Here is a 72,089-nt window from a genome sequence, read left to right as displayed (position 1 = left end):
TTATAGAATTGTTTATATATGCATTTTTTAACATTTGTTGAAGTACAATATTTTTAGTATTATGCATTTATATTTTTATTTCAGCTATTTTGATTTTGAGGTTGTCCATTTTATTTCTTATATATATCATTTGCTTATCTGTTTTGTTTTGTTTTGCTAGACTTCCAAGGTTTGTCAGTTTGGGTAATCCCTTTAGTGAAGCAACTTCTTGCCTTGCTGATTCTTTCTATGTTTTCCTGTTTCATTTATTTCTGCTTCAAGCTTTATTATTTCTTTCTTTTAAAAAATCATTTTATTGGGGACTTGTACAATTGTTATCACAATCTATACATGCATCCATTGTGTCAAGTTCATACGTACATTTGTTTCCATGATCATTCTCAAATCATGTGCCTTCTACTTGAGCCTTTAAAATCGGCTGCTCATCTTCCCCTTCCCTCCCCACTCCCCCCTACCTCATGAACCCTCCATAATTCGTAAATGATTATTATTTTGTCATATGTTACACTGTCTGACATCACCCCCCATACTCTTCTCTGCTGTCCATACCTCCAGGGAGGAGGCTATACGTAGATTCTTGTAATCAATTCCCCCTTTCTACCCCACATTCTCTCCACCCTCCAGGCATTGCCACTCTCACCACTGGTCCTGAAAGGGTCATCTGTCCTGGATTCCCAGTTGTTATCTGTACCAATGTACATCCTCTTGTCTAGCCAGATATGTAAGGCAGAATTGGAATCATGATAGTGGGGGGGAGGAAGGATTTAAGAACTAGAGGAAAGTTATATGTTTCATTGTTGCTACCCTGCACCCTGACTGGCTCATCTCCTCCCCATAACCCTTCAGTAAGGCGGTGTCTGGTTGGCTACTGATGGGATTTGAGTCTCCACTCTGCACTCACCCACATTTACAATGATATGATTTTTTGTTCCTTGATGCTTGATACCTGATCCCTTTGACAGCTCGTGGTCACACAGACTGGTGTGTTTCTTCCATGTGGGCTTTGTTGCTTCTGAGCTGATAGTCACATGTGTATCTTCGAGCCTTTAAGACCCCAGACACTATATCTTTTGATAGCCAGACACCATTAGCTTTCTTCACCACATTTGCTTATGCACACGTTTTCTTCAGCAATTTTGTCGAGGTGTGCATACTGGAATTCCAATTTAATAGAACAACGTGTTCTTGCATTGAGTAAGTGCTTGAGTGGAGGCCCAATGCCTATCTGCTGCCTTAATACTAAACCTACAAATATATGCACATAGATCTGTTTCCCCACACTCTTATATAAACATATTTACATATGTACATTCCAGTATTTAGACCTCTATAAATACCCTTTGTCACCTAGTTCTTTCCTCTACTTCCTTTTACTTTCCTTTTGTCCCACTATCATGCTCAGCCTTCATTTGGGTTTCAGTAATTTCTCTTGGTTACCTTGCCCTTGCTGAATCCCTACCAGGCCTCGCACACTCTCCTTGTCACTGATTTTGAGTCACTTGTTGCTCCCCTGTCCCTGGGTTGGTCAGCACCACCTCCTTACCCCTTCTACCCCCTCTCCCATATTCCCCTCCCAGAACCATTGGTCCCACTGTTTTCTCCTCCAGACTATTCATCCAGTCTATCTTATCTAGATAGATATGTAGAGATGATAATATGCACCAAAAATCAAGCCATACCAAGATAGGTGATGGGTGAGAACACAGCGATGACAACAAAAGTGGAAACCAATTACCCATAGAAGAATAAATTAATTAAAAGAAAAAAATTAAAACAAAGAAAACCCTGTAAATAGATCAAGGTCTGATTTTTGATCTCTAGGTGTGTCCTTCAGTCAGGTACAATGGGGTACCATGCTTTGGCTCCAGAGTCTGTCCTTTGCATTCCCTCAGGGGTTCCCTACTCTGCTCCCATGGTTGCTCTGCTGCACACTTTTAGTGGTTTGCCTTAGTGTCACAGGGTCAGTCTAGGCCAGTCCTGACCCAGAGTCTCCATTGTTGACATCCTTAGGGCCCTGGGCCATCAAGGGATGGCATACCTCATAGTGGGACCAGCTATATTGTCCACTCTGTGAATTGGCTCTTCAAAGTGGGGATAACGTGCTCCAGGCTTGATGGAACAGGTTGTACCCCACTCTCTCTTCCTCCTCCTTCATTCACTCCCAATTGCTCTGATCAGACATGCCCCTTTCCCCTAGCTGCAGTTTCAGTGCTGTCCTCTCAAGTACATTCTTCTGGAGTGAGGGGCAGTTGTCCACGTGGCTGGTATGGGGGCCAGGCCCTCAGGCCCCTCCACTGGATCCCCACTCCTTGACAGCACACTGCATTCATCTGGCCCTGGCTTTAAATCTGGTCCCTCTTTACCTGTGGAGACACAAGCAATACCCTCCCCTTGGGTGGGTCAGTACCTGATTCCCCCATCACACATTTTTTTTCCCCTTTCCTCCCTCCAGTCCCTTTTTAGTTGGCTACCATATGTCCCCTGGATTTGGTCAGGCCCCTGACATACTACCTGGACCTCAGCCCTGGAGTGTTAGTATACAGCATTTTCCCTGTGCCACTTTTGCATATATATATTTTTTTTACCTCAGTGGACTCATGTTATACTTATCCTTTTGTGTTTGGCTTACTTCACTTAGCATAATTTCCTCCAGTTCTTCCCATGCAGTGATATGCTTCATGCGTTCATCACTGATTTTTAGTGATGCATAGTACTCCGTTGTATGTATGTGCCACCGTTTTTAAATCCATTCATCTGTTGATGGAAATTTGGGTTGTTTCCAAATGCTTGCAATTGTGAACTGCGCCGCAGTGAACATGGGAGCACAGAAGCCTGGCCGTGGTTTGTTTCTTGCCTCTTCTGTGTATATGCCCAGCAGGGGGATTGCTGCATCATATGGTAACTCAATTTCCATCTGTTTGATCAATCACCAAATCAAATTTCATGGTGGCGGTACATACCTACAGGTCCACCAGCAGTGGATGAGAGATCCTAGCTCTCTACAGCCCCTCCAACACTTGTTGCTTTCTGATTTTTTGAATTGGGCTCTCTTTGAGGGTGTTAGGTGGTATCTCATGGTTGTTTTGATTTGCATTTCTCTTATGGCTAATGATCGGGAACATTTTCTCATATGTTTATTGGCCATTCGGATTTTAGATTCTGTGAAACTTCTGTTCAGGTCCTTTGCCCATCTCCTCAGTGGGCAATTAGTTTTTCTCTTATTGTAAGCTTTCAAAATATTGTAGATTTTAGTAATAAGGCCTTTGTCTGATGTGTCATTGTAAAAGATGCTTTCTCAGTCGGTGGACTCTCTTATTACTCTTTTGGTGAATTATTTCGATGCACAGAGGTGTCTTATCTTCAGTATATCCCACTTGTCTATTTGTGACTCCCCTGCATTTGTATCCTTCCCTATTTCTGATAACCCATGTATTTCCTGTGCCAAGGTTCTCGGGTTTGTCCCAATTCCCTCACAAATGGCCCTAATTGTTTGCGATTTTATCTCAAGGTCTGTGACCCACCTTGCATTTATTCTTGGACATGGAGTGAGGTAAGGGTCTTGCTTAATTTTTCTGCAGGTAGATATCCCTTTTTCCAGCAACATTTATTGAAGATGGTATCTGCTTCCCATTTAATATTTTTGGGCCCTTATCAAAGATCAGTTGCCTGTATGCTGATGTTTTTATTTCTGGGTCTTCGGCTCTTTTCCATTGGTCTGGATATCTGTCATTATGCCAGTACCACACTGTTTTGACTACTGTGGCCATATAATACACGCTAAAATCAGGTAGAGCAAGTCCTCCCACTTTGTCCTTCTTCTTGAGGAATATTTGCTAATTCTGGGATCCTTCCCCCTCCATATGAAGCTGGTAATCTGTTTTTCTAATTCTTTGAAGAGGATTGTGGTATCCGTTGAACTTATACAGTGCCTTGGGAAGAACTGACATCTTTATTCAGTCTACCAATCAATGAGTATGGGATATTCTTCCATTTGTTGAGGTCACTCTTGATTTCTTGAAGTAGTGTTTTATAATTTTCCTTATAAGAATTTTTCATTTTTTTAGTCAGGTGTATCCCGAGGTATTTGAATTTGTGCTTGGCTATTGTAAAGGGTGCTACCTTTTTAATCGGCTCTCTGTGACCTTGTCTTAATTGTAGAGCAGTCCAATAGACTTCTGTTTGTTGATTTTGTATCCTGCCACCCTGCCATATTCCTCTACTGCTTCCAACCCTCCACTGGTAGAGTTTAAGATATCTTCAATATATAGAATCATATCTTCTGCAAATAATGATAATTTCTCCTCTTCCTTCCCCAGTTGAATACCTTTAATATCTTTCCTTTGTCTTAGATTGTTAGCTAGGACCTCCAATATGATGTTAAATAGGAGTGGGTACAAGGGGAATCTTTGTCTGGTCTCCTTTTTCAGTGGAATTGTTTTCATCTTTTCTCCATTAACTACCACATTAGCTGTTGGTTTTTCATATATGGCTTTTATAATATTGATGAATTTTCCTTCTATTCCTATCTTCGTAAGTGTCAAATAGGAATGTGTGTTGGATGTTGTTGAATGCTTTTTCCATGTCTATTGATATTATCATGTGGTTCTTATCAATTTTCCTGCTAATGTGGTGAATAATGCTGATGGTCTTTCAGATGTTGAACCAAACATGCAGCCCTGGTATAAATCCTACTTCGTCATGGTGTATTAGTTTTTAATAAGCTTTTGTATTCTATTGACCAGTGTTTTGTTAATAATTTTTACATCAATGTTCATTAGGGATATTGGTCTATACTTCTCGATTCTTGTGGCATCTTTGCCCACTTTAGGTACTAGCTTCATAGAAAGTGTTTGCTAGTTTTCCATCTTTTTCTATGTTCTGGAAGATTTTGTATAGGATTAGTGTCAGTTCTGCCCTGAATGCTTGGTAGAATTCTGCTGTGAAGCCATCGGGCCAAGGGGATTTTTTGTTGGTAATCCCTTGATTTTCTTGGTAATCCCTTGACATCCATCTGGGGTAGTCTAGGGAGGGATTGTGTTTCCAAATATTTGTCCATGTCTTCCAAATTGTTGAATTCATTAGAATATAAACCATCATAGTACTGTGTATTTATCCTTTTGATTTCATTAGGGTCCATGGTAATGTCCCCTGTTTCATCCCTCATCCTTGAAAATGTCGTTTATTCCTTCCTTCCTTTGGTTAGGTTTGCAGAGGTCTATCAATTCGGTCAATTCTTTCAAAGAACCAACTTTTAGTGGCATTGATTTTTTTCCATAGTTTTCTTGTTTTCCCTCTCCTGTATCTCGACTCTGATTTTAATTATATCTATCCTCTTGCTATTAGTAGGGTTGACTCTGCTCTAATTGGTGCAAGTTTTGTGTCAGCATATCATCCACGAATCTTTCTTCTTTTTTAATGTGTGAATTTATAGCTAACAGCCTTCCTCTGATGAATACCTTTGCTGTATCCCAAAGGTTTTAGTACTTCGTATTTTCATTCTCATTGGTTTCTAGAAACTTCCTGACTTCATCTCTGATATAGGTCAATACCCACTCCTTTTGCAATAGGAAATTGTTCAAACTTCAATTGTTCACCAATTTTTTTCACTATCCTTCTGTTAATTTCCAGCTTTATGGTGCAATGATCAGAGAGAGATGTCTGTATAACTTCTATGTGTTTGAATTTACTCGTTTGATTTGTGTCCCAGTATGTGGTCTGTTTTCGTATATGTGCCATGTGGACTTGAAAAGAATGCAAATTTATTTGTACATGGGTGGAAAGCTCTGAAAATATCTATCAAGTCATGCTGTCCAATTGTGCTATGTAGATCTATAGACTCCTTGTTGAGTTCCTTTCACCCTTTTATATTATTATTATGCTTTCGATGTGCTCTGATTTGGGGGCTGTCAGGCCGACCCCCAGATGGGGAGATCCAGCTTAGCAGGGGGGTTGTTTCCTTCTCGGCCAATTAGAACTAAGTTCCCTCCCCGGACACCTGACGTTCCGCCTATTTTCTCTCATACCGTGATCTACCTGAGGTAAAAAATCTACTTTTTCTTCTATTCTAAATTATGGTTACCCACCACCATCACACCCCAGGCTGTGAGCTCAAGGCAGCCAACTGCACAGAGAGTTCCGATGTGGGGTTCCCATGGTGTCTGGGATTCTGAACATCCCAGCTTACTCCTAATCAAGTCCAAGTCCAATATTAGCCCATATACCTGATCTCAATCTATAAAGTCCTCTTCAGACTCATGAAACACATGCAATGACACCGAATGCAGGAAGATCACAGGCCAGTGGATGGGAAGTTTTGTGGATCCAGTGGCGTTGCAAACATCTCAGCCCTCGCAGGGGTCTCCATGTGGTTCTTTTAGCTGTAAGGAATTCTGGGGCATGAAACAGAACCAAAGATCCAATCGGCAAAATTTAGAAGCAGGCTTTATTGAGAGGCTTGCAGGAGGATTCAGCAACTCCATGGATTGAGCCTTTGAAACCGTGCCTTGGGGAATTTAGGCTCGTTTTTATACCCCTGCTGGCAGGCACAGCTGGGAAGGGTCAAAGCTGGGGAGGATCTGTGCACACCTGGCTTTCAGCAGGGAAGAGGTCGTTAATTTTATCTATATGTCCAGGATGGGTAGAGTGGAGTGTGCTTATCTTCAGAAAACATTCTGGCTCTGGGATGAGCCGGTTCCAGGCGTTTGGGTTGAACAGGGAGTGGCGAGGTCAGTGTGAGGGAGGTTGATGAGAGGTGAATTCTAATAGCCAAGCTGTAGGCACCGGATTTAAAATGGAGTCCCTTTTGCTAAGACCAGGCGTTAGCTCCCAGGACACTGGGTCTGTCAGCATAGTGCCATGTGTTTTGTTAGTCAAACCTCTCTCAGGGAGTGAGCGTTAAGTCTTGTCAGTGGAGAGTCTCCAAGGGAGTCAGCAGAGAGAGTGTGTCTGTCTCTTGCCTCCAAGGAGAAGAAAAAAAACAACAGGAATTCCCAGAATCCTCAGGAATCCTTATGCTCACACAGAAGCCTTATTGACTACAACCTGATTGACAGACTCGACTCCACTTTTTCAGCCCTAATCCTTTTAAGTCCCAAATTGACACCAGATTATCTAATTACCACAGATATTGATAGTATTCTCTAGAGTGTTATTCTGCTGTGTATAAAATGTACGCTCTGAGAAGCAGGAAGAGGGAGCTCATGATGAGCAATAGCCAGGAGTGGAGCACATCTTCTGGACTCTGAAATTCCCCTATGTAATCTATAGGATCAGAGGAGTGGAGCAGAACCAGGAGTGAGATCATGGGACAGAGTAACAGATTCGCCAGCCCATACAACAAGTGAAGAGAAGCGCTTTTGTGGAGGAGATCAGCTTGCAGAGTAGGGTGCCTCTGGGCACTTAAATAGGGAAGTTGGACGTGTGGAAGCAGAGCTGGGTGCCTTTGGACAAAGGCTTCCTGCACTAAAGTGCCTCTGGGCACTTAATTCAGGGAGATGTGTTTGCAGACCCAAGGAATTTAAATCAGATGTCTTGGGGTTGAGGTTTATGGCAGAGTGATTCGACCTCTGGGCATTTGGTGACTTGACAGAGACTTGTAACATGTCCTAATAAACACTTCAACCCTGATTATTTCTCACTTGCATTACAAACAGTTAACTTCCTTAATAAAGCTTAATCATGAATTTTATCTCTGATTTCTGTGTAACCATTGCAGTGGGTATTAGAACCTGAAGATAAATTATATAACATTAATTAAGTCAATGTAAAGGGCTTCAAAATAAAGCCATATTTCAAAAAGGCCCATGAGGCATTAAGCAGCAAGCTACTCTATTGGTTCTCTTCTCTTCTGTGCAGAAGTATTCATTTATCTTTCCTGAAAATGACATATATTCAGCACTTTTCAGCTAACAGGATTCAGCACCACTCACTAACATGAAGTTCCAAATAGCATAACAACTGATTAAAGAACTAAATTTATAGCATTCTTTTTGCAGATGGAATATGGTCATAGAATTAATTCATTTTTAATAACCAATAATACCCTCATGCTTAAATATTTAAAACTTTTATGGCCTTTGTGAGTTGCACCTAATGGACTGGTTTGTAGATAATATTTTTTTTAATATTGGGCAGCCCTTCTTAAGGTCTATTACATGTCATAAGTAAATGACTCTTGGAACTGTGTCACGAATGTGAAACTTGAAGGAGTCCAGGAAGCATATAGTTAAAGATGTAGCCGTTTAATACCCACAGCCACAGTGACACATGGGGAACATGTGCTTTGTTTCTTCACAGTTCTAAGCTCTGTACGTTACTGTGTTTGGTGCTTGACTGACAACAATCCCACCAGGACACATACTAAGAGTTTCACTGAACTAGTGACGACCTAGTTATTCCCGTTCCTCCTTCCTGAGGTGGAACGGGGGTGGAGGGGATGGAGGCTGACAGGAGGAATGACATCATCTTCTTGGCATGGAAGTTGAGACTTATTTAAAGGAGGTGGTAGAAATGCCGTTTGAAGCTTGGGGCAGTCAACTATCCAATTGACACACAAGCTAACGCCAGTTACCTGGCATTGAAAAAGAAGGCTATCATAACCATAAATTTAAATATTTAATGTTAATCAGGTGGGACTACTAGACCCAAAGTGGGCTAACAAAGCCGAGTGGCCAGTCGTGAAGATAAACGCAAGTCGAGAGGTGATGGGTATTAACTGAATTCTTCAGAGAGGCTACAATGATAAAAATCATACCTTTTGTTACTAAACATATTCTTTATTTTTTAACAGTTTCATTGGTACTTAATGCACGCATCACACAACTCAATAGTTCAGTCATATAAAGAAGAGTTGTACAATCATCACCACAATCAATTTTAGAACATTTTCCTTTTTCTTGTACCTTGGTTACTCATGTAATTATATTTTTAATTGTGGCAAAAAACATAGAAAACAAAGTATTCCCTAATCATCAATACCACATGTCAAATTCAGTTCCCTTGAATATATTGTTCATGTTGACAACCATTATTAATATCTTTTTCCAAATCATCCCTCAATAATTAACATAAACTCTATATTCCCCAAGGAAGGTCAAGTTTGGTTTCTTTCTTTAGTAGTTTTCTTGATATAATATTCACATATCAGACACTTCCATTGTTAAATTACCTTTAAAAATAGTTGTATATACACCATTACAGTCAGTTCTAATGCTCCCTAGACCCTCCTGCATTTAGTGTTTGCTCCTCAATATTCCTCACCCTGTCGACATCCTATCCCCAATAAACCATTGCATCAGTTATGATCTCTTCATAGCCAATCCTGTGCTTCATAAACTGGGAAACCTAAGAGAAACAAGAAAAAATACGAAACAGAAAGAAGAAAATAATAATATAAAGACAAAAATAAAAATAAAGAGTAAGAAAGAAAAGACCCCCAACAATATTTAACAAGTTCGAAAACAAATTTCTGTCCTGGAACAAGCGAGAAATATTTGAGACTAGAGAAAATTCAAGTTGGACCAAGAGGGAGGTCCACTGACCATGTATCATATTAAACCATGGTTCAATTCACTATAATCACGCTACCGTAATCTCTGTCTGATAGTAAAGTTGCTTGTAAATCCTCCATTCTGCTAGTGGGAAGCTGCCAGAGGCTTAATCTGACTATCTAGTCTGCAGATGGATTGTGGCTTCCCACTGTCTTCCATGGCCTTCTACAAAATGGATGTTCACAATTTAAGCTCACGTACTTTTCCCTTCATCATATTAGGATTTTATTAGTATCTTCATTTTGGCGTCACACAGAATGGTGTATTTCTTCAATGTGGACTTAGTTGTTGCCTCAAGCAGGTGGCGACTTGTTTGAAAACAAGCATCTAAAGACACCCAAACACTATTTCAGCTATCAACTGATTTCTTCAACACTTTTTGATTTAGCACCGGTATCCTCTGTGAGCCCTTCAGGAAGGTGAGTTTCATGCCGGGCCAGCCATAAACTGGTCTTGGTTTTTGGCTAGAATTATGTAGGTCCAAAATCTATCAGCTTTCCATAAGTTATGAATGAGTCTGGGTTTACTTTGGCAGTCATAGGCAGGGGGTGGTGGTGGTAAGAAAACTAACAAGAACAGCTGCAACAACAACAACAAAAAACCAAACCAAACGCCCTGAAAACAAAACAAAAGAATTAAAAAGGAGAAGCACTGGCCACCATCCCTCTAAGGTACAGGGTGACTGCATTGATAACATCAGCAATTGATCCAATAGATGAGTTTATATGAGTATAGTTCATCTGCGATCCATGAACTGCTGTGTTGTACAGACTGATTTCTTAATTGATTGAGCTCTGTTTACATTGAGAATGAGGGATGGTGTCAGGGAAATTTTTCCTGTATTATTTCTTACAGGGGGACATCCTCGCCTATCAGATTAAAACCTGTCATATTAATACATAGGAAGAAATATATGGTAGTTCTGGGTTCCCATGCATCAGACCCCCACTAAGCCAGGGGTCACACCCAAGGTCCTACGACTGCCATTTCCACACTCTTGGGGTGGCCATCCTTTGTTTGCTCTCCCATCAGACCATGTCAGTCCTAAATCCAAGAGTTCAGGTAGTTCTGACGTCTGACCCAGATCCTTCATTCAGGCTACCATGCTGAGTCCTCCTGATGTTGCCCTAAACACATCCTTCAGATTTTGGCAGAAATAGTGTAACCACTCCCTATGGAAACTGGCTCCACAATATATAATTGAAACGAAATGGTTTTTACCAGTACAAAGAAATGTCATAGTGGATTCTACAATGTTCTACTCAGATTGTCTTTAGTACGGAATTGCTCTGGAACTTCTCAGAAGATCCTGCAGTGCCATCACATTTCAACTTCAATAAGTTTTCTTTAAGCTTATTGGTATTAATAGAAACATAGTATTTATTTTTGCTTCCAAGTTGCCCATTTTTTAATTTATGGATGCTTGTATATGCATGTGCCTTTTAAGTTTGTAAAATGTTGCTTGCAATATCAACTATAATTCTAAATATCCATAATTGCCTGTTGTCTAATTTTTGGAAACCCATGTCATAATAACTTATCCTCAGTTGTGTCAATGAGATTTTCAAATACTCTAAGAAAGATACTTTTAGCTCTTTTTGAAAAAAGAAGAAATAAGTTTAAAGTTACATTTTGCTATAAAAATATACTTAACCTTTTCAGTGGCTTTTCCTTTTCCTTAAAACACGGACATGCTCAGTACTTGTGCGTTTAAAGCCTTACATATTAATAAATTAATTGTATTCCATCTCTTGAATGAAATATATATCTGTAGTATAAATAAAGTAGTACACAACGCATTATAAAGGTTTTATCTATGCATTTATAGACATTAAATATGCAGATCCACATATAGAGATATATCTGGAACAAAGCTACAGTAAATTCTTAATGTTAAAATCAAGGCTAAAGTATATTTGCAAATGACATAGTATTTCTCTTTTTAAAATGTTTTATTATTAAAAACTTATGCTGTCTTTGGTGAAGTAAACTGTAGACTAAATTCCCTAAGGAGATTATAAAGATCACTGGACCTTTAAAATTTATACTAATCCTCTGAAAGAATTATCAGGTCTCTAGAGTTTTTGAATTGATTTGAGGATAAAATGTTTACTGTACATAATCTCTGAATGTTTAAACATAGCAATAATAATGACACTTATCTTTTATATTAAATAACTTTTATGCACAACCTTCACATTATAATTTATAAATCATTATATAAGTATAGTATATATTATTGTAATTTATAATTACAAAATCATTGACTGACTTGCTATCTAAAGTTCATATATCCCTTAAGTAATTTAATAGTTGGTAACTAAAGCAACAAAATAAACTCTCTGCCAGAGAGTCGATGCCGATTTATAGTGACTCAATAGGACAGGGTGGAATTGTCCCTGTGGGCTGCTGTTACCATAACTGTTTACAGGAGTAGAGAACCCTCTAAGAAGAAATTGATCATTCTTGTGTTTAAAAATAATAAATTGTGTTCTTGATATTGATACACAATTGCATATTCTTCATTTTAGTCTCAAGTAGAAAAGACAATGGTATATGTCTTCTATTAGGTTAATTTTCTTACAGAGATTAGAACATAAATTCCTAAATACATCATAAATACACACTGTAATCTAACTACATCTTTCTTGATTTGTTGCTTTACCAGACTAATATCTTATGCTTTATATTTTAATGAGTTTCTTCATAAGAGGTTTACTGTAGATATTTAAAAAAATTTGAAATCACTGAAAACACTCAAAAACCATAGTCTTCAAAGTAATTTTATCTCAAAATAAAGCACAAATGCTCATAACTGGAATAACAAACAATATCACGATCAAAATAAGAAGTGTTAAAGTTGCCAAGAATCTCATTTAATGTTAATTCATAATCAACACTCATAAAAGAAATAGTCCATTCATCAAACAATTTATTACCCTGAGAAAATCTGCTTCCCCAAATATCTTTGAAGTGTTCAGAAGCAAGATGTCACTTTAAGAATAAAGCTCACCTGTCCCAAGCAATGACACTTCAAACCACCTAACATGACCTGGGTATTCTGTTTACCAGAGACCGTGATCAAGGAGTGGATACAGTGGAGTCGTGGTGCTGAAGAAGGTTGAAAGTGCCAACTCTACTGAAAGAACAAACAAGTCTGTCTCGGAAGAAGTATGGCTATAGTGTTCCTTCAAGGAAGGATGGCTGAACATCATCTTATCTATTTTGGACATTTTGTCAGGAGAGACCTGATGCTTGGTAAAGTAGAGGGGCAGTAAAAGAGAGGAAGGCCCTCAAGGACATGAATTGGCATGTCTGCAAGGAGAGGCTCAGGAAAAGGAACAAAGGTAAAGTTGGTACAGGACCAGGCTGTGTTTCATTCTATGGTACGTAGGGTCACTTCCTGGTCTTAAGTGACTCAATGACATTTAACAACCACATACCTACAATAGTTGCACAATTAATAAGAAAGACTTGGAACTAATTTAAGTATTTGAATGATAGTTTGGGGTGAAGAATATTCAATATACCTAGAACTATACAAAAACAAACACACCTTTGAAAGAGTACAACCAGATTGTTCTTCAAAGGAAGGACAGATTTAGATATTCTGTGAGGAGAAACCAGTCTCTGGGAAGAACATTATGCTCGGTAAACTAGATCATCAGTGAAAAATGTAAATAAAATAGTAATATACTAAAAGACATAGTTTCAGGCAGTGGCTACAATAATTGGTTCATATGGGAATGTTTGTGCGGGTGTCACAAGATTAAGCAGAGTTTCATTCTACTACATAGAGGTCACTGTGAATCAGGACTTACTTGATGACCCTGAAAAAATATAATTTGAAAAATAATGACCTATTCAAATGACTATTACGATACTAGACACACATATATATTAAAGCCATCACTTATGTTCTATTTGTTATCAAGATTTGCACACTATCTTGCAGGTGATTAAGTCGTTTAAAGCCTCCATGGCATTCCCTGCTTGAAAAATAAATCTAAATGTTCAAATAATTAAATTCAGAATGATTGAGAACATATGGATGCATACCAGTATTATATTCAAAACAGATATATAACAATGAAGCCAAAGGTAAAATGGTGAAAAAATGTGAGCAATTTTTTTTAACATTTTATTAGGGTCTCGTACAATTCTTATCACAATCCATATATACATCAATTGTGTAAAGCACATCTGTACATTCTTTGCCCTCAACATTTTCAAAGCATTTGCTCTCTAATTAAGTCCTTTGCATTAGGTCCTCATTTTTCCCCTCTCTACCCTCCCTCATGAGCCCTTGATAATTTATAAATTATTATTTTGTCATATTTTGCCCTGTCCAAAGTCTCCCTTCACCCTCTTCTCTGTTGTCTGTCCCCCAGGGAGGAGGCCACATGTAGATCCTTGTACTTGTAGTCGGTTCCCTCTTTCCAACCCACTCTCCCTCTACCCTCCCAGTATCACTGCTCACACCCCTGGTCCTGAAGGTATCATCTGCCCTGGATTCCCTGTGCCTCCAGCTCCTATCTGTACCAGTGTACATCCAGACTTGCAAGGAAGAATTCGGATCATGAGAGTTGGTGGGGGCGGGGGAGGGGAAGCATTTAGGAACTGGAGGAAAGCTGTATTCTTCATTGGTGCTACATTGCACCCTGACTGACTCATCTCCTCCCCTAGACCCCTCTACAAGGGATCTCCAGTGGACGACAAATGGGTTTTTGGTCTCCACTCTTCAGTTCCCCCTTCATTCACTCTGGTAAGATTTTTTTCTGTTTTTCTGATGATGCCTTATACCTGATCCCTTTGACACCTCGTGATCACACAGGCTGGTGTGCTTCTTCCATGTGGGTTTTGTTGCTTCTGAGCTAGATGGCTGCTTGTTCACCTTCAAGCCTTTAAGACCCCAGGCACTATCTCTTTTGATAGCCGGGCACTATCAGCTTTCTTCGCCACATTTGCTTATGCACCCATTTGTTCTTAGTGATCGTATCCTGGAGATGTGCACCCAATGATATGATTTTTTGTTCTTTGATGCCTGATAACTGATCCCTTTGGAACCACATGATCACACAAGCTGGTGTGTTCTTCCATGTGGGCTTTGTTGCTTTTGAGCTATATGGCTGCTTGTTTACCTTAAAGCCTTTAAGACCCCAGGTGCTATATCTTTTGATAGCCGGGCACCATCAGCTTTCTTCACTTCATTTGCTTGTGCACTCACTTTGTCTTCAGTGGTCGTGTTGGTAGGGTGAGCATCATAGAATGCCAATTTAATAGAAGAAAGTATTCATGCATTGAGGGAGTACTTGAGTGGGGGCCCAATGTCCTTCTGCCACCTTAATACTAAACCTATAAATATAGACACATAGATCTATTTCCCCAACCTCATATATATATTTGTATATGTACATGTCTTTGTCTGGACCTCTATAAATGCCCTTTGCCTCCCAGCTCCTTCCTGTATTTTCCTTGACTTCCCTCCTGTTCCACTATCATGCTCCATCCCCACCTGGGTTTCAGCTTTACCTCTTAGTTGCATTACCCTTTGAGATGTAGTCCTAAATTGCTGTTGGTTATAAAACATGACACTGTGTGTTAGGGAACCAGAGAGGGGCAGTTCCTTGAACATTAATATATCCTGTTTATATAGGAGATCATGGCAAAAAGTGAACACTGTATACCCACATCTTTACAGTGAACTTTTAAATCATATAAAGTTAAATATTATAAAGAATGATACATAACATTTATATGTGTATATATGAGATAGCAAATGTAACATACTTATTTTCTAATAATTGATGTTCAAAAATACTTTTAATGGTAACTCTTTTCAACCATATATATATACATATAAAATAGAACACAATTTTCTTTTCCTTTACCAAGTCTAAATGAATTGGACAAAGGAATGAAAAACACACTTATATTATGCAAACATCATTTAAGCAATTTCTCTGAAATCAGGTAGAATGAATCTGCAAAATGAAAGGATGTGACACAGCTGCTGCTGCCAAATTGATCTATTTAGTAGAACATATCTATTTAATCAGTCATGATAGATCATGACACAAAAAGCATCCTGACATGAACTGAAGTTGACATTTGCCAATTCAATTTCTTATTTTCTCTCCAGAAACAAGAAATGCTGGTAATTTACAACACATTCGTAGCGCACACTAACACTTATGTAATTACATAACATATGGTGAATGATGCAATTGTCTATGGGACATTGTATGCAAAATTAGTACCAATTCCTACAGGACTCAACTATGCAATCCTAGCTAAGTGCTGAAGTGTGATTCCAGGAAAATAGTTGGTGCTGGATTTATTGGATCATTTTTAGTTTTTTATTCCTTATCTGTGTGATTGTTTTGACCATTTTACACCAAAGACTAGTGCCTGCTTAAGCATTATTTCTTTTCATGTTAAATAAAAGTATGAAGTTTAAATGTTTTATGTTATAAATAATAAGTTTTAAAATTGAGAATGTTTTTCTTTGATATATTGAAGTCATGTTAATTTATAAGACACAGAATATTAAAAAGCATAAGTTATCTCTTTAAGGAAATTTAATTCTGTCGGGAGATGGGAATGATTATAATTCAAAGAATGAAAAAGTTGATATTGAAGAACAAATTTATGATCTATCCATGTTTCCTCTAAAGGAGGACAATATATTCAACTTATCATTGAAAATCTAATTCTGACTGGTATGCACAAAAGGAGAGAGCGAGGACAAATAGCAGCCTCCGGGTTGTTTGAAGGAGTTAGCGTAAAGATGAAAGTATATTCCACTTTGTAAGTTAAAATGTTTCCTGCAACTTTTCATTAGCAGTGAAACTGGTGTCCAGAGCTTGGAGCCAAGTAACATGGATTAAAAGCAATTCTGAAATTCTATTAGGGCATAATTATCCACAATTTGCTATTCTGATCTCAGTAATAAAACAAAACAAAACAGATGTGCCAAGCTCAAAAATAAATTGCTTCTAAGGTACTGTACTATGGGTATCCTGCCTTGTAAAAAAGTACATTCACTTGGGTATATTTGCTTGTCAACCTGCTTCTTAACATCACTATGCAATGTATCTTGTTGTAAACTATTCAAAGGAGAAGAATATTTCTTAGCTTTACATTAAAAAGTATTTGTTCTATATGAATATATAATAATATATAAGTAAAGGCCTTTAGATCAAGTTTTCTGAAAAAGCATGCCTAAGTGTATGAAAAAATAATGCTTTGGAAACATGGTTATAGGTATTTGTGAGAAAAATAAAACTAAAAGAATAAATGAAAATGGAAAGTTTAACTTCAAATATAATACAGATTTGAATTATGCAAATTCTTGGGGTAATTACCCAAATCACAAGAATCAGGGAAGGAAACTGTGGAATCAGTCAGATTATTGCAGGTTCCTGCAAAGCAAAGACACAGGGAGTTTGAGTGTGTGCAAGTAGATTCAAGGTGAACGTGGAAATTACATTTCAAAAGGAATTGCAAATAAAAATGTCTGAGATACCATGAAATTCTAAGAAGATTTCACAAACTGAATCATAGGGGAGAATACAAAAACACAATAGAAACAAAATAATTTCATTAAGTGAAGATCTCTTGGGCTAGCTGTTCACTACTGAGGTAACTGAGTTAGGAACTTTATTCCAGAGAAAAAAAGTTCTAGAAGGGCAAACACAAAACAAATTAAAAAGCACAGTTCTGGAAAAAAGGTAACAAAATATACCATAATGTGTAATATCACAGATAAAATAAAAAGAAATATATTTAATTGTAATAAATATATTTAATTAAGATTATTAAAATATTTTTAAATGTGGTACATAATATGCAGAGAACAATGTAGAAATGAGATACATGTTGGAATGGTCAAAATGACTAGAGAAACCAATAAAGCATATTTGTTTGTTTAAAGGAAATTGTAATGATAATTAATGAACAGATAAGGGGTAGAAGTAAATAATTTTTGTGTAGATAGCTAATAAAAACATGATTAGAATTCTACTACAGACAATTGTAATGATTGAAATGAACAATTATTGGATACCTTTCTGAAGAGATTTAAAATGACAGAAGACAGGTTAAGTTAACTAGAAAATAGAAAATTAATTTCAGTATAGAAATTTAAAAATCATGAGCATTCAAACAGTAATTTGTGAGACATTTGAAACCATCTACACAAATTTCCAAAAGAAGAGGAATGATAGGTAAATAGATTTGAAATATTATTGATGAGCTATGTTCCAAAATTGGTAAATTATTTTACAAATCTAGGCCCCCCCCTGCATGCTCTGAGGGAATAAAACAAACTAAAAAAAAAAACAAAAAACCTTTGCTTATATTTTAAAAGACAGAAAAGTGAGAAATGACGAAACTAGATAATCAGAAGGCACTTGGAAAGTATCTGTGGAAGGTGGAGAAATTAAAGTAAGTGGAAGAAACGATGAAATAATCCAGCTAAACAGAACATTTTAAAGGCTAGTTAGAAAAAAAAGCAAAATATTATAATGAAATATGAAAAGACTTGGTGTTAGGAACCTTCAAAAAAAAGTGCAACATTTCTTAAGCTAACCAAACTGAAGAAAATATTTGAGTCTCTAATTGCAATGATTTTATGAGCAAAATACTTAAAAATAAATAAAATAAGAAAATAAAATGGAAAGGATACAGAGTCACTGTACCAAAAGAATGGATTGGCATTCACCCATTTCAAGAGATAACGTATGATCAAAACCAATGGAACACAAGCTACACTGACAAAAGCAAAGTTACAGGAATTTACAGAAAAACAATTAAATATTTCAACAACTGTTGCAATGCTGAAAATATTTACTCACCTGTGCCCTAACTAACTGAAAGAGACCAATATTTGCGTGCATGTGAACAAATATGCTCATACAGAATGCCAACATTTCCCAAGGATATCATTAATGTCACATTCAAGGAATGTGCTGATGATAATTTAAAGATGACTGGCCCAACAAATTCACAGGAAGTTATCTAAAATTCAAACTGGATTCAGAAGAGGATGTAGAATGAGGAAAACCATTACTAACTTCAGATGGATCTTAGCTAAAATCAAATCATACCACAAAGATGTTTACATGTGTTGTATTAATTATGTAAGTCATTTATGATAAGTTTATGTCAACTTTGGTGGGACAGAATTCTTCTACGATATAATCTAACAGTGCGTATAATTCCATGAGAGGCTCTCCTGTGAAGTAGCAAAGTAGTTATGAGAAGGATACACCTTAATCTGGTCACAAACTTGCTACATGTTAGGAAGGTTTCATTTAGAGTTTGGCCTACTCTTAATATAAAGTGACATTGTGTGAATTTTATTGATGGATTTGACTCCTGCATCTGGTGTATCTCTTTCCTGTTACAATGCCCGCCAATCCCAAGAGCCACCAGTGCACTGTCCACCTTGAGTTCATTTTATTTTGAATTCATTTAACTTTACATCCACCAGTGTGTGGTCTTCCGGCTTCATCTTCCTGCTTCCTGGTCACTGGGCCCTACAATTATGAGTCAGGAGAAACCTTCAATTTATATCTTACCAACAAACTTGAAGTGGATTAGACTTACCCACCTCTACAACTGTGTGGGTTATATCTTCATATAAATCTCTTTCTATATACATATAAAAGACATAGTGGAAAAGCTCAATATCAGCAGCTGAAACTAGGCCAGGGCCTACCTATAGAACAGACCACCAATTTCTCACATGTACATTCAAACTGAAACTAAAGAAAATTAAAACTAGTCCATGAGAAGAAAAATATAACATAGAGTGTAGCCTATCTGAATTTCAAGAACATATCAAGGACAGATTTGCCACATTAAAAACTAATGATATATCATCTAGGGTCAAAGACTTGAACAATGTGGTGGCCATCTAGCTAAGAAACAACAAAGTCCACATGGAAGAAGCACACCAGTCTATCCTGACAGGAACACTGAAGACAAAGCGAGTGCATAGACAAATGTAGTAAAGAAAGCTGATAGTGCCCAGCTGTCAAAATAAATAGAATCTGGGTCCCATAGGCTGGAAGATAAACAAGGTGCCATCAAACTGAGAAAGAACAAAGCTCACATGAAAGATGCACATCAGCCTGTGAGATGGCAAGGCCTAGAAGGGATAAGGTATCTGGCATGAAAGACCAAAAAAAAAAAATCATAGCATTGTGAATGAGGGGGAGTGGACATCCCCTTGCAGAGGTGAAGAGCCAGTCAGAGTGCAGTGTAGTAACGATAAAATATATAATTTTCCTCTAGTTCTTAAAAGCTTCCTCCCCCCACTATCATGATCCCAATTCTACTTTACATATCCGGCTGGACAGGAGGATGTACACTGGCACAGATGGAAACTGGAAATATGGGGAATCCAGGACAGATGAACCACTCAGGATCAGTGGTGAGAGTGGCGATATCAGGAGGGTGGAGGGAAGGTGAGGTAGAAAGGGGGAACAGATGACAAGGTCTACATATAACCTTCTCCTTGGGTGACAGACAGCGGATAAGTGGGTGAGGGAAATGTCGGATGGTGTAGGATATGAAAAAATAATAAAAACTTATAAATTATCAAGGGTTCATGGGGGAGAGGGGAGCGGGGAGAGAGGGGGAAAATGAGGAGCTGATACCAAGGGCTCAAGTAGAAAGCAGTTGCTTTGAGAATGATGAGAGCAGCAAATGTTCTAATGTGCTGGACACAAATGATGTATGCAGGGATTGTGAAAAGAGTTGTATGAGCTCCTAATAAAACAATTAAAAGACAAACTAATGGCAGAAGACCTGTGGGAGTACATCAAGAAAATGATTTCTAAAGAAAGCAAAAAGGTCATTATAAAGAAAGAAAGGCTCAAAGTGGATGCCAGAAGAGACTCTGAAAGTTGCTCTTGCTCATAGACGAGTGAAGGGAAATGGGAAATATTTAATCAAAGAGCTGCACACAGAGTCCACTTATAAAGGACATCTCAAGGAACTTACCTAGCAAAATATTATAATGAAACATGCAAAGTGTCTGTAGCCATGTACTCAAACATAACAATTTTGAGGATGATGTAGGTCTCATAATGCTCTATTGAAGAAAACATGCTGTACATAGTATTGCTTTGAGTTGGAACCAATTCAACGACACCTTACAAAAGCGCTATACATACAATCATCATTTATTTTACTATTGTGGAAAACCTAGCCTAACTCAGAATTTCACTCTATATTATAACTATAGATGAAATGGACAAGAATAGGGATTTCATAACACTTCATGTGCTAATGTGGAATCATTTCATAGGAGTCAGTTAGGAAAACTATGAGTCTTGGTTGTATAATTTCGTATTTTGTTAATTCTGAGCAAGTAAGCTGAGAATCTGAACTAGATGGAAGAGGAGGAAACAGGAACTGGGAAATTGCATTAACAACCTGTGATCGTTAGATGACTCAATGTTGCTGATGGAAATCAATGTGGACTTTTAGCACTCAGTCACAGGAATCAAAGGTTATACTTCTTCCTGTGCATTACATCTCAATATAAAGAGAACATTCTCATTACTGTGTCAATAAGCAACATCATAAAAAACAAATACAAATAAATAAAGAAGAAATTGAAGTTGTCAAATATTGCCTTTTACTTAGGTCCAGAGTCAAGGCCATATTATGATTTGGATGTTATGGCAAAAGCTTAAAGAAAATGACAACAGACAGAAACTCAAACATTCTGAAAGGGATCAAGATGCTCGAAATGGAGAATTAAGAGTATAATATTATATTTAATGCTTATAAAATTTATAAATGCAATAAAATGTAAATGATTTGACAATGATTACATAAAGAAAAGATGCATAAACAAAATTATATTGTTTAGATTATTTCATTTTGTTTTCTTTAGAAATCATATTTCAATATTTCAATAAAGTCGTGAATGTAAATGAACATATATAACTTAAAAGTATAGAAATGAATAAAATATGTAGTACTATTCTCACTTTAAATTAACCTAGAAGAAGAAATAGGAACAAATTAAGACTTTGCAAAAAATAATATAAAACAACAAGAACAAAGAAAACTTTATATGGCCTTGAATCAATTCAACTGCATAGTGACCATACAGGACCTACTTTAATTTCTTCATAGGGTTGTTCAATTCTGCAGTCTTTATTGAAGCATACGGCCACATCCTTTTCCCATGGAAAATCTTTTCTATTCATAAAGATTTGAATCGAAATCAAGTTCTTTTACCACAGCATTATCAGGATCCCTTTATAAAAAATGGCAAACCTCAAATCAAATACGTCCAAAAATATCTGCCTTCTAGAAATTATTTTAAGGCATGATTTTTCTCTACTTTGATATTGCATTTTAAATTATGAATTATTAAATGTATATTTTTGCACAAAACATTCTATTTGCATTATTATTTCTTTCCAGTTATATCACATCATTTCTCTTTAATTCACACTGGCATGAGTAGAGAGTAATAGATGGAAGTAAGATGCTATATATACCTCTATGTAGTGAATCTCCTTTCTTCATCTTATTATAATTCTAAATGTCTTGAGAATTTTTGTAAACATCTAAAGCTATATTATTCATCAATGAGGATAAAAGTGCATGTGGCCTAATAATACAAACTTTGAAATGAATATTTTTGTACCTGAACACTAGTTCTTCCAATTACAGTCAGAGTTGGCAGGTCACATAAAAGTTTAGTGCCTCAGTATCCTCCTTGGTAGAAATGAATAACACAGTGGATAAAACAAATTCCCTGTGAGATTTAAGTCCATCAACATAAACAAAGAACCTTGAAGTTTATATAGCTCAGATATAAATTATGAATGAGTGTTTTATATTTGTTAAATATTGATAATACTACATTACATATTTAAAGTAGCTCTCTTGACTAAAGATAAATCCTTATCCTTTGCATTTGTCCCATTAGTATTATGATAAGCATTTGAGTTATTCAGTTATCATAAAATTAGGGGATAAAAATACACAGTTTCTTGACTTTGTTGTGATTTTAATCTGCTCTGGAAGTTACTTTATCTACCCCAATGATTGCTGACCTAGAGTGAACTCAATGACAATGAATTGAATTACCTCAGTACATTTTTTTCTCATTGAAACATTTTCATACACTTTTAGAAAATATAAAATTATAAATTTATAATTTGAGTCCCAGATAGCATCCACTCTATAGTTTATTAGATGTATTTAAGTATGCTAATACCAGAACATATTAGGAATAAATCTATTATTTTTCCCACAGACTATTAATATTCTGTTAGTTATAAAGGTCTGGTACTATGAAAACTTCAAATTTTTCAAAAACATTCTTAAGTCAAATGTCCTTTAGAGAAGTATTTTAAAAAGTATAAGACACTGCATAAATAAAACAACCATAAAAATATTACTAGGAACATAATTTTGGTATGAAATTAACTATAAAATACAGCAAATTGAGAAAGAGTTTGAATTTAGTATATGGAGTTTGCTAAATTCCATATGTTAATTAAAATTGTTGCTAGTATAACATTAGAATTTCTGTTCTGGCAATATTGCTTATGGTGTGTTTTCTACATTTCTGTGCTAGAGTGGGTATACTTATAAGTATCACCCATACCCTTTATATTGACCAAATCCAAACTTCAAATTGCTGCGGGTGATTTTGTTCTAACTGATAGCAGCCCTGTAGGACCAGGGAGAAATGCTCCTGTGGGTTTTTGAGACTAATTATTTATGGGTAGGGAAAGTCTCATTTTTCTCCCACAGCGTAACTGGTGGTTTCGTACTGCAGACCTTGCTGCTGCTAACAGCCCAATGCAAAACCCACTACCCCATCAGAACTCCTTTTAGATTATTCAGTGATTATCAACTTATTTCACTTATAAACACAAAGAAACATACATATCAATGGAAGCAAGTATGCTATTTAAATTAATCCTGGATGAGCTACCACATTGTTGTAAGAAAAACTATTTAAAGAAATTGTGACAAATTGAAATTTTGAAAGCAAAAATTGAGTTTAAGTAGAAATATACTTAATTAACTGTTAAGCTAGGTCCTCAAATGGATGGCAATGTGAACTTATTTCATACTAATTATCATGGCCCCCAGAATTTTGTTTTCAGTATGTTTTACTGAATTTTTCTTTCATCTTTGCTTCAGACACCCTTTGAAATTGTGCTTGACAACGTGGCCTGCAGTCATGTCAGTTGAAAGCTTTGTTCCAACACGAAGCATTCAGTTTGCAAAATATGATGGAAGGAAACAAGCTGTTTGCTTGGAGGCAAAACTTTCAAAGGGTCTAATTAGTAAAACTGAAAGCACTCTTTTAGCTTCAAAATGAACATGACCCTATATTATTGGTTTGAGTTGGAAATTTGATGAAATCCTTCCTATATATTAAAGATTTAAATAATTATGTATGCTTTTATGGTCTTCATATTTATGTACACACATATATAACAAGCTACCACACACACATAACCATCTGAAAAAATGCAAAAGTGTTCTTATTTCATTATGTTTTATTGTTTTTCCCAACTTCCTTCCATCAACTAAAGGGGTGTTACACATCCTTTGTTATTCATTTTTGACTGCTGGAGTACTATTGTACAGTGGAGAACTCTTTAAGCTATTGTTGATGAAGATACATATTTATATCTGGGGAGAGGACTTTAATAAGGCCTTTTGATTCAATAAGCAGCAGAGTACCTCAGTGTTGCACCCAGGTCCTCTTAGATTCCAGTGCATGTGGTCTGACAGCTAACTCCAAACATCTGAGTCCCATCATCAGTGATTTTCTATTATTGTCCAAACTAAATCTGATTAGTTTATCTAAAGCATATGATTAGTCTAAGTTATCACTGTTATGCAAGTGACTATAGTTGCTTGAGTGATAGCCCAATGTAGTGACTTCTTTCCTTCCATGTATACATTACCAAACCCTACAGAAATTCTCTTCCACTACGTGTCCATCAATTTGTCACACTGTGGTGGCTTATGTGTTGCTGTGATGCTAGAAACAGTGTCAATGGTATTCCAAATGCCAGCTGGGTCACTCAATGTGGACAAGTTTCAGTGGAACTTCCAGACTAAGAATAGACTATTGTGCATAGCTTCAAAACATTGTCAGATACTGAAAGCCCAGTGAATGGAAGTAGAACATTGTAGGAGATAGGACTGGACTATAGGTCCTTCAGGTAGGAAGGCAAGGGAAATGTCTTTGAAGAAAAGTTGCTTTTTCGGATTGAGGCTGACCATGTTGACATGTGTCCAGTGAGGCCTGAGGAGGAAGTACCTGCAGAACAATCATTTTCTGATGAGACATGGCTCACGTTAAGGAGAAACAGTTGTAAGAATCTGCTAATGATGGGAACATGGGATAAGTGAAGTATGAATCTAGGAAAGTGGGAAATAATAAATAATGGAACAAATAAAGATCGATATTGTAGACAGTAGTGAGCTGAATTGCCCTGGTCTTGCCATTTTGAATCAGAAAAATAATAAGATTTAGTATACAAGGAATAACAAAATCAAAAGGAATGGGATGGCATTCATTGTCAAAAATCATCAAGAGGAGTGTGCTTGTATTCATTGTAAAATAAATTATGAGTTATTATAATTCTGCCTCATAGTATTATATCTCTCTCCCCTTCAAGGAACCCAAATTAATACAACTATTATTCAAATATTTTCAGTACCAACAAAAACTAGTTATGAAATTGAAGAATTCTACCAACATCTTCAGTAATAAATTGATTAAAGCGGGAATCAAGATGCATTGATAATTAATGATGATTAGAATTGAAAAATTGGAAACACAGAAGCAACAGTAAGCTAGAAATTGATAGAAATTAACCCAGAGTCATATCCTGGAATTTTGCAAGACCAACAACTTGTCCATAGTAAATACCCTTTCTTCTATGAAACACAAAGTGAACATACATATATACACATGAACTTCTCCAGATGGAATACACAGAAATCAAACTGACTACAACTGTAGGACTAGACAGTGGAGAAGCTCAATACCAGTAGCTCCAATCTAAGAACAATCAGATCATAGGACATGTCCCTGCTTAATTTTCACCCGCATGAAAGAAATACAGAAGCTATGGGTGCTAAAGCAGTGCATGGGTAAAAAATCGAATAGTTCCCAGCTACCAGAAAGCCTAGGAGCTGGGTTCTTAAAGGCTTGTTTTCAAACAAGCAGCCATCTAAGTGTGACATCAACTAAGCCCACATGGAAGAAACACACCAACATCCATGATACAAGGATTGTAAATTATATAACCTAAATCTGAAGGAGGGAATAGTATCAGATCTTAAATTGTAGGATTCTGCTGTTCAGAAGTCAATGGATAACAGTGAGCCCGAAATCCATGTGTAGGGTCTGCACCGCAATAAGCCTTCAGCGCTGTCCCTCTGACCATAACTGAGGGACGGGTGTAACCTGCTTACCAGACAGAGAGTACTGGAGACACAATTGTCATAGATTTAAATGATAAAATCTGATTTGAATAGTTAAAACCTTGTCACCTGATCACCCTTCTGATACACTTTATGCTCAATGTGATTTTTATTATTTTCTCTTTTTTCATATGGGATTTATCTCTGCTGTATATTGGCATTGTTGGTAGCTTTCTTAATTCTCTAGTGTGTATTTTTCTATATATTATACTCAGGGTAGGTGTATCTATAGAGACAATAACTAAAATAAGGGTTCCTGGGGTGGTGGGTGCACAGTGGGGGAGGTCGAAAGGGGTCCTGGGGAGCTGATATTAAGGAGCTCAAGAAGGAAGAAATGTTTTGGGATGGATTGTGGCAATTGTACAACAGTGCTTGACATGATTGAACCACAGAATGGTATGAAGTTTGGATTAGCTCCTATTTAAATGGTTTGGAAAAAAAGAAAATGAAGTTGTCAATGTTTTCATATTTGAACCCACATTAAATATTAATGGAAAAAGTAGTGAATATATCAAAGTATGTGTTTGATGTTTCTTTACTCTTGTTAATTGTTGTTTGTTTCCTTTTTAATATTTTTGTGTATGCAATTAAGGATATGTTAATCTATAGAAACATTAACTGAATCAATAGTTTCTTGGTGGTATGACAGGAAACTTTGGAGGGAAATAGGGACCTAATAATGATGGGTACAAGAATGAAGAACATTTTCTAAAACTGATTGTGGACATGATTGCATAACTCTTTTTGGATTTGATTTAACTTTAAAATTGTTATGATATGTGAATTATAGGCGAATTAAACTGTTGATAAAAAAGAGAGAGAACATAGAATAAGGGATACCTTTGTTGTCGTCAGGTGGATCTTTTCTCACAACAGCGAGTACCAGAAAGATGTTTACAGAATGGTATATAGACTATTTCAAGACATTCTACTTTGTGGATAAAAATCAACTTTGGATAGTCTGAAGAAAAATGGGAATTCCAGAACAATTACTTCATTATATTCATGCAGAATTTGTATATGGATCAAGAGGCAGTTGTGCAAACAGACAAGGGAATAATAAGTGGTTTAAAATCAGGAAAACTTTGCATTGGAGTTCTATTCTCTCACCACAATTAATCACTCTGTAAACTGATCAAATATCAGAGAAGATGAATTATGTGAAGAAGGATGCAGTTCCAGGATTAGAGGAGAGCTGATCAACAGCCTGCTATATGCTGATGATGCAACCTTGCTTGCTAAAACTGAGAAGGATTTGAAACACTTGATTAAAGATATCAAACATTGCAGCATTCAGTATGAATTACAGCTCAATGTAAAAAATCTTCACAACTGATCCAATAGGTAACATCATGATAAATGGAGAAAATGTTGAAATTCTCCAAGAGTTTAATCATTGCAGGATCTGCAATCAATGCTCATGGAAACAGCAGTCAGGAGAAGATGTGTTGCATTAGGTAAGTCTGCAGCACAAGATCTCTTTAGAATATAGATAAGCAAGAATGCTATTTATGTGCCTGAACTAAACCATGGTATTTTCAATTGCCTAATGTGCATGCGAAAGTTGGACATTGAAAAAGGAAGGCCAAAGAATGATTGATTCATTTGAATCATAGTCCTAGTGAAGATTATTGAAAGTTGCCTAGAATTCTCAAAGGGCTCGAACAGCTGTCTCAGAAGCTTTATGGCCCGAGTGTTTCTTGTAGGCAAGCATGACGGGCTTTGTCGTACATACTGAGGACATGTTGTCAAGATAGACCAGTACTCCCTGGAGAAGGACATCATGCTTGGCAAAGTGGAGGGACAAAGAAGAAGAGGCAAGTCCTCAATGTGATGGATTGACAGTGGCTGCAACAATGGGCTCAGACACAGAGCGATTGTGAATTTGGCAAAGGACTGGGAAGTGTTTTGTTCTGTGTGCATAGTGTGGCTGTGGGTGGGAACTGATTCACTGGCACCTACCAGCACCTAAAGTTCCCTTGTTCGTGCTTCAAATTAAATACTTACACTTAATTATTTGTTTTAAATTATGTTTCTGTGGAGCCTAAAGCATCGACTTGTGGTTTTCACCTTCTGGAAGGCTTAAACATTCCTCTTGTAATATAAACATTCCTGAGTGATGTTCTTAGTTGCTTGGAAGGCTCATTGTGGATTCTATTTCCTATTATTCCCCAATATACCTTTAAATTGTGTGTCTTCTCATTGAGTTTCAAGAAAAGTGATTTGAGTACACATGTCTTATTCCATTACTCTCCTTTGTCATTTAGTTGATTTCAACTCAAAGGTATATGTCAAAAATATATACAGTTAAAAGTGCTTGATCTAAACATTAAAAGTGCATTCAGCATATTTTCAATGATGCCCAAAATAGAATGGTTTAATAAGTATACTGATGTATATAAAATATCATAAGAGCACTTAGAGTATGTACATCTTGAAAATATGAATAAATATATTTACAATATATTTTGAATAAAGGAACATAGCTGAGATCAATACACTTTGAAATATATGTCATTTTAAACTTTTAGTATAAAATCTTTGAATCATGAGAAAAATGTTTTTTAGACTACTTTTATTAAATAAACGTATCCCCAAACTTGTATTAAAAAAAACTAATCTTTTCTGACTAAACTATCACTTTTAATATCAAGATTTCCTTCTGTTATCCAACAGGTTGCCATGGACTGGAATTGACTTGATGGTAACTAATCACAAGAAGATGTTATAAAAATGTATTATAAACTTAAAGATGAATAAAATAACTATATACTCTGAATATATTTGTCTTAGCATGAATGTGTTTTGGAGGTAATTTTTGTGATATATTTGGTATCTTTGGAAGGCAATTAAAAATTACATTTCTTCTTTAACTTTTGAAAGCCCCCTACTCTATTTTCATATATACCCAAATACACATGTGTGTAACAAAAATGATAATAATATTCCAAAAGTACATTTCTACATCTGTTTGGGTGGTCATAGGTACAATTTAGAACTTTCTTCTTCCATCTATTAGTATTCAGCAAACACCTCAGTTACTCATTGTATTTTGCCCAAGGTTGTCCTGCAACTTCATTCCTAAAGAACTTGGCCCTTATAGTTCTGTCAGCATTGCATCGCTATATTTTTCCTTTGGATTTTATTACAGGGTATAAGAGTACCGAGAGGTATCTTAAATTCCAGGCATACAATCCAGTCTTTACTATCACTATATGATTTCCATTCAATTACCCACTTATGATCAAGATTGACCACACCAGCTAATAGCTTATCTCCTTTTTAGTTTGCATATCCAGAAGCACGAGCAGTCAAAAGTGGTCATTCCTCATATCAAACTAAAGGGACATACTGTATCTCCTAGACACAGCATGCTTCTCTTTGGAACAAAGATCTCTAGACCAATGCGTTAGGCCAGGTTGTCTTTAGAAACAATCTAATGACATCATATATGTGTAAGAAAGAGCTTTATATCCAATAGTAATTTCATATCAGCAAGGCATATGAGCCCTGTCCAACTCATGTCTGTTAGTCGAATTCTAATACATTAAGTCCCTTCCGGGCTCATGTAGTAGCAGGCTGGTGATGCAGCAAGGTGAAGTGTGAAGCTGGGAGATCACAGGCTGCTGGGTGTACAGTCACATGACTCCAAGGTTAGTGGGAGATGGGCAAGGCTCCATCAGTGCTCAGGGTCTGGGAACACATATGAGGCCACCACTGGAAGCAGATAGAGTCCCAGTGAAGTCCTATAGAGCAAAGGACACAGAGAAGGGTCTTTCTCTGTTTCTCTGGCTCCTATACAAAAGGCTTATGGCATCAAAGATGTGTAATCAGACTGCAACTTTATGGACAAGTTTGGCTCCACCTCTAAGCAGCAATGTCTAGGTGACTTAATCCCTATTTACCGCGGCCACCGAGCATAGAAATTTAGGAAGAGGAAATACATTTTTGCCCGTGGATAACTAGTGGTGATAGTAAATAGTGCAAGGACCACTTCCTTTGTATTCCCAGGCCTATAATTTCTAGATTTGGAGAAATAGCACCAGATACGGTCTCATTTTGGAGCATAGAAAGTCTAGCTAGTCAGCTGAGAACATTAGCTCAAACCTGAAAATTAGAACCACTACCTGGTATCCAATGGGCTTTTAGAAGACCATGTCATAGTTCACATCATTGCTTGCTGGAAGTGAGGAAGACGTGAATGAAGACGAAGGTTTGCAGCCTTCAGTATGTATTACTATTCAAGGTAAAGAATGTGGCTTTGAGGGCTAAGGCGCACCTGATCCATGCCAGGGTGTTTTCAATTGCCTCAGAGGCATGTGAAAGTTGGACCTCGAATAGGGAATACCAAAGGAGAATTGATGAATCTGAATTGTGGTGCTGAAGAAGGATATTGAAACTACCATGGACTGGTAAAGGACAAATTGATGTGTCTTGGACGAAGTTTCGCCAGGCCAGAGTGCTCCTTATAAACAAGGATGGCAAGATTTTGTCTTACATGCATTGGACTTGTTTCCAGGAGAGACAAATCCCTGGAAAGAACATGGTGCTTGATAAAATGGAGTTTCAGTGAAAAGGAGGAAGTTCAAGCTGCACTGAAAGCATTAGCTAAAAACAAGGCTCCGAGTAATGATGGGATACCAATTGAAATGTTGGAAAAATCTGATGAAGCGCTGAAGGAACTTACCCTTCTATGCCAGGGAATTTGTAAAACAGGTAACTTGGCCAACTCACTAGCAGAGATCCATATTTTTACTGATATCAAAGAAAAGTGACTCAATAGAATAATTAAGAGGAATGGAATAATATTTATCATCAAGAGAACATTTCAAGATGTATCTTGCAATGTAGTACTATCTATGATAGAATACCATTTATTCACATACAGGAAATACAATGATTGTTGAAAATTATACACAAACTTTTAAAGCTAATTAAACACTAATTCAAGAATTTTAACCAATATTTTCACTTAGAAATTGATCAAACAAGCAATCAAGAAACAAAGCTAGAGACTGCATGATAAATTTTTGCAAGCTCAATGAATCTATCATTAATTGTTCTTATGAAAGTTAAGGTAAAAGCTGAAGAAAATTAAAACAAGTCCATGAGTGCAAAAATATGACCTGTATCTATCCAATACAAATGTCAAGAACCCATTGTACACATTGAACTCTAAGGCCAGAAGACTTGGTGAGCTATGGGAGGACATCTTGTGACCCTATAGGACATGGGGAAGTGCCCCTCTGAATTTCTGAGACTGTAACTCTTTATAGGAGTATATGTATTATAATCAAATTTTATACAAATCAGAACTTTATTTTGAGAAAGGATTGAAATCACTAATAAAAAAGTCAACAAAATAACATGTGCTTTAAATTCTTGAAGATCTTTTTAATGGCATTGTTTCTTTATAGAATGAATTGAAAGATGAACATATATCAGTAATTGAGGAATATTTTAAAATAGAATTATCAATGTCCTTTATTCTGATGTTTCTCCTCCTTCTTCTAGATAGAGCATATAATATCAAGTAGAGTTATTGTGGATTGATGTTGTCTTTATGGAATGTGAATAGTGTAGAAAATTAAATTTATGATTTCTATTGGAGGAAGGCTTATTAATAACCTGCATTGTTCTGATGACACCACTTTGCTTGCTGAAAGTGTGGAGGACTTGAAGCACTTGCTAACAAAAATCGAGTTACAGCCTTCAATATGGATTAAAAGTCAATGTCACAAAGACTAAAATCCTCATAAATGGACCTATAGGAAACATTGCGAATGAAGAAAACGTTGAAGTTGTCAAGGATTTTTTTTCTTTTGGCTGGGATCCACAATCAATGCTCATGGAAGCAGCAGTCAAGAGATCAAAAGATGAGTTGCATTGGGGAAATCTGGACAAGACCTCATTAGAGTTTTGAAAAGCATGGATGTTATTTTGTGAACTAAGGTGTATCTGACCCAACTGTAGTATTTTTCAATTGTGTATGTGAATGTTGGATACTGAATAAAGAAGACCAGAGAAAAATGATTTGTGATGCACAATTCAAAAAGAATTTGACTGCTAATTTGACTGGACTACTAAAAGGATTTTTCTTGGAAGAAGTGCAACAGATTACTTCCTAGAGGCAGAAATGGTTGTACATTTCTTTAGGAGAGATCAGTCCTTGGAGAAGGACATCATGTTGACAAAGTGGGAGCAGCAAAAATGAGGAAAACCCTTGATGTGGTGGATTGACGCTGTGGCTGAAACAATGGGTCAGTCAATGGACCAATTATGAGGATGGCACAGGACCAGGCAGTAGTTTGTTCTGTTATGTAAAGGGGCTCTGTGAGTTGAAGCAGACTAGATGGCACCTAACAAGAATAATAACATCTCCCAAAGCCGGAGGGAGGAGATTTTACTATGAGAAATGGAGAATTCCAGGAGTGAATGTGTCCTTTGAACCCCAAGATGAATAGTAATCAGCTGCTGCGAATCAGAATTTACTTACACGGTGGCAGTGCTTTTGGAGTCCCTTACAAATTCTATAATCATGACTATAGTCCATTAGTCCTATGTAACACTGCAATGAATTGTAGGAACCCATTGAGAAGTAAAGATCACTGTGGGCAATAAAAGTGGAACCAGAACTGATAAGGAAGATTGAAGTGTGGGGCTAGATCTGATGATATCAACATAGGTATTGGCCTTGGGAAACCGATTATGATGATGGTGATTTTTCCTTCACGTTTGTGTAGTTGGAGGATCAGAGATATCCCTGTATCATATTCCTTTTTACAGTAATATACGAGGGGGTACCCTGTCTCCCCAAATATATAAAGCTCTACTGGGTGGAGCTTGTGTAGTGTGCATTTTTCCCATTAGGAGAGCATCCATCAACTCGCTGAGTTAGTACAGCCACTGGCATCACCGGGGAAGGTTCTCTCTGGACACAGTGAATGTATTTCCTAAAAGCAGTTTTGCCCAAACATACATTTTTTGTGTGATGGCTGATTTCACAGAACAATATGTGGCTGTCAAATTTGTTTCCTGCTCAGAAAAAATGCTGCAGAAACTGTTGTGATGTTGAACACAGCTTACAAGGACAGCAATGTGGGGAAAATTCAAGTGTACGAGAGGGTTTTTCATTTCAAAGAGATCTGTCATTTGATGATAAAGTTGTTTTAGATGTCCATCAACTTCCTGAATGGACCAAAATGTGCAGCAGGTCAAGCTTTCTATTTAGAGGTTTTAAAAGTATAGCATAACATTGTGTGACAAAAAAATATATAGCTGATTTGTGGCAGACAGGCTGGTTTTGTCACTATGACAAGACACCTGCACTTGCAGCCATATCAGTGCACCAGTTTTTGGGAAAAATAACCCCAGCATGCTTTTCTTGCCCCACACACCTGGCCTTGTTTTATGTGACTTCATTTTGTTTCCTTGAATGAAGTGGGAATGAAAGGACAGCGATTTGATGACTTAGAAGGGGTGCAATAAAAACAAGGGAGATGCTGTCAGCCATCCAAACAGATAAGTTTGAAAAATGTTTCCAAGAATAGAATAGCAATTTTGACAAATGTTTTAAGTGTAATCGAGAGAACTTTAAAGGTGATAAGGTTGTTTAAAAAAAATTAAAAGAAGTAGCTTTGAAAAAAATCCCTTTTTGGGGGGCGGGGGGAAATAGGTGCTACAGATGAAAATTATTGCCCAGTGAAGAAAGCATAAATACAATATGGGTATTTTTTGTTTATTTCTTCTATTAGACAACCAAATCATGAATAACAGTTGTTTATAATTAATTACAAGGGAGAAAGATGAGGCTTTCTATCTCGGCTTAATCTGTTCTTCAGAAAAATGACTAAACAGAATCTTCAATATATAGAACAATGTCATTTATATCACATGCATGTTAAATTGACATGGCGCTTCCAGAGGTTCAGGCGGGTTCATTAAAGAACATTGCTGATGCCACACAGAACTTGACTGGAAGCAGAGAATACCAGAGGAGATTGCCTTTTACTTTGGACTGTCTAAAGGCACGTGACTGTGTGGATCCTAACAAACTATGGAAAACCTTGAGGAGAATGGAAATTCCAGAACACTTCATTGTGCTGCTGGAAAACCTACACATGAAACAAGAGGGAGCAGTGTCAGCAGAACAAGCGAATAGTGCACGGTATCAACTCAGGATAGGTGTACAACCGGGTAACAGCCTCTCACCATAGTATTTAATCTGTGTTCTGAACAAAAGGATTTATTGAAGAAGAACGTGGTATCGGGATGGGAAGAAACGCCTTCACAATCTTGTGTGCTGAAAGTGAGGGGAATTTGAAGCCTTTGCTGATGAAACTTAAGGGTTGCAGCTGTCAGTATGGAGTACAAATCGGCATAAAGAAAACTGTGACTTTCACAACAGGATCAATTGTTGTAGCTGTTATTCTGGCTCATAGAGACCCTATGCATGGCACAACCAAACAATCCCCAAGCCCACGTCATCTTCACAATGGTTCCAAAGCTTCATCCCTTGTTGCAGCCACTGTGTCAATCCATTTATTTGAAGGCCTCTTTCTCTTGTGCTGCCCTTTACGATTTTTTAAAGATCATTTTATTGGGGCTCTTACAACTGTTGTTACAATCCATATCTAAATTGTATCAGACATATTAGTACACATATTGTCATTGTTTTTTTATAGACATTTACTTTCTATTGAGCCTGTGCGGTCACCTCCTCTTCCCCCTTCCCCTCGTGGCCTCTTGATAGATTATAATAGATTATAGATTATTTTTATTTTCATATCTCACACCGAGTGGTGTCTCCCTTCCCCTCTGGTTTCTGTTGTTCTTCTCCCTTGAGGGGGGTGTGCAGTTATGTCCCATTCATTGCCATCGGTACCCCCTTCCTTCACACCTCTCCCCACCTTCCCTCTACCCTTTTGGCATTGCTTTTCCCATTTCTGTTCCTGGGTCTGTGCATCATGGGCTTTATCTCTTACCTATACCTGTGTACATACTCCAGTCCAGTGCAGAGTCGGAAGAAGCTCTGGGGCCATGATAGTGGGGGGTGAAGAAGCCTCAAGGAGCCAGAGGTGTATTGCATGATGCAATCCATCGGGGCTCTACTGCACCCTGATTGACACACCCCTTCCTTGTGACTCCTCCGGTGGAGTATGCTGATTACATACAGATGGGCTATGGGTCTCTGCTCTGAACACTTTCATTCTCACCAACACGTGTTTGTTTGTTTGTTGTTTGTTATGAATCTTCTGATGCCTGTTACCCAGTCCTGATTACATCTCATGATCACCTCAAAGTTGCTGTGCTTCTTCCATATGGGCTTGTTGCTTCACTGTTGGATGGCTGTTTGTTTAATTTCAAGCCTTTAAGAACCCAGACACTATATCTTTTAATAGCTGGGCACCATCTGCTATCTTCACCACACCTGTTTATGCACTCATTTTGTCTTCAGCTATTGTGTCAGGGTGGGCGGTGGGAGGGTGAGCATCACAAAATGCCATTTTGTTGCAACAAACTGTTCTTGTATTGAGGGAGGGTATGAGCCCAAAGCCCGTTTGCAGTCTCGGTGTGTTGCCTTATAAATACACGTACATAGGCCAATGCTTCTATTTTTATGGATTAGTGTATTTATATTAGTACACGCCTCTATTAATACTTCCATCTATAGCTTTGCTTCCTAGAGCTTTCCTCTATTTCCTTTTGTCTCCTCCTGCCCCAACATCACATTACCCCTTCTTCCACCTCTTAGTATTTCCTCTCAGCTAGATTGGTGCTGTTCTAAAACCCCCAAGATCTCTACAACCTCCTAGATGTTGGTTTTAATTCCCTGGTTGTTCCCCTGTCTGGCGTTGTTTGTTCAACACACCCTTCCCCCACCACCTTCTCCCCCCAAGACCCTCCAGGGCCATTGACCCCAATGCTTTCTCCCAGAGATTACTTCCCATGTCTGTCTTATGGGGACACAGGGTGGGGAGATAATGTGACCTGAATCCCCCATGCAGGACCAACAAAGAAGAAGGGAGTATAACAGATCAGTAATCAGAGCAAAGCCAATTCACAAAGCCCCTAAAGAACCTCCAAATTAGACTTCGGGCCAGGAGGGGCAGCCACCAGAACTCCCCCAGGATCAGGGGGAGAGTTTCATAAAGGTCAGTGGACAGATTTGGAGCGATGTATGCTTGTCTTTTCCCCCTTTCATTTTTCAATCTTTCGTTCCCGTATTATTTGGACTAGTACATTGCTGGTGTACCCTTTAACTTACTAAACATAGTGTTCTTTTCTGGGGGCTGGAATAAATAACATTATGACACATGGAGAAAAGATTAAAGTTGTCAAAGATTTCATTTTGCTTGGAGTCACAGTCCATGTTCATGAAAGCAGCACTCAAGAGTCAGTGACATTTTGCATTAGGGAAATCTGGAGCACAAGATCCTTTAAAGTGTTGAAAAGCAAGGGTATTTATTTGAGGACTAAGTTGCATCTGAGCCATAATATGTGCTTTCAATGACCGTGTGTGCCTGTGAAAGTTGAACGTCGGATACGGAAGACAGAAGGAAAGCAGATGCATTTGAACAGAGGTGTTACTGAAGACTATTGAAATTACCACGGACTGGCAAAAAAACAAGCCATGGAACTTAGAAGAAGTACAACTAGAATGCTGCTTGGAGAGAAAGCTGGTGAGATTTCCCTCTACATAGTTTAGCTATGTTGTCTGGAGAGACCAGCCTCTGGAGAAGGACAGTGTGCTTGGTAATGTGGAGGGACACGGAGAAAGAGTAACAAGGCCCTTAACAAAGTGGATTCCCACAGCACCTGAAGCAAAGAAGAACAATTGGGAGGACAGTGCAGAACCAGGTGGTTGATTCTGTTACCACCGTGTTGCTATGACTTGAAGGCACCTATCAAGAACAAAAATAGCACTCGGGTCACTTGTTTGAAGATAGTAGCAAAGACCTATTCCAGAGTGACAAAATGGCCTGGGGCCCACGTCTCCTTCCTTATGAAAGAGAGAAGGAGGATCCAGCCCACGCCCTGCCACCACTCTGCCTCCTAAGCTCCTCTGCTCTTTCTCAACGGTCTCCGTTCACTAGCCTCTTATGGCCTGTGCTTTCTCTCCCACGTTAAGGAGAGATCTCACATATGCTTTGCTGGTGATTGTTCTTTCTTAACTATCGTGGAATTGATATTGCATTCCTATTTCTGAGATGCTGCTTAGATACCCAGAAGATGGAAAAATTAATCAGTCCCCGAGTCAGTCCTCTGTAGCTTATGCATATGCAACTATCTAGTCACTATGTAGGAGTTACAAAAAGTATGAATGGGAGAACCATAACGAGCAATTTCACTTCACCGCACTGCTTATAATTTTAAAAAGAAGAAATAAAACACAAACATATCACAAATGCATAATTATTTCAGCATGTACAAGCAAGAGATTTCAGCTTTATCTTATAACACATATGAGTATGTAAGTTCCCCTGATTTTTATGTGAAACTATGTTAAAAAATTACTCTTTTTTTTTAATCTGGTGAAATAAAGATTTCAATGTTTTTTTATTACCATGCATTTCATTTTTAACCATTCCATTTGAGATTCCCAAGTGTGATACGTGATAAATCATCTTTGAGTATTCTTTGGGGACCCCATAAAACTTACTCTTTATATTTTTCCATGAGTTCCAGGATGGTGGTAGCTCCACATGGTATTCTTCAAAAAGTGGAATCCTACCAAGATCACATCTGTTCCACACTTTTTCTCTTTGTTTTGAAGTCACTACAGATAAAATATTTGAAAATTAATTAGAGTTCACAATATCGCTTTAACAGCATTATGCATTTTGTATATTGAAGCTCTTATTTAAAGGTATCATTCAAATGTACATGCAATATTTACATTTTAATTTTGTCTTCTCTTGTACACATAAACATTAACTGTGGTTTAAAACTCACTCTCCTCTAATAGCAATGAGAACCTAATAGAAAGGAAATTAGGACAAATTGTTAGACTGGCACGTTTACTTTGGCACATCAGTATGTAACTACACTAAAGTATAAAATGTTTATAAAGAATATTTAAGTAACACATTAAGTTTCAGTAGCTCACATTATAGAATTATTTTTCCTATACTTCTTTTATATCTTATGTTGTATTCAAATAGTATAAAAACCATACACAAATGAAACTCACTGCCATCAAGTTGATTCTGATGCATAAAAGCCTAAAACTTAGTACAAGTTATAAAAAGTAAATGAGGCTTCAAAAACTTCTGTAAAAATTCCATTTCCTTTAATTCCATTTTCTCACAAACGTTTTGAACCTCCCTTTTAATTATTTCATACAAGCAAAAGTTGCCAATATACTCCATGGAATTCCAGTAAAATTTCCTTAAAATGATAAGTTAATTATCCACAAGGAAAACTAAATATAGTAGATGGGACTATTTGAAGTCATATTAGCTTTGGGAAACTGCTACAGCCTCATTGATTTTGCTATACATTTAGTGTTTAGCTCATAATTGATTAATTTGGTTTATTGTCCACCTGTAGAAGTTAGGAATCGATGTATTTGGTATTAAAATCATTTTCAGAAAAAGAAGCTAGCTAGGTGTTCAGTAAATATGTGAAGAACGGGTTCAAAGGTTATTGAGTATGAAATCCCTCAAGTGAAAGTGGGAAGCACAAAATGGATTCCTCTTACCTTTGCATTCTGACTTACACTGACCTTGGTAGAAATTATCCTAGGTCAACATCGCCAACTTTATCACAAGGAGAGCTGGTGATGGAGTGGTGCTGTTGGGGCTGCGAACAGCAAGGCCACAGCTTGAAAGCTCTGTGGGAGGAAGAGGAGCCCTTCCGCTCCCTGAAGTCCTGTCTCAGAAGTCTCATGGGGCCGTTAGTGCTCTCTGTTCTACAGTGTTACTCTTAGGACGCACTGACATGTCCGCGGCGGACTTGGTTTGTACACTTCCACGTTTGTTAACTGCTTCAAGCTGAGCTATTTCAAACTGCTGCTGTTGGTTTCAAATGAAGAAGAAAGACTTGGCTCTCCACCCCAGAGGAAGAAGCTGCTGCCGCCTGATGCAGGACTCCGAGGCATTTTCAAATGTCGAACTGGTACGCCTCTACAAGGTAAATGGTTTCCAGCTTACATCGTCAAACTAACAGTTACACTGTAAAGTTCCTCTGTCACAGGGTTCACAAAGCTCAACTACCCTTGACCTTAGGCAACAAACATTGTCAGATGATGATGGTCTAATGAAAGGAAGCTGAACCTTTTTGGAAATTGTCTGTGCTCAGAGGATGGGAACTTCGTGTGAAAAGGCCCACAGACTGTGACTGAGGAGAAAGCAGAATCTCTGAGTAGAATCCATCATGGTGGTGTGAGTCAGGTAGGGGCTGTAGGAATGGGGCCTTCAGGAACTTCATTTGCTGATTAAGTATAATTCAAGGAAAAGAGAAATACCTGCAAAATTCTGCTAATGATCGGAAGTTGGAATGTGCAAAGTATGAATTTAGGAAAATTAGAGGTTGTCCTAAGTGACGTGTATGGCATAAAGATCACGCTCCCAGGCATTCTAGAGCTGGAATGTTCTGGCCTTTGTCTGCATCTGAAAATCATGAGATGGACTGGGCCAGGAGTAACACAATCAAGAGGAATGACGTGGAATTTTCTGCAAGAAATGGTCTTGCTAAATCCATCTTAAAATATACTATTGGTTTCAATATGATTATATCTATCTGCTTCAATGAAATCTAATCTATACAACTATTATTCAACTTTATGTACCAACCAAAAAGCTAGTGATGAAGAAATTGAAGGATTCTACCAAATAATGTAGTTAAAATCGACCAAACATGGAATCAAAATATATTGATAGCTATTGACAAATGAATTGCAAAAATTGGAAACAAAGAGGAAAGAAGAATAGTTTGAAAATATGGATTTGGTGATAAAAATGAAGGTAAAATTGCATGATAGAATTTTGAAAAACTGGTTAGTTGTTCAGAGGAAACACATTTTTATCAACAACACAAAAGGAGATTATACACATGGAATTTCTCCAGATGAAATGCATAGACATTAAATTGACTATATTTGTGAGAAGAGATGCTAGAGAAATTCCACATCAGCTACAAAACCATGAAAGGGACACAATATGGCACAGACCGTCAAAAGCTCATGCGTAATTTCAGATTAGTCTGAAGAAAGGGAAAACAAGTCCTTGAGCACCAAAATACAACCTGGAGTCGATTTCACCTGAATTTCAAGAACATTTTAAGAACAGATTTGATGCATTGAATATTAATTACAGACGACCTGATGAGCTCTGGGTGAATATCAAGGACATCGTGATGAATAACACAGAAGTCACTAAGAGAACATGAAAGAAAGAAGCAAAGTGCCTGTCACAACAAAAGACTGAAACTTGCTTTAAGTCACAGAGCAGCTAAAGAAAATGGAAAAGATGATGAAGTCAAATAACTGAATAGAAAAACTTAAAGGCAGCTCAAGAAAACACAGCCAATATTATAATGAAATGGGAAAAGACCAAGATTTTAAAAACCAAAATAGAAGACTATCCTCAACAAATTTGAAACTCAAAAAAGAAATATTTCAAGATTTGAGTTGCTCTCTTGAACGAGTCTATGAACAAAATGCAGGAATCATCAAAAGCAAATGGTGCACAGAGTCACTCTACCAAAAAGAACTAATCAACATCGCACCATTTCAAGAGGTAGAGTGTGAACAAGAACCAATGGTGTTAAATCAGTAAGTTAAAGACACACTTAAAGCATTAACCATAAACAAGGTTCCAGATATTGATGGAACACCAATTGAAAAATTTCAACAAGCTTATGAAACACTGGAAGCACTCACTAGTCTATGCTTAGAAATTTGGAAAATTGCTACTTGACCAACTGACTAGAAGAGTATTTGTGCCAATTCTAAAGAAAGATAATGCTCCAATTATAGAACAGTATCGTTGATATTACATGCAAGTAAAATTTTGCTTAAGGTTATCCTACAAAGTTTGCAGCAATGCAGTAAGTGGGAGCTGTCAGAGGTTCAAGCTGGATTCAGAAGAGGATGTGGATATCATTGCTGACATCAGATGGATCTTGCCTGAAAAAAAAGACACCAGGAAGCTGTTTACTGGTGTTTTTTGACTACATAGTGACAATTTGCATTTTTTCCATCTTCTCTTGATACCTACATCATTAAATATTTTCCTATAGAGTCTTTCAAAATTGCAACTTGAGGCTTGATTGTTTTCTTGAGTTCTTTCATTTTCAAATATACTAAATGCATTCCTCCCATTTGGTTTTCTAATTGAAAGTCCTTGCATGTTTTGATGTAATATTTGGCTTTGTCTTCTCAAGCTTCCCTTTGAAATTTTGCTTTCAGAGCCCTCACTTCATCCTTTCTTGCATTTGCTTTAGCTAATCTGAGATTGAAAGTAAGTCTTAAAGTATTTTCTGACATCCATTTTGATCTTTTCTCCTTTCTTGTCTTTCTAATGACCTTACTTTCTTCATGAATGATGGTCTTAATAACCACAGCTTCATGAGGTCTCCTGTCATTAGTGTTCAATGTGTCAAATCTGTCTTTGATATACCTCAAAAGTCAGGTGGGATTGACTCAAGGTCATATTTTGACTCTCATGTACTTGTTTTAATTTTCTCCAGTTTCTCCTGAAATTACATATGAACACAATTAATTGTTTGTTCAACAATTGACTTCTGGTCTCCTTTTAGCTCTTGAAAGTAAGCTTCTCCATTTTGTGTTCCTTTATGCAGTCAATAAATTTCTCTGTATTCCATCTCAGGAAGTCCACATGTATATTCACCTTTTGTGTTGTTGATAAAAGGTTTTTGTTATGAAAAAGTCACTTGTGCTATACAATGTCATACAATCCCCAACCTTATTTCTATCACCAGGTTCCTATTTTTCCAACTATTGTTCATTCCTCTTTGTTTCCAACTTTTGCATCGCAATTGCCAATAGCTATCAATGCATCTTGATTTGCATGTTTGATTAATTTTCAGCCTTGCTGATACAATTTGTCAATTTCTCCATCACTCACTTTTGTGGTTGCTGCATGAAGTTGGATAATAGTTGTATTCATGGGATTTCCTTGAAGGTGGATAGATTAATCCTATCACAAACAACATTGTGTTCTATGATGGATTTAGCAAGACCTTTACTGGTAATGAACGCCAGGCCATTCCTCTTGCTTGTGCTATTCCCACCACAGTGAGCCATCTGAATTTTCATTCAAAATGGTCACTGTCCACCAAATTCCACTCAATAATGCCTCCGTATTCAAGTTCATGCATGCCACTTCATTTTGACCACTTCCTATGTTCTTAAATGCTCAGTTTGCATATTACATGTTCTTATTGTTAGATTTTTTTCAGCAGCTGTTTCTCCTGATCTTGTCTCTTTCCCCATCAACAAATGAGCGTTTGGAAGACTCCCTTCCCATGGACTTTTGCCAAGTCACATTATCATGATTGACTACACTCTAAGAAATCATCACATTTTGAGTGCCTTCGGATGAGTGGCCTATCCTCTGGTAGTAGCCCTAACAATGTTCTGCCTACTTTGTTTAGGCTTTTAGATTTGTAATGTTATAATTAATTAAGTTATAAATATATTTCTAAATATGCTTATATTTTGAAATTTTAAAAAATCATACCCTCCAGACTTAATAAAGCAATTCAATACCTTTCTCATTTTTTATGGATGCAGTCACACCTTAACCTGAAGAATTTTTATGGCAAATTATATTTTGTTTTTTATAATTTTTATTTAGTTTGTTAAACAGTTACTTTGACAGATAATAAATAACTTTTTCCAGCACTATATTTTACTAAACTTATTAATTCCTATTTTCTTTCAGGCTAAACTATGGATCTATATAACACCAATTATTTTCCAGGTAACTCAACTCAAGTATATTTAAAGGAAATTTCATTATGCTGATTTACTGTGAAATATAAGCTTACATTTAAATTTAACAGTTAGAAAACGAAATTCCTTTATGTAGACCTTTTTCTTTTCCATTCTCATCTCCAAATACATATAGAGATTGAAATTCTAAGTTCCCACTAATGGTTTTATAACTCTTAAAAACAAGTGTGAGGACTATGCAGGACCAGTCGGTGTTTTGTCCTGCTGTACACAGGTTGATGATGAGTTAAAACCAATGCAAAAGCAACTAACAAGAACAAGCTCTTAGAATAATTAGAAATATCAGTAACTCATTTCTACTTGACATCTTTTATTTATCGGTGGGAAAATGAGTTGGGCTTGAATTTGAAAGTTGGTTGTTCAAACCCACCAACCCCTCTGCAGAAGAGAGGTAAGTTTGGCTGGTTATATAAGAAATTACAACCTCCAGAACTGTAAGGAGAAATGCAACTCTGTTCACGGAATCACCATGAGTCAGACTTGACTTGGTCATTATGGGTTTTATTTTGTTTACATTTTGTTTTTAATGGACATTTAATCAAATTTAGGTATATTTAGTGATATAAATTCAAAGTTGATGAAACTAAATATTCTATATTGTATATCATTCATTATATTACAATTAACATCAATATATGTATACAGATAAATGTATATCCTTAAATCTTCCATGCTAAAGCTTTTATAGCACTATAAGTTATGATTTAAGATATTATTACTAGTTAATCTATGCTGATGTGTTACAAGCCGCTCAGTGGGCTCTGATAAATAGCCACACTCTGTGCAGTAGAAGAAAATGTTCCCAGTCCTGTGACATTCTCACAATGGTTTTTCCTCTCAAGTTCATCATGGCAGCCACAGCGTCAGTCCATCTTCTTGCTTGTCTCCTCCTTCACAGACTCTCTATTAAGCATGCTGTCTTCTCTAAGGTATAGTCTCTCCTGATAACACATTCAAAACACAGGAGACCAAACTTCACATCCTTGCTAGGAGAATGCTGGCTATATTTATCCCAAGACAGATCTGTTTGTTCCTTTAAAAATGCATAGAACTTTTAATATTTAAATGTCTTATCAGCACCATAATTCAAATACATCAATTCTTCTCTGGTCATAATTTTTCAATATATAACATTCACATGTACTTGAGGCTACTGATGGTTCCTCAGATGAACTTTAGTCCCCAAAGCAACATCCCTGCTTTCCAACTCTTTAAAGATGTGTGTGCAGTAGATGATAGATGCAGTGTCATTCGGTATCCTGACTGCTGCTCCCATGAGTATTGACTGTGGAGCCAAACCAGGTTAAATCCTAGAAAACTTAAACTTTTTTTTTTCTTTACTTAGCATGATGTGAACTACTGACACGTTTGTGGGGATTATAATAGTCTATATAAAGTTGCAATGTATATTGAAGGCTGTAATCTTCCATCTTTTTCAGCAAGTGCTTAAAGTTTTCTTCACTTTCCACCAGAACGTGTGTGCTGTCTGCATACCACACACATCCTCCACACACGATGCCACATTCTTCTCCAGGTAAGGCAGCTTCTCCGATGATTTGCCAGTATACGGAGTGAATAAGTGTGCTGAAGGGATACAAGCCTAACACACACACCTTCCCTGATTTTAACCCAGGCAGTGTTCCCTTGTTCTGTTACACAATTGCCTTTTGATCCATGTGCATGTTCCACATGAGAAGAATGATGTGTTTTGAAATTCCCATTCTCCTCAAGGCTATCCATAGTTTTGTTATAACTCACACAGTTGACTGCTTGATTAGTGAACAACCCTATCAGAGGGATGAGGGAAAATGATAAGAAAAACAACTCAGCAGAAAAGCAAACAGGTGGTGGTGGTTGGGGGTGGGGGTGGGCATAATATATGTTGGTTGGTAGGGAAAGTTGGAGGACTGGCCTCCAGTTAGTGAGAAAATGACTGAAAATTCTTTGGGGGATGCTAGTGGTGAGAAATGGCTTTGAGAGTTTGCACCAAATGGGCCATATTGATCTGAGTCTCTGGTTGAATCCTTTGGATTCAGGTCAGGTGCCAAGGAATGATGGGAGACTGAATCCTGATCTTCAAGGTGCACAGCATGCTCCAGAGGATGCATCAGCGAGATCCCATGCAAAAACAATAATGTGTGAACCGAACTCTACCTCAGACACACTTGTAACCTGAGGACTTAAGTCAGAGAATCCCTGGTGTCTGAGGAAGCAGAAGACAGCTGCACCAAGATTGCTGAACTGTTGGTAAGAGGAGAAACATGGTCTTGCTAAACATTCTTTTATATTTTGTTTTTGTTTGTTCTATTAGGGTGTCTCCCAGAGGTGTTATTTAATTGAGATCACCCCATTGGATTTGTGTTATATGTTTTTCTTAGTTTAGGGTGAGGGTAAATGAAACCCAGGATTTAGGACCCAACGGGGACCACAAAAAGAACAAGGTTTTGGTGGGGGGGGGGTAGCATAGGAGGGGTAAGAGGGTAAAAGGGAAATTATGTCAAGGAGGCCAGGAAGAAAATTATATCTGGGACTGATTGTGGGAGCAAATATGCAATGCTGCTTGACATGATTGAACTAATATATATATATATATATATATATATATATATATATATATATATATATATATATATATACCTAATTAATTACTAGTTAAAACACATAGATCCAGGACCTAAATTCTAGGTCCAATTTAACAACAATTCGTTAGTACATCAGAGCCTTGCTCAATATTACCCCTAAGGATGTGAACCCGGCTAATATGGCGCAATAGCCAAATGTGGCAAAGAAATTAGATGATGCCAACTATCAGAGAAAATAGCATCTGGGGTCTTAAAGGCTTTTCTCAAAAACAAAATAAAACAACAACAACAAGAAATAGCCATTGAAGTGAGATGCCAATTAATTCCACATGGAGGAAGCACACCTTCATTAGTCACTGAAGGATTGTAAAACATATAATCAAAAGTCAAAGGTGGAATTAGTATCAGAACCTACATTTTTAGAATTAGGTTTACAGAAGACTAAGTTTGAAAGTGGGACCCCAAGATTCATTTGTGGGCACTACATGGGAATTTAGCCTCGATGAGCTCCCTCTGTCCACAATTGAGGGATGGCAGGAAAGTGCTTCCTAAACAGAGTGAATTAGAGAGAGGAGTATAGAAGATCAAAGGCGTAAATCTGACTTGAGTAGTTTAAACCTGTAGGTTAAGATCCCCCTCTGATGAGCACTGGAAATTTCCTGTTGGGCTCTTTGACTTCATCTTTTTTTCCATTTGCTTAGCTACTTTTTGATTGAGAGCAAGTATCACAGTCTATTTGGCATTCACTTTGGTCTCTGTTTTTGTTTTGATTTCATCTTTTTAATGACCTATTTAGTTTTTCATAAATGATGTTCCTGATGTCAACCCACAGTTCATCAAGTTTTCTATCATTAATGTTCATTTAGATAAATTTGTTCTTGAAATGTTCTTAAAAAGTCAGGTAGGATATACCCAAGATTATAGTGTGGCTCCCTTGTACTTGATTCATTTTCTTCAGATTACACCTGAATTTACACACGAGCATTTGGTGGACTGTCCCACAGTCAGCCCATTGCCTCATTTGAGCTGCTGATATTGACCTCCTGCCTGGACTCTCCCCCAGACATGGGCAATTTTATTTGTGTGTTCCCTTAGGAGAAGCCCATGCATACAGTTGAGTTCTGTGTTGTTACTAAAAGGTCTTTGAAATTAAGTTATTTGTCTTGAAAAACTTTACCCTGTGATCTTATTTTGCTTCCATCTAGTGCCATATTATTTTTTGTTTCTAATTTTTGCATTATAATCTCTAATAACTATTAATGCATGTGTATTTCATGGTGATCAATTTAAGACAAAGAAACTTAAAATTCTTCAACTTTTACATCACTAGCTGTAATGATTTTTGCACAGATTTCAATAATAGTTGTATTGATTTCAATTGTTTGTGTTTGGAGAGATATCCTATTATAGGCAGCACTGGACTTCAAAATAAGATATGGCTAACTATCTGCATATATATATAATTAAAAATAATGCCGTATAACAATAACATTAAGAGTTCCTGGGGGGAAGGGAGAGGGAGGGGATAAAAAGGAGCTGATCTCAAAGAGTTCAAGAAAAAGGAAATGTTTTGAAACTGATGGTAGTAGCAATTGGACAATTAGGCTTGATCCACTTGAATTATGAATGTTATGATATCTGTAAGAGTTCCCAATAAAATGATTAATAATAAAAATGATACATCCTGAACTGTCCTTTTTTGATGACGAATTTGATCCTGTTCCTCTTTATTTGGTCATCGCTGATGTAGTCAACCAGATGACTGTGTAATTCATATGGCTGAGAGCAGTCCATTCCAGTTCACTAATGCTTGGGATATGAACCCTTGTGTGACTCATTTCATTTTTGATGACTTCTCATGTTCTTAGGTTCATAGTTTTACATTCCAATTATTAATGGATATTTGCAATTGTTTCTTCTCCTTTTGAAGCCTGCCCCATCTGCAAATTAAAGTTCCTTGTCGGTGGATTCTACTTTGAGAAAGCAGCTGCGTGAGTGCCTTCCCCCCTGAGCGACTCCTCTTCTGGCAGCTTGCCCTACAGTTGTTCTAATGCTGTTCACAAGCTTTTTAGTATCTGATCATTTTCCCTTGTGTCCAATTCCTCGAAAATTTGCAGCCCACTCATTTTTTTTGTAGCTTCTTAATCTAGAAGCTCTGCTGAGACTTGTTCACTTGGTAACCCTGCAATTATTTGAAAGATCAGTGATAAAGCTTCTAGAATCATAGCAATATGCAAGCCACCACAGTTCAAAAATGGACAGACAAATCATATTATTGTATAGTAACTTTATTTTTATTTATTTTTGAGTAGTCCCAATGAGTAGTGCTATAGTGTAAGGCCAGGTTGTCTAGAGAAACAGAACAAGTGACACTCAGATAGGTATGAGGAAGAACTTCATATGAAGAAGACATCCCATTGAGGGAGAAAGGCGGAACAGATTACAAGGATCTACATATACCTCCTCCTTGGGGGCAGACAGCAGAGAAGTGAGTTAAGGGAACATTGGATGGTGTAAGATATGAAAAAATAATAATAATTTATAAATTATCAAGGGTTCATGGGGAAGGGGGAGTGGGGAGGGAGGGGAAAAATGAGGAGCTGATACCAAGGGCTTAGGTGGAAAGCAAATGTTTTGAGAATGATGACAGAAACATGTGCAAGTGTGTTTGACACAGTAGATGTATGAATGGATTGTGATAAGAGTTTAACAAGCCCCCAATAAAATGATTTTTAAAAAAAGAAGAAGAAGAAGAAGACATGCAGGTCAGTTCAACTCAAGTCCCTAGTTCAAATGCTCACTGACAGTCTCTTCAGACTCAAGTAGCTGCAGGCCAATGACACAGAAAAATGAAGCAAGAATCAGGGTGATCACATGAGGATGCAGAGTATTATTTCATGTATTTTTGTTGCTGATAATCACAGGAAATATTGTTCTGTTAATTAATTTGAAAACCATGAAACATTATATGACAGTTTCAAACAAAAAATGATACATGTGCACAAAATTCTCTGTAATTTAGCAGCCCAACAGGGCAAGGTAAAACTGCCCGTGGTGAGTTTCTGAGCTTTAAACTCTTAAGCAGGGAGGCAGCCAGGTCTTACTCCTGCAGAGCTCTGACTGGTTGTTCTGAACTGCTGATCTGGTGGTTGTGCGACCGAGTTGAAACTAATTCGCCACCAGGGCTCTACAATACTGAATTCGGGGGAAAAAACTCGCGGTCATGCAGTCGTTCCGACTCACAGTGACTGTGGGTTTCTGAGACTGTCACTCTTTGCAGTCGTAGAAAGCCTAGCCTTTCTCTGGTGGAGCGACCTCTGGTTTAGTGCTGAGGACCTTGACGTTGACAGCCCAGCTCATAACAGCTACACCACCAGAGCTCCTACATTGACTTACTCTAGTAGAGATAAATGCAATCTTCAAAGTAAGATCCCAGCATCTCCCAGGTTTCTAACTCATAGTATCTTCATGATTATACAATAAACTAATTAACCAGTTAAAATTATTTAATGAAGCATACCTTTAAACAGATTCAATAGTATTTATTATGTCTAGAATACTAAAGCCCCAATTATAAAGTACTTACTTGCTTCCTTAGAATCACAGTTTAAATTATCTGTAGAAAAAATAAAGGAATATAAATTTGTCACCACTTTCCAAGTAATTCTTTTTAATACTAAAGTTTTAGGGCTCTTGGAATAAAGCTAGTGTGGATTCTTATGCTCTTAATTGAAAATGTACTGATCTTTCTGTTTTATCAGTCCTACAAACAACATTCTGAGGTTCAATGTTTCTGAATGCAGTCTTAGATTATTCTTATCACCATATTGTAAATCTAGAGTGTATGAGATTAACCGTGTATAAACAAGCCCCTGGAATAGCGTAGCACCTATAAGCCTAGTTTTTTTGGTTTTGCTTCTGTTATTCTACCCCATCCCATTGTGTAATTACTACTGATTATCACATTAAAGTTCATTGGGATGGTATTAACAATATAATATTTGTGTCTAGGCTTTTCCACTGTAAAATTCTAGTTATTCAAATTTAGCTTACATATTATTTTTGAAAAAGGAATTAAAGATTAACTGCTGGCTTATTTGATATACTTTAGATCCGTGCTTGTATAGAAAGCTATGTTACGTCCAGCATATGACTTTCTCTTAAACACCGGTGATAACTAATATCAGTTCCGAGTGTATCATCCCAGTGCATGCCATGGTTCTCACAGGCTAAGGCACAAATATTTTAGGTCTTTGTTGGAATTTCCCGTTATCACACTCCCTTTCTTCTGTCTTCAGGGCAAAACTGTTGGTTGAGATTGCAGTCTTGTTGGCAGCCCATCTTGTTGCGAGGAGAATTGGTGAATTTGAATTCTAATTAAACCACAACAAGGATTTCTTTATTTTGAAACAGAAACAGATTTTTTATTAAACATTTCACATAGGTTGATATTAAAATGACTATATTTTAAAATAATTTTTAAGCAGTTGATTTCCTTTGGACTTGGATTTCAAATTTTTCACTCAGACAATTTACAACTTGGTCATATATGATCGCATGCTTGTGATCCTAATGACAGTCACGGGAAGTGGCCTGTGTGAGATGCGGGTCCCTTTGAGTAATGCTTCTTAGTTAACAAAAACCACAAGAGAGTAGCTTCAATATTATAAAATGTATTTCCATATAGTTTAATTCATTTAGAAACAAAACATTTTAATTAAATATGTTTTTATATGCTTATTATTTTTTTTAAACTAAGAAGGATAATAACATACTTTATTCAAGCACCTACCTGGAATTCTCTTCCGAATAAAACTTTATTAGTGTGTACCCATGAATTTTAAAATATTATGAATATTACAGATAATTCAAACAAATTACTTTTAAATTGTAATATTTTCAACAGGTTTTAGAGCTTGTTTCTAAAGTTGAGATTTTGAAGTATGTGTTAATGGGTGTAAATTTATTCACCTCACAACTCAACTTGAATTTATACATTCCAAGTGTAGATGATCCTTGAAAGAAACAAACAATATTGGGCTTTTATGAAGAAATGTTGAAAATCTTCTTGCATATATCAGTGATGATTGGCTAGTCATCAGGCTCTTACTAGTATAATTTTAATTTCAAAGTAGACTAATAGGAATTGACTGATGTCTGCCTGTGCACCTTCTTAAGTGATAATGAGTATAGAATTACTCGTCAGTGGAGGCTTATGTCATAAGCTGACTGTCTAAATGATGAATATATAATGAAATTAAACAGAACTGAGACAGATGGTCCAAGCTTTTGATAAATGTGCATATCTTCATAATAAGATAACAAGTCCATTGCCTGGAAGATCAATTGGGATATAATAACTTTGAAAATGAAATCATTTTATTGCTTGGCACTTATGAGACATGGTAAGAGGAAATTCCATTTTAATTTATTTAAAATATTGCTTATTGTCTACCAGACAACTTGCTTAAAAATGGAAAATCAGATATTGTCATGTTTCTTCTTATATCAAAACAATTCTATTTATTTCATAGACTTTAGAAAAAAAACGTTAATTTAATTTTGTATAGCTTAATTGCACAACCTCACATAATAAAGGAATAAATATAATATTTAAGATGTTCTAAGTGAATTCTTGAATCCTCATTTTAAAAATCTAAATGCATTTTAAAAGTGGCAGATCAGTATACTTTTTTATTATGAGAAGATATTTGCATGTTTAGAAGATTAATATCAATATGTTAATGATAAATTCCTATTTTAAAATTACGTATTAAAATGAATTGAATTCCAATATTTATCAACATGGGGAGTCTATGATTCCCAATATAATGTAGTTATCCTCCTTTTGGGTATCTCGGGGAATTATCCTATGTGTTGCAATTCCTTACTTGTATGATGTAAATGAGGCAGGATTAGAGACAATTATGTTTATGAGACAAAATTCAATTTAAAGGATTAGGATGTGAATTTTGAATCAATCTCTTTTGTGGCCAAAAGGGGAAGGAATTGGTGAGTAAGCCTCAGGGAATCTACAACCACCAAGAAAGAGGTGCCAGGGTACTTTGGATCCAATTTTACTGTGCTAGGGACCTCTTGGAACCAGAGGAAGATGGATTCCAAGACACACGAAGTCTCCAGGAAAGGTTGGGCCCTACCAATGCTGAAAATAAATGAGAGATTTCCTCCTGGCATGAGCTTGCAGAGGAGAGCTGTCCCCTATAGCTGGAGTCCTGGGTGTGGACTTCCAGCATATTACATTGGGAGTGAATAGATTTACGTTTCTTATAGCTCTTCAATTTTAGTATTTATCTTATGGTAACACTAGTTAATTAAGACATACACACACTATTGGGTTTTTGGTTGTCTTTTTTGTCGCTTTGTTTTGCTATGTCTTGTTCTTTTGTGCTTATTATTTTCTCTGCAGGTCTATCTAGATAAGATAGGCTGAATGAACCGTCTTGAGGAGAAAACAATGGGACTTGTAGTTCCCATGGGACATGGGAGAGGGGGAGCTGGGGAAAAGGAGGTGGCGTAGACCATCCCAGGGATAACAGAACAATAAGTGATCCAAAATCAGTGGCAAGGAGGGAGTAAGAGGCATGGTAGGAATTGATCCAGGGAAATGTAAATGAGAGAAATTACAGAAATCCAAATGAAGGCTGGACATGATAGTGGGACAAGAGGAAAGTAAAAGGAAATAGAGGAAATAACTAGGAGGCAAAGGGAATTTATAGAGGTCTAAATACAGGTATGTACATATGTAAATATACTTTTATATGATGATGGGAAATAGATTTATGTGCATATATTTATAGGTTTAGTATTAAGGTAGCAGATGGACATTGGGCCTATATTCAAGTACTCCCTCAATGCAAGAACACTTTGTTCTATTAAATTGGCATTCCATGATGCTCACCTTCCCGACACGATTGGGAAGACAAATATGTGCATAAGGAAATGTGGTGAAGAAAGCTGATAGTACCTGGTTATCAAAAGATATAATGTCTAGGGCCTTCAGGACTTGAAGGTAGACAAGCAGCCATCTAGCTCAGAAGCAACAAAGCCCACATGGAAGAAGCACACCAGCTGTGTGACCATGAATTGTCGAAGTGATCAGGTATCAAGCATCAAAGAACAAAAAAAATATCATATCATAGTGAAGGAGGGGGAGTGCAGACTGGGGATCCAAAACCCATCTGTAAGGCAACTGGGCATCTCCTTACAGAAGGGTTGCACGGAGGAGACGAGCCCGTCAGGGTGCAGGGTAGCGACAATGAAACATATAACTTTCCTCTAGTTCCTAAATGCTTCCTACCCCCCACCATGATGACCCCAAGTCTACCTTATAAATCTGGCCAGACCAGATAATGTACACTGATACAGATAGGAACAGGAAACAAAGGTTATCCAGGACAGATGATCCCTTCAGGATCAGTGGTGAGAGTGGCGATACTGGGAGGGGGGAGGAAAGGTGGGGTAGAAAGGGGGACCGATTACAAGCATCTACATATAACCTCCTCCTTGGGGGACAGAAACCAGAAAAGTGGGCGAAGGGAGACATCGGAGAGTGTCAGATATGACAAAGTAATACTAATTTATAAAATATCAAGGATTCATGAGGGTGGGTGGAGCAGGAAGGGAGGGGGTAAATGAGGAGCTGATACCAAGGGCTTAAGTAGAAAGCAAATGTTTTGAGAATGACAAGGGCAACAAATGTACAAATGTGCTTGCCATACAATGGATATATGTATGGATTGTGATAAGAGTTGTAAGAGGGCCCAATAAAATTATTTATTAATTAAAAAAAACCTTGATAAGTGATAGATAACCCTTTAAGCAACTAGTATGTTCAAAGGACTGCACATCACTGTTCAATAGTATAAACTGAATGGATAGAATGCTGCAGCTATGAAGAAGTTTAACTCAAATGCGTGAAAAGGATCAGATTATTTGTATCAGAAGGAAAGAAATTTAGAACTCGAATGAACATTTAACTGAATTGTAGATTTTATGTTGACTAACTTTGCTTTTCAGAGCAGTGCATATCTCCTGTATTGTCTTTTAGCTTTGTTAGCTATAAGAATAAATCTGAGTTTTACCTAAAGAAAAACACAAACAAGAAGTAATAAAATGAAACTTTATTAAAATGTTTTCTTAAAACAATGCATTGAAAATATTTACTAAAGAATCCCACATACCATCTGCCTTCTAATTGATTCTAATAGTGACAATATATATAATATAATCATATAAATGAGCAGATAACCTACCTTTTTTTTCACAAAAAGTGGCTCGTGAATTTGAACTACCGACTTTTCAGCTAGCAGCCCACTGCCTAATTCACAGTACTAGCACACGATCCTAATGTATTACTTGAGCAGTCACTTTGGCTCGTATTTTAATAATGTGTTTAATATATAAATTAATGAGAATTATTTTAATATATAAATCCAATGTGAATTAGCTAATGATTTTATAGGCTTTGATACATCAGTATAAACAGAATGAAAATACATATAACAAAATTGGCAATATAATCTCCCTAAAAGTTTACAAATTTTTTATACAAATAAAAATGAAGAAAGTACCCAACACAGCATTTAATTTATAATTTTTATTTTAATGTTAATTTTATGTTTAATGTTAAATTGGCACTGGAATGACCCATTAAACACTGAATGGTTGGATTCACTCCCAAGTTAATGTATGATTGATGGAATAAATACATAATTCTTATAATATTTACAGATTGTTAAAATACATAAAGGAACAGTGTTGATTCAGTAGTTCAGCACTTAGCTGAACACCTAAATAATGGCTTTATCCACCCGGCAGATTCTCTGTGGGATACAGATGAGGTCGTTGGCTTCTGCAGTGATAAGGGTTTGTAGCACTGAGACACCATCTCGGCTGGCTGCAAAGTCACTCTGACTCACAATAGACTCCGTGGCAATGCTTGGTTGTTCTTTCTGTTGTTTTCTCCTAAAATACTTTAAGAAGTTGTACACGTCTCATCAGAAAAGTCTTACAAATCTTTATTTCAATTGTTCTTAGGAAATTAATTTATTTTGTAGGTATTATTAGATATACTTTAAAATATAGACTTTAGAGTTGGGACAGAGGAAACAAGAAGCTGCTGCGGGCCGTGCAGGGGTCATAAGCGGGGCTCCCCGTGTCAACCAATGGGCCCGTGCTGGGTGTTCGGGAGCAGGTCCGCAGTTCCTCCAAACTACCTCTCCCAGCCTCGCCTCACATACAAGACAGCACCAGTGATCTTGTAGCTAATGACGTTCCCAGATATGCTGAGGTTGTTTTGACATTGCCAGACGGCATGAAGAGAGGTGAACGGGTGCTGGAAGTGAGCGGTTCTAAAGCATTGCTTCAGGTATATGAGGTACTTCAGGTATAGATGCCCCCCTCCAAAAAAAAACAGTCCTGTGAATTTACTGGCGACCTTCTCTGACCACTAGTATCTCAAGATATGGTTGGTAAGATACTCAATGAATCTGGAAAACCCATTTGACAGACTCCCCATTGTTCTGACTGAAGACTTCCTTGACAGCATGGGTGAGCCAATGATGATCAGTTTTGGGTCTACCCAGAGGATAGGATTCAGACTGGCATTTCAACCATGGATGGCACGAACAGCATTCCAGGGGACACAACATTTCCGTTTTTTCTAATGCTGGCTTACCACTCAATGAGATTTGAAGCCCAAATCTGTCCGCAGGATGGTTTAGTAAGGAATTCCAAAGATGTAGTAGATTAATGTGAAGAAAATTTTCCAATTGTATTTGCCGCTATGGATGTAATCATGGAAACTGCCCAGCCCTTCAAGTTTGACTTCGAAGAAAATGGCTCAATGTACAATGCCTGCCTCTTTTTGAACTTGGCTAATGACCTAACCATTGAGCAAATCATTACCCCTCAATTGGCTCTCAGCACAGCCGCATTCCTTGCCTACCAATATGAGAAGCATATAAGACGTGAGTTTTATGCTTTGAGAGGTCTCAGCAGCAGAGCAATCCCTGGTCAACGAGGTTTCTCAGGTTACGTTACACAGATTTATCCACAATCTATATACTTATTGGGCTGAGTAGAATTAATAATTGGCTCTATTACTCATATCCCAATTCTCACCAGGCCTAATGATGATATCACTCCCCCCATGAGCAACTTGCCTGGAGATATTACAGAAGGACAAATTCACACGGCAGACAGCTGAGCCTCTGTCACCGTCACAGTGAAAGAACCCTGCTGTGGGAGAAGGTATGACCAGGAAGGACCATGCTGACCTGTCTCACCAGCTGAATGCCTGTCTGCTCTGCTTTGGCAGAGATGTGCCAGCCAGGATGCCATAGTTGGAGATGAAGCTCTAACCTCAGATGATCTCCTTTACTTGAAATTTCTGCAAAAGGTTGAGAGGAACTTAATCACTCGGGGCCTTACAACAACTGTACTGTCACTGAAACTGCTCTGAATTGACAGGCAACTGCTCTGAATCTTCCCCAAAGGAAAACTGCAAGGAATCCTTCAGAGCACCCTGAGCGAGTTCAACCCAGGTGACGAGGCAAAGCATTAGCTGCTGCCTCATTGGTGGCTCTGTATTCTTGTGAAATACTGGTTCTTCTACCTTTGTTCCTTTTGCACTACCTCATCGAATGTGTTGGAGTTTACTGTGTTACCCCGTAATAAAAATAACAGCAGGTAAGTAACATTCTGTGCCCTTGTTCCAATGTTCTAAACCGATAATGACTTTAACATACCCCCCTATTTGAAATGCCTGGGTCTTCTGTGCTTCGTTTAAAACAGCTGCAAGCATGGAGGTGAAGTTTTCTTATCGATGTGTGTGTTTGTACATAGTAATGTACAAATTAGTTGCCTAATAATGTCCTCATATTATGGGTCTCCTCGACCTGGTCTTTCAACCTATTCAAGAGTATCACTATGTGATAGTCTAATGCTTTGACCTCCAGGTTCAGGCCACGGCCAGGACTGAAAGGATCTGCCTACAGGAAGAGCTCCAAAGCTTTCCTGAGCGTTTGCTTCTGGATTGTGGTGCTTGTTGCTGCTCTGTCCTTAATGAATAGATGAGCAAAGTAAGTTTTGCTCTCCTTTTGATGTCAGTGTGTGTTGATGTGGGTCTCTTGTGTCTTACATTTATTCCTCTCAGTAACACGGACTCATACAACCTCTGCACACTTGGAATATCTTGCAGTAGATGCCTCATCTGGTGAGCCTGAGCTTCCATGCAGAAGAATCAGCGAATTGAAATCACATCTTGGAAGCATTGGAGTGGAGTAAAAAGAAAGCGATACCTAGTGCATTCATGTTCTGAGTCTGCAGCAGGGGTCTAAGTGTCTGGATTGTTTTTCAGATGCAGAAAGCAGAGTGGGAAGGAGAAAGGTGGCTGCATTGAATGGGTTGATTTAAACTCTGTTAGACAGCATCCTTTGGACATTGCTCCTCTTCCTGATTGCAGGACGTTTCAGGGCAATCTCATGGCACAAATTGTGAATGTGTAATGAGGGGTCCTTTCTCCTGTGGCACTGAGTGACTGTGCAGCTCTGCCACGTCTGCTGTGCGGTGTCTGTGTGTTCTCTGTTACTTGGGCGCAATAGCAACGTCTCAGCTCTGTTAACATTTGCTGGACTGAGCGCCAAGATAGTCCAGACAGCTTCCATATCTATTCAATAATCTTCAATGGCTTTTGAGCACAAGTGCATGGATTTTGTCAACATTTTTGTCCATTCAGGAAGTTGACAGAAGTCCAAAATGAATTTTGTCATCAATCAATACCCGCCTTTTTTGAAATGAGAAAACCACTTGTCTACTTGAGTGTTTCCCATAAGCTGTCCTTGTAAGCTGTGTTCAACACCACAACAGTTTCTGCAGCAATTTTCCTGTGCAGGAAAAAAAAATTATGCCTGCATGCTGTTCTCTGAAATCAACCATCACAAAAAAAAGGAAGTTTGAGCTAAATTGCTTTTACAAAAAAATTCACTGTGATCAGAGAGAGCCTTCCCAGGGCACGGGGGTCACTAACTCACAGTGAGCAGCTAGATGCTCACCTAGCAGGAAAGATACCTAATATAAAAATTTAGCCCAGTGGTGCTCTTTTACCATTTTGTGGGGGTTCCCCTTGTGTATATACATGTGTGTGTGTGTATTTCATTTTTACTATGGAGAAATGAAACTTTTTTCTTAAACTAGGAACCAGATCACGTTCTTCTACGTGTTCCCAATTATTCTAGCAATCTTTCTGAGGAACTTCTTGTATTTTCATTATCAAAAGTTATGTATTTTATATACCTGCAACATTTTTCCCTTTATTTCCAGTATTCAGCTACTTTAAAAGTTCTGAATTTTACTTTATTTTTCTAGATCGTTTACAGTTCTCTATTGGTATTGATTTAGTGATAGCAGTTATCATATTTTTCTGCTTTAATAGTAATCATTTAAACTGCTTTATGAATATATTAACTTTGGCCAGGGATGTTTATGAGTTCAAAAATGACTTTTTATTTCTAATTTATATTAATTTTTAATGCCAGCTGGTTATTATTGGATTAATTATCTTACAAACATGAAATTAAATGTTAATTTCCCTTAAACCAGGATTGTGTTTAATTCAATAGTCGATGGTAGATAACTTATACTTGTTAAACAATATTTAGATATTATTTACCATCTATTTTGCATATTGTTGATAGTTATCTTATGCAAAAACTTTCTTTTACATTTTTTATTGTGAATTGAGTGAGAATTTACTGAGCAAATCATCAGTTTTGCACTTATATATATTTCTTCATCTCACTGAAATCCCTTCTATACATTTTCACTTATCCCACTTCCTCCCTATTTCTTCTTTCCTAATCCACTGAACCATGTCCATATATAAACACCTGCCAGTTGATTTTAAATAGTTGATTATTACAAAGCGTGCTACCTCATTAATGTTATTGTTCCTGATATAGACCCATTGGTTGTTTGGCATAATATTGACCTGTGTGGATGAATTCGGTTTTAGGCCCAAGATTAATTCTTCCTCAGTGGCAAGTCCATCTTATTAAGAATTTCATATTTATTGTGTATAGTTGAGCTCTCTGAATATATTATACACCCAAGAAATAACTGAATTTCATAATGTTTTAATGACTTGATCATCTCTTCCTCTTTTTTGTGTTCATAGTATCTACTTACTAACGCACTTGGAACACGCAAAGCATCTGCCTCTCAACCATGTGCTAGGTACAGAGCTATTGCTTCAGGTGAAATGAAGAAACCCAAAATCCTACTGCAATTGAATCCTTTTCAACTCATGGAAAACCTACAGGACAAAATAGATTTGCCCCCTCCCTTTGTGTCCAACCCTGTCAGTATTTCCAGGAGCAGAAAAACCAGTCTCTTCCTGAAAAGCTGCTGTTGGACATGAACTGCTAACCACAAGAAAGCAGTCTAATGCGCAACCAACTACACCATCAGGGATCCACTGCTTTCACATACTCATCATAAATTCCTTCATCTACACAGCATACAACAATACACATGAGAAAGCTATGAGAGTATTATCGTGGCTTGGGCCAGGCACGTCTCAGTCCTTAAAGTTAGTAACCCCTTGCTTTTCCATACTTTAAAGCATTCTTGTGCAATAGATTTGCCCAATGCAACATGTTCTTCAATCTCTGCTTCCATTAGCATTGGCTGTTGATTCAAGCAGATGAAATCCTAGACAACCTCAATCTTTTCTACAGTGATCACAGGGTTACCTACTGGTCCCATATTCAAATAAATGCACTGGAGGAAAATATTGAAAGTACCATGAACTGCCAAAAGAATCAACAATCTGACTCACTCACTCTCACTCATTCAGCCTCTCATTCTCTCTCTCACTAATTCACTCACAAACTCTCACTAATTCAATCACTCACTCATTCTCTCAAAAAGAAAAGAAAAAAAAAGAATCAGCAATCTATTTTGGAAGAAGTGCAGCCAGAATGCTTCTCAGAAACAGGCTGGGGAGATTTTGTCTCACATACTTCCCACATGCTATTAGTAGAGAGCATTCCCTGGAAAGGGGGGTCATGCTTGGTAAAGTAGAGGAGCAGTGGAAAGAGGAAGACTTGGAACAAGATGGATTGACACAGTGGCTGCAAGAGTGCATTCAAACAATAACAATTGTGAGGATGGTGCAGAACAGGGCAGTATCTGTTCTGTTGCATGTAGGGCTGCTATGAGTGAGAACCTATCAAAACCACATTACAGTACTGATATAATACTGCCGAACTCACATCAACGTGACATGACAGAATTAAGTTGGTTTTGTTATTTTTATTGTTCATGTGAAGATTTCTGAGTCACAATTTAACTCGTCAATTTGAAAAGGTATTTCCAAAACAATGAGTTTAAAAACAGATTTGTGAGTGTTTTCAAATTATCCCATATCAACAACTTGTTTGACAAATGGTAAAACATAGCCAGATTGTAAAGGCTGCTTATCAAACAAGTACACACATGTTTTGATAGTAATGTGTTGGTTGTCATTCAAGGAAATGATATTTAGACTTTTATTAGCAGTAATATAGAGCAGTTTGATTCCCCCCCCCCTACAGGATAGGAACATAACTATAAATGCAAGGTTATTACAAAGATAAGAACAGAAACAATAAACTTCTGAAAAAAAAAACATTACATTCATTTTGTTTGCTAAACTATATTAACTCTAGAATATTATAGACTCATTTCTAATTGCAAATATTTGTATTTTCTTGGGATCCGTTAGACTTTTAAGGCTCATTAAGAAAAATTATGAATTCCAAAGATTTTTAATAGTTTTACATAACATTTTCTCTAAAGACTATAATTATTTGAGATAAATCTTGGCAAAACACACACACAGAGAATAGATATTTGAACAACTACTGGACAGGAACTAGCTATGAATATTACAGTGACAGGAATTCATGACAAATTATTTACTATCACATAATAATTATATTTTATTGTATTGTGGATTTGAATTTTGTTTTATTACTATTTACTGACTTATAAATACATATGTCTAGGTTTATTTAAGCCACATTCTTTCGATATCTCTGTCATGCAATTATTTACCTTTTAAGGAATTTAAAATACTGTTGGTCACTGTTTCCTTTTTTACAGATAAATAGGCATTCATACGAACTTATCTGTGCCTGATGTTTTAAGTGCCCATAGCTCAAATGTAATTTAGTATGCCAATAGGAAGTATAATAAATTAAATTTCAAATAAATATCTTAACTGAAAATTTGGATAATACATTGTTTCTTCCTAGACATTGACACTGCCATTTTTAAAAATCTAATTTTTCATAATAAATTTAAAAATGATTCTTCTACCTTGGTGTTATTCCTTTATGCACTTTTTACTACTACTATCACTTAATATTATCAAAATTATTTTAATGTTGATGTTATATATATTCTTATTTATATATATATATATCTTGAATGCAATTATTCTTTTTACTTGGATGGCATAAGAATGTCTGCTGTCTTCAGAAAAAGCAAATAGCAAAGCAAATGCAAACATGTAAATACAAATGCGTATAGCTTGGGTCTAATTTAGTAGCGTTAGTTTGCATCTGTGTATAAATAGAATATGCAAGTGTTTTGATTGGTGTTTAGTGTTTTAATAGAAAATGGCTTTGCTATGCTTGAGAGCAACTAAGTTTGCATATATGTTGACCCTTAATTTTTGTGTGTGTGATTTTTTTTTAATTTGGTGAGAGCGTGAATGCAGTCCCTGACTACCACAAATTATGCAGTTGAGTTTCCCCGCATTTGGAGAAATCGCAGGAGTCAGCACGCCCGCAGTGCAATAGATGAGCCTCGCCCTGGGAAAACCACCTTCCTTATCATGGTGTCTCCCCTGCCACGTAAATATAATGTGTGTGATGTTTTAATGAGTTGTGGGATTGCAAGAGTTATATATCTGATCAATTGGCCTAGAATATCCTTTGAAGAACTATTTATTTAGTTGCAAATTACAGAGAAGCAATACTTGAAATGCAATTAAATAGTACAAGACTTTTCCTTTGTTCTTAGACTCATCGTTATTAGGTCCCCATTTCCCCTAACTTCCCTGCCATATCAGAAAGGACCCTTTAATCCAGGTACTGCCTCTATAAATTTACCTACCCTGGATTTCATATCAGAAAAACCCAACAATCACAAAGTAAAGCAGACAAAAAACAAAATCCTAAAGGAAGCAGAAACCCTTGAAAACTCGAATAAATTTTAAATGGGTCAAAAAAGCAGAAAAAATTATAAAGTGTTAAATTTCAACCTAATTGCATCGGCAATAGTCCATGTCCCCATGCATTTGCATGATAACGAGGCTATTGACATCCTTGATCCATGATTAGAAGTATTTCACAGACTTAATCCAAGTATATTTCCCCTTCTCTTCTTTTTAACTGAAAGAACTTTAAAATGTGTCAAATGGGAGATCAATTGATAACATATTACATTTAAATCTAACGATACCCTTCATAATGACTTTACAATGCTCTCTCTCATAACAGGTGATTCACATCCCTCAAATAGGATCAGAGGGGTTTCGCTGGAAGCTTAATCAATGTGTGGACTCTGTCAATGGATTTTGGGCTTCCACGGGCATCCATAGCCTTCTGCAAACCAAATTGTTTCACAATTGAGGCTGACACCATTTCTTCCTTCCGATGTAGCTTATATTATTTACAATACATGAATCACACAGGCTGGTGGGCTTCTTTGGCATGGACACTGTCGACACTTCATTTAGGTGGCTTCTTGCATGAAGATAAGTCTTTAAGAACCCAGACACTATTCCTTCTCACTGTTGGGCCCCCTCTAGTTTCTTCACCACCCTTGCGGTAGCACCCATAACTTCATGACTTCTTCATGAGGGTGGGCATCAAGCAGGTCCATGTCAAATGAGTGAACTGTCCTTAGATTAGGGCTAGAATTATATGCAAGCCCTGTTCGCACCTTGGAGACATCATTGCCAGTTTATGTTAGACAAAATGATCAATCACTCCCTGGGGCATCACTTCCACTGTTATCAAGTCAATATACACTCATGGAAACCCTTTAACAGGATCGAACTTTTGCCTGGGAGTTTCCAAGACTGACATTCCTTTCAGGAGTAGACAGCCTCCCTCATAGCTGCCTGGTGGTATCAAACTGCTGACCTTGTGGTTAGGAGCCCAGCGCAAAACCACCACCCATTAAGACGGTCATTAGTTTAGTCAATAGTATAGCATTTAAAACACTGTTGAGAAAAGGATATTATATGAATATAGGCTGCCTATTAACCACAAATATATGAATTGTGTTCACTTGCATAGAATAAATGCTTAATTTACTGGACACTATTTACACAAACAATGGGGGTGATGATAGGGTAAAACTTTTAATAATAGTCATCCACAACATCAGAGGCATGCTTACCAGATTAATACATATCATAATGAAGTGAGTAGGGCATTAAATGAGTGGTTGCCCCCCAACCCTACTGCCCAATAAGATCACCTATTTTTAATAAACAGATAGGCAAGTAGTGCACATAATACCAAATATTTCTAGCATTGTTGTTATTAAAAGTCTTCCAAAGGGTTCTGATTCATACCAACCTTAAGAACAATGGGAGGACACATTGGCCGGTCTTGCTCAGTCCGCACCATTGTTCTCTTTGAGCCCATGGTGCCAGCCGCCTAGTCTTCCTCTTGTTTCCACTGACTCTCTACCCGACCAAGTGCATGCTAGTTGCTAGTGACTCTTCTCCAGACTGGTCTCTCCTGTTAACGTGACTGAAATGTGTGAGAGGGCCGTCCTTGCTGCTAAGAAGTATTCTGCTGTACATCTCTCAAGAGAGTTTTGAATATTCTTCTGGCTTCCCATGGTACTTCCAATATTCAACAATACCATAAGTCAAAGGCAGCAATCCTTCGGTGGCCTTCCTTATTCTTTGCTCAATTTTCTATGCATGAGACAACTGTTTCTAGTAACGATCAAATTGGCAAGTGCTAGTTTTATTCTTCCAAAGCTACTCTTTCTATGTTGATATATTTTTTTATTCTCACTACCAAAATTGTGTACTTTGAAATGTACTTAATGAATCTTCATCATTTATACAAAACAAATTCCTTATTTTTTATCCCTAGTTATATATTTCTAAAAATAAAAAATAGGTATAGGTATCTATTTTAAATTTACAATTTTGCATAAGCACTCCTGTTGAGAGCAAAATATGACAAAACTGTAATGTTAAATATTAACTATAATTGAAAAGGGGTGAGGCTGTATGGATGTATCTATATCTCTATATCTATCAAATGATCTATCTGTCTATCTATCTATACATAGATAAACAACATATAAACCATAATTTATAAATTGTTCACTTGGACAAATTAATCTCTTAAGTTTATATATATTAGTATATATATACACACACACATAAATATACACACAGAAAGCATCATTATGGAAAAGGAAAATTACCACACTCAAGAAAAAATAATTCTATTTTTTGTCCTTCCATTTGAGAAATAAATTTATCTCTGATTGCATATATATTTAACTCCAAGTACTAATCTTATCAACATGATCTTGTGATGTCCTTTTGTAATATATGAATTGAATTCATTCTTTCTTGCTATCAAATGATTTACTTATAGAAATGTTTTCTTTACTTCCTATTTTTAGTATTTTAATTCCTATTATTCTACTCCTAATTTAATGCATTTACTGGATTCCAACTTATTCAAAGAACATGCTAATGATGATAGTTATAAAATAAATGTAATAAGTTATGATTGCTTATCTGTGCCATGATATGCATTCTTATTCTCTGACATTAGGTTCTCCCCAAAATGATAAAGGGATAGAAACTTCTACAGATTTCCCCAACTTAAAGCTTATAATTAACTTTATGTATATTTATAGAATATTCAGATGAAAAAAATTCAAATAATCATACTTTGTGGTTTATTCATGCAACATAGACTTATTTAGTATCAACTAGGTATCCTAGATACTAGACTACAGCAGTCTAAGTGGCAAACAAGCCTTGTACTTGAAGAAATTTATATTTTAATTGTGCAGATTGGGAACAATTACAATTAAATAGATTCAAAAGTATTAGGAGATGTTTTGAGACCTTTAAGAGAATAAATGAGGTGGTTTATGATTGGGTTTATCAGGATAACTTCTCTAAAGAGTGATGTTTGAAAAAAAATTGTATTATTGAGATGTACCAGAGAAAATATTTAAAAACAAAGGGAACAAAATCACAAGGTTGAGATAAACATGAGCTTGCTCTACTTGAATAAAAAAAAAAAGAATATTTCTAGAGTGCATTTTACAGACTGACCTTTAAGAGGTCATTAGAAGGTACCTCATAAAGAAAATTTTAGAAGATTTTACTTTATTATAAACCAGTGAGGAAGCTATTGAATATTTTCAAAGTAATACATGCTTTGCATCTTAAGATGGAATATTTTCCTTTGGTTTGAAGACAGCAGTAAGGAAACATTTCTCCCTTTCCTCTTAAAATAAGCAAAGATACAAACCAGCAAAAACACAGATCTACTTACTCTTCCAATCCCAAAATATAAATTTAATGAACACTTTATCAAAAACAGTTGCTAGATAGAGTTGCACAAGGATTGAAGTGGAAAGAGAATCATAGGTCTACACCTTAGGGGGAAAAATAGCATTCAAGGAAGCTGACACATACTATTAAAATATCAAACTATTTTATGGAAAAAAAGGAAGGTTAGAAGGCAGGAAATAAATAAGGAAAGTAAAAGAGGAAAATGAAAAATAAAATAAATAGAAGCCATAGGTCATACAATTAGAAAAATGTTATATAATAAAATTAGTATTATTAAATATTATTTTCATTAATTATTATTCTAGGTAAATTGTTTTTCTTACACCTAATATATCCACTAAAAAAGGCCAACACATTTTAACAATACTTGCATCCTAAATTGAATATGTCAAGCTAACCAGAATACATAGATTAACTTCACTTTGGAAATCTGATTGGTTTCATCTTTTTATCATTAAGTCTATTTTTATGCACTTCTACATCAGAATTTTGGCATGCACATATCCCAGTCCGGCTTTCTTAGTCTTATTACACTCTAGATACTTTTACATTAAACATTGAACACATCCTCCAAAGACTTCCTCAACTACTGAGGGATAACAGCTCCTCGGTGATATATTTGAGCCAAGAAGCATCATCATTCAAGGGATCACTTAGAGATATAGTGCATCGTGAGTAAGGCATGGTAGTACAAGCATTTCTACGAACAGCAAACCTTTAGCAGGACAAGCATATATTATTCTTTTAAAATGTTTTAGAAAGGAAGATCATCAGCCGTTGTCTTACTCTGTTTGGGCATGTCATCAAGAAAGAACAATTCCTAGAAAATTACGTCATGTTTGATAATATGGAGAGTCACTGAAATAAAGGGAAATCCTCCAGGAGAGATCAACAGATTAGCTGCAACAAGGGGCTCAAACATAACATTTTTAAGCATGGTCCTAAATCAACTAATGTGTTCTTGTATTCATTAGCTCTTCTTCAGTAAACAACAACGCTCTGTCAAATAAGAACACTCTTCTTGCAGGACTTAGTGTCCAAGATTCAACCACTAAATACACTGCAAACAAAACGACAAACTGACAAAGCTTTATGGGGGATTCATTGACAGAATCTGTTAAAATTAAAACTATTTCCACCTTAAGCAGTCTCTTTTACAAATATCTTTACCCATGAGTGTGATGCTGTAAACAAATGAGAAGCATGCTCTGTAACATGTAACTTCTCACATGTACAATCAGATACATAACAAGGAAATATCATAATTCTTACTTCTAATATTTTACCTTCTCTATTGCCACCCAGAAAACTTACTGCCACCAAGTCAATGCTGATGCAGTGACCCACAGTGGGTTCCTGAGACTGTAACTGTTTACAAGAGTAGGAAGCCCAGTCTTTTAAAACAGCTAGATTGTTGTAGGTAGTTTTAAACTATCAACCATGCGGGTTACAGCCCAACATGTAACGACCACACCACTAGAGCCCCTTATTTTCTATGTTTATATTAAAAATAATCAATTTCCAGTAATTTTGTCACTCAATTTTATTATTGTTCTTAATAAAATTATTATCATTTTTAAAACCAGGACATACACACATACACATTCATTTCCCAATAGAGAATTACTTTTAGTGATTATTCTACAGCACTGCAGTGCTCTTGTTATACTTATGTTCAAAACATAGATATTTAAATGATAGTATGAATTTTAAATGAAAATGATACATGCATAACATATGAAATAACTTTTACTACTGGAAATAGCAGAATTCAATCGTTAAAATGGTGGTCATAAGGGGGAAAAGGTGATTTAATTAAGAAAACAGAATATGCCCTAATGATATAAATATAAATGGTAGAATGGAATTCCTGATGAACATGCTGTATGCTTCATACAGGAGTTTTTTTATAATGTCAAGCAACAGAGCAAACAAGTCATTTTATTAGGTTCTATTTTTTTCTCTATTTTGTCACACAGTGGTAATTTCTATCTACTGTTAATTAAAAGGCATTAAGCAACACTATTTTCAGTTATACAATATTTTACAGTAAAACTCCTAAAGAAAAAGCTTAATTAACATACAGAGTCAATTATATTATAAACAATAGTGTATCCCAGTGTGGAAACTAATACATTTTACTATTGTCTACAAAAGAAGACTTTAGTGTGGAATTAAGCCACAAACTAAGTTTCACTGTTCTCTATTTTATTGATTAATTCATGCATGTGTGATCTATCTGTGCAACAATTTAGAAAACTTGTAGAATAGAAAAACTATGAATAATTCTACTTTGCATATCCACAGGAAAAATAATATGTTAAGCAATGCTTGAACAAATTGTTAATAAATATCTAGAGAGGCATATGAAATAATAAAGATAGTACCTGCGTTGAATTTTGAAAAAAAAGAGAGAAAAAAATAAGAAATGTCCTTCGGGGAGTTTTTTGAAGTCAGGTATAATATCAAATTTTTAACATAACTCAAATGGAAATCTTCCCAAATCATTCAAATCTTGCAACAAGTTTTGCAACGAGAAATTTCTCAGCAAGACGTTTCTGGCCCTCAGGAAATAGCAGCGTTTTCGATGGATCAAATATTTTAAGAAAACTATCAAATACCTCAAAAAGGAGTTTCATAGGTTAGCTTTGGAGGTATTTTGGGGTTTCCCACACGGTAATCTTGAATGATTTTCTTGGGCATAGGGTGATGACAAGACAGTCTTTAAAATTATTTTAATTATTTTATTGGAGCTTCTTAGAGCTCTTATAACATTCCATACATCAGTTGTATCAAGCATATTTGTGCATACGTTACCATCATCATTTTCTGAACATTTAATTCCTATTTGAGCCCTTGGCATCTGTTTCTCTTTTTTCCTTTTTTTCATCTTCCTCCTTCATGACCCCTTGATAAATTATAAATTAGTATTATTTTCATATCTTACACCAACTGCTCTCTCCCATCACTCTTGTTTGTGTTGTTCCTTAACATTTTTAGGGAACTTGAAAACTGTTTTGATTGTATAAAGGCCAAGAACATTGGGCCAGGTATATAATTTTTCCATTCAGCACACTGAGGCTCTGGAGTGATATGTGACTCTTTCAGAATGTACATGTGGCTCTGACATAAAGTTAAAAATTAAAATAAAATGATTATTCAGGCAATGGTGATTTCATGTGTTTGTGAAAATACATTTGTGACTCTCAACTGAATTTTCAATTGTTGTGAGGGACAGAATTGGCTGTGCCATCTCAAGAGTTTGCAGTCCCCTGGTCTAGGTAGATCTGTTTGTTACCAGTAGCAATTTTAAGATCAAGTAACAATGATTGTGAAACTAATAATTGATTAGAACCATAATGAGTCTGGCTTTTTTTATTTCCTTAATGTGATATGTTCTAAGACAGAAGACTACCCAGTTTTCATTAAGAAACACTAATTCAATTTTTAGTCCACTGGGGACACGTATTGATTCGTGTTGTCTATTTCTAATTGATTTGATCTTCATTCATTTGATTTTAAGAAGATTTGTGTTTCAAAATGTTAGTTCCAAATTATTTTTAGATAATTTTATTCAAAGACATGGAAATATTAAAGATTTTCAAAAGTTTACTGTTAATATAAGTTCTTCTACCTCCCAAGTTTCTATGCCATTTTAGAGCCCAAAGAATGCCTAAATGAGATACTTGGCACCAGATAACTTACTTTACTTAAAAATGTTTGCCTCTTGATGATGTTACTATAATATTTATAGTTCTTTTTATAACAAATTGACATTAGACATTTTGGTAAATTAGTGTAATTAACCAAATACAACTCACTGCCATTGAGTACATTTTGACTCATAACACACTTATATAGAGTTTCTGAAGCTTTAAATTTCTATCGAATCAGATAATCTCTTTTTTCTACCTTGGAGAAGCTAGTAGGGTTGAACCAATGACCTTATGGTTAGCAGTCCAATGTTATCCCAAAATCTCTTTGGTATGTAGAAGCATACCATGTCACTAACAGTAAAACACAGCACTTGTTTTTCAGTATAATGGTATGAATTTTAATTGATCCATTTACTTCTCCATAGTCTCATGTGATTTTTCTCTGTTCAGAGTTGCGATAATTAATGTTATATGTCATCTTAGATAGGCCATGGTTTTTTTGAGTCAGTCAGACAGTTTAGAAGAGTCCTTCCTTTTGTGGTTTGATGTGAATAACCTATCAGTTGCAACGGGGGATTCTTTGAAATTATAACCTACATCCAGTAGGCACACAGTTCTCATCTATCAACTTCCTGATTATCCACTATTTCTCATTTATTGATGTCAAATCAGGTCTTAGTGGACTGCTGCAACCTCATGGTATTTGCCTGCCTTTCCAGTTCCATTTGCGATTAATTAAGTTGCATTTTATGTCTCCCTTTTAAAGAAATAGTTTAATGGAATTATTATTGAAATGATGCATGTAAAGGGAAATATGAGATAGATTCATAATGGAGTAAGTGAAAAAGGAAGAGTTATTAAGACTTATATGACTTTAGTAAGATATGTTTTAGTTTCCTTAGCAATGTAAATCAAAGGAAGTGGATAGCTTGTGATTTTAAGCCAGAGAAGTGTAGTGCTTGTTAAAGAGCAACCAAAATAAAGCATGCTCCTTGGTGTCCCAGAGAAAAGCAAAGTGAAAGCATGATGTTGTGCTTGTATTGTTTGAGGCACATGAACCTCAAATCTCTAGAGCAGTATGCAGCATAAGGAAGAAGTAATCACGTTTATCACTCAATATCCCAAAACTTCATTACAAGATAATTAATGCTTTTTTTCCAGACCCTTCCTTTCTTTGAGACAGCTAAGAGACATTTAGAGGAAGGGGCCTAGGGTCTCCTTTGTTTCATGGATTAAACACATAAAACCATGTTTTTTCTTTACCAAAAGCCTCTGTTGGAGTATTTTGGCTTGACTTTATTGGGAAGCAGAGACACAGCTTTTGCACTAACACTATTACAATATATTGTGTACTATTACGACTATTTTGCAGAAGAAAGATTGATCTATCTCGTGGTAGTGAAGGCTGAGGTGTGAATAAGAATAACATTAATCATCATGATGAAAACTTTATGTGAATGACAGTATGTAATAATTCTCAGTGGTTTAGTGTGAAATGTAATTTGTCACTTGGCAGTGATATAATAGTATAATCATCCTCTATTTTGTGATCTAATATAATCATCTTCTTTTTTACGTAATATTAATTTTCACATATTAGTGTGGCATTTGGAACCTATCTTTGTCAATAAGTGAGGAGTGGGTGTAAGAAGTGAAGGGGTCAGAGAGCTTTAAAGGGGTTCAAGAAAATGAAAATAGAAGATAATGTAATTTTCCACAAAATTCTGAAGCCCTCTCATGGATGGTCTGGAAAACCTTGTTTTTTCTCATCATGCACTCATCTCTTGGTCTGAGCTATGTCTTGTGAAAAAAGCATTCAGAAAGTCCCTGATAGATTTTGAATTTTTCAGCTCTAGAAAGCCCATGCACCACTTGCTTGCTTCTTGACTTCCAGATTTTAGGTTTATCAGTGATAACTACCACTGGATAAAAGTAAAAGTATTTGGAATTTTGGGTCCCCCAAATTGTATAAACTATTTCCTTAAGTTTTTATAAATTATGGAGATAGGTGAGAGAGAGAGCGAGAGATAGAGAGAGAGAGATCCACTGGTTTTACTTCTCTAGGAAGACCCCACATACGCCTGTTTCTGAACTAAGTACACCATCTTGAACACTGGCTGAATTTGGAAATGCTTAAGTTGTCAAAAATGGAATGGAATGCATAAAGATAAATATCCTAGACATTAGTGAGCTGAAATGAAACAAGATGGAATTTGTCATTGTGAGTCAGAAAGTATATGTTTCACTAGGGTGGGAATGACGGATTCAAGGAAATGTCTTTGCTTTCACCATCAAAAAAGGTAATCTAACGACCCAACTTGAAGTACAATGCTGTCTGTGATAGGAGAATATCTGTCTGCATATGAAGAAATTGAGTCAATGAAACTATTATTCAAATGTATGTACCAATTACTGAAGCTAGTGATGAAAAATTCAAGAATTCTCCCAACATCTTCTTCAGTTGGAGATAGATCAAACACACCATCATGATGCAGGGCTCAGAAAAGACACCACCCTTAGTAACCTAGAAGGGCAGCAAAAATCCTCCATGAGATGGATTGACACAGCGGCTGCCACAATGGATTAAAACAAAGAAACAACTGGAATTGTGTAGGACCAGAAGTCATTCATTCTATTGTAGAGAATTTCTGTGAGTCAGAATTGACTTGAAGGAAACTCACAACATGACAGATGATAGACAGATAGATGAATTGATGGATAGATAGATACAGAGAGATAGAAAAAGAGGTAGGGGAAAAGTGGAGGGCTAATCAAATTTAATAAATTTGACCCTCTTCTGGGTATAATGTGACTATTTTACCTAATTTAAGGAAAGAAGATTTAATCCCATTAGAATAATAATTTATGCTGATAATATTATTTTACAGTAATGACAAAATTGTTTAAATAATTAAAATATATTTTACATTCTAATTGAATACTATTTTTTAAAGATAAGGATATTAAGTAATCCAAACTCATTGCCAGCAAATCCAGTTTAATTCAAAATGATCCTCTAAGACAAGCTAAACTTTCTGATTTGCTTTCTAAACCTCTAAATTTTTAAAGAAACTGACAAATCTTTCTATAAAAAGTGATGATGGATTTGAACTTCAGAACTTTTAGTTATCAACTGAATGCTAATTCACTGCGCTACCTGGCTCCTTTATGAGGATATTT

General features: G+C 36.6%; 1 non-coding gene and 1 pseudogene across 1 annotated transcript; one reads left to right on the top strand and one right to left on the bottom strand.

The window, feature by feature from the left end:
* The first annotated feature begins 33,958 nt into the window (after positions 1-33,958).
* On the top strand, positions 33,959-56,196 carry LOC142442439 (V-type proton ATPase subunit B, brain isoform pseudogene; annotated as a pseudogene).
* A 5,178-nt stretch (positions 56,197-61,374) lies between these two features.
* On the bottom strand, positions 61,375-61,539 carry LOC142443833 (U1 spliceosomal RNA). Its single transcript, XR_012783576.1, has one exon. It is a non-coding gene; the product is annotated as a U1 spliceosomal RNA (small nuclear RNA).
* Between the last annotated feature and the right edge of the window lie 10,550 nt (positions 61,540-72,089).

Source organism: Tenrec ecaudatus, chromosome 3 (genome assembly GCF_050624435.1).
Source record: "Tenrec ecaudatus isolate mTenEca1 chromosome 3, mTenEca1.hap1, whole genome shotgun sequence".
NCBI classification, from domain to species: Eukaryota; Metazoa; Chordata; class Mammalia; order Afrosoricida; family Tenrecidae; genus Tenrec; species Tenrec ecaudatus.
Note: the sequence above shows the minus strand (reverse complement) of the source record. Positions and strands in the feature narration are given on the sequence as shown.